Source organism: Salmo trutta, unplaced genomic scaffold, assembly GCF_901001165.1.
Source record: "Salmo trutta unplaced genomic scaffold, fSalTru1.1, whole genome shotgun sequence".
NCBI classification, from domain to species: domain Eukaryota; kingdom Metazoa; phylum Chordata; class Actinopteri; order Salmoniformes; family Salmonidae; genus Salmo; species Salmo trutta.
Window position 1 is genome coordinate 366,964 of NW_021823477.1, and position 72,089 is coordinate 439,052.

A 72,089-nucleotide genomic window follows, 5' to 3' on the forward strand; every position below is an offset into this window, starting at 1 on the left:
TCACTAGCTTGCATGTTCTGCAGCCTTGTAAAGATAAGGAGGGGACGACTGGGAGGCAGGTTGGCATTTATTGTCATGAATCTTGCCCTGGAGGCAGGTTGGCATTTATTGTCATGAATCTTGCCCTGGAGGCAGGTTGGCATTTATTGTCATGAATCTTGCCCTGGAGGCAGGTTGGCATTTATTGTCATGAATCTTGCCCTGGAGGCAGTTCAGCAAAGTATTCCCTAGCTGGCACAGGCACAAAGTAATACAATCCGATTTTAATCCTAACCTCAACCCTAACCACACTGCTAATCCTTCCCTTAAATTAAGACCATAAAACAACATTTTCCACAGCCAATTCTGACTTTGCAGCTGACATATCTTGAGGAAATCGCACAGTTCTGCCTCCAGGTCAAGATTCATGACAAACGTCAACATGCGACAGGGAGAAGCAATGTAAAATCAATAAGGAAATTGTTTTCACAATTAACCTGCTTTTTCTTGTTTCAAGTTTGTTTTATTATGAAAAGTACAATATAACCATGTATACTTGTACAACTATGGAGCGTATGTCCACATATAATTGTACAATTTTTTTTTCCAACATAAAAGACAAGAAATGATCACATTGGTATTTTAATGGTGTTATTGTCAGAGTTTAAATGTTTAAACAGAGGATACATCTAAAACAGGATAAAACAAGTGCTCTCCTTCCTGACTCACATTAAGCATCTCCAATCCAAAATTAAATCTAGATTCGGCTTCCTATTTCGCAACAAAGCGTCCTTCACTCATGCTGCGAAACACATCCTCGTAAAACTGACCATCCTACTGATCCTCGACTTCGGTGATGTCATCTATAAAATAGCCTCCAACACTCTACTCAACAAACTGGATGCAGTCTATCACAGTGCCATCCGTTTGGTCACCAAAGCCCCATACACTACCCACCATTGCGACCTGTACGCTCTCATTGGTTGGCCCTCGCTTCATACTCGTCGCCAAAACCACTGGCTACAGGTTATCTACAAATCTCTGCTAGGTAAAGCCCCGCCTTATCTCAGCTCACTGGTCACCATAGCAGCACCCACTCGTAGCACGTGCTCCAGCAGGTATATCTCACTGGTCACCCCCAAAGCCAATTCCTCCTTTGGTCGTCTTTCCTTCCAGTTCTCTGCTGCCAATGACTGGAACTAACTGCAAAAATCTCTGAAGCTGGAGTCTCATATCTCCCTCACTAGCTTTAAGCACCAGCTGTCAGAGCAGCTCACAGATCACTGCACCTGTACATAGCCCATCTGTAAACAGCCCATCTATCTACCTACCTCATCCCCATACTGTATTTATTTATTTATCTTGCTCCTTTGCACCCCAGTATCTCTACTTGCACATTCATCTTCTGCACATCTACCATTCCAGTGTTTAATTGCTATATTGTATTTACTTCGCCACCATGGCCTAGTTATTGCCTTAACTTACCTCATTTGCACTCACTGTATATAGACTTTTTGTTTTCTTTTGTTCTACTGTATTATTGACTGCATGTTTTGTTTATTCTATGTGTAACTCTGTGTTGTTGTATGTGTCGAATTGCTATGTGTTTATCTTGGCCAGGTTGCAGTTGCAAATGAGAACCTGTTCTCAACTAGCCTACCTGGTTAAATAAAGGTGAAATGTAAAAAATGTTTAAAAAAATTAAACGTCACAAATAGTACGGTTAGTATGAGTATTCTAACACAGCTAATGACTTATCAACAGCTCTAACAATTTGACCCCCACAGGAAATCTTCAATGGCAGTTATAGAAAGACCCATTTACTATATAACCATTGATTCTTGAAGAATATAACTTATAAATGCCTCAAATGTTTCAACTTTATTACCCCACCAGAAACCAAAACATAAGCTCGTATAACGCCACTGTTTGTAAACAAGCACTGTATAGCCTTGAAATCTGGTTAAAACTATCATTTTGACCTGATGGATGGCCAGTCCTTGTATTTATAGTGTAGTCAATTCAGGGGGTAGCCCTAAGCTGGACTCAGGTCCAGCGACTGTCAAGCCAACACCTTATAACTGTTATACCAAGATGTCTGAACTTCTTAACGAGGTCGCTAGGTTTTGGGCTACAATAGCGTTCTCTATGAATGTGAGATTGGTTACATTTCTCCAGCCCCCATCCCTCAGCTATTTACCAAACCAAGTCTCAGGGCAGCCATTTTGTGGCTGTTTAAAAACTAGGTTGCCACTTTAAAAAAAAACACACAATCAACCAACCAATCTGCAGTTCAAACAATAACAAAGTTGTAATTCCAACACTGTTTTGGTAATAAGATGATGATGGGGTTGGAAAAATGTAACTACTTTCAAATTCATAGACAGACCTATGGATGCAAGGACTGACCATCCATGATATCAACATTATAGTTTTAACCATGTTGAGGCTATACAGTGTTGGTTTACATTGTTTCTAAACATTGGAGTAAAAAAAGCTTATTTGGGGTTCTGATTGGGTACAACAGTTGAACTAAGCTCATGAGGCATGTGTTATATTCTTCAAGAATCAATAACTATAAATCAACACGTTAAAACCTCTTACATCTAGATGTGCCGCTAGCGGAACACCTCGCCAATATCCAATGATAGAGTGTGGCGCGAATTACAAACACCTCAGAAATCCAAAAACTTCAATTTTTCAAACATATGACAATTTTACACCATTTTAAAGACAAGACTCTCCTTTATCTAACCACATTGTCCGATTTCAAAAAGGCTTTACAACGAAAGCAAAACATTACATTATGTCAGGAGAGTACCCAGCCAGAAATAATCACACACCCATTTTTCAAGCTAGCATATAATGTCACAAAAACCAAAACCACAGCTAAATGCAGCACTAACCTTTGATGATCTTCATCAGATGACACTCCTAGGACATTATGTTATACAATACATGCATGTTTTGTTCAATCAAGTTCATATTTATATCAAAAAACAGCTTTTTACATTAGCATGTGACGTTCAGAACTAGCATACCCACCGAAAACTTCCGGTGAATTTTCTAAATTACTCACGATAAACGTTCACAAAAAACATAACAATTATTTTAAGAATTATAGATACAGAACTCCTTTATGCAATCGCGGTGTCCGATTTTAAAATAGCTTTTCGGTGAAAGCACATTTTGCAATATTCTGAGTTGATAGCCCAGCCATCATGGCTAACTATTTTGACACCCACCAAGTTTGGCACTCACCAAACTCAGATTTACTATAAGAAAAATTGGATTACCTTTGCTGTTCTTCGTCAGAATGCACTCCCAGAACTTCTACTTCAACACCCAATGTTGTTTTTGTTCCAAATAATCCATAGTTATATCCAAATAGCTGCGTTTTGTTCTTGCGTTCAAGACACTATCTGAAGGGTGACGTGCCGGACGCTGTTTAAAATCAATTTTTATGCGATTTTTCTCGTAAAATAGCAATAATATTCCGACCGGGAGACCTTGTTTTCGTTCAAACACTGAAAATAGAAAATGGAGTCTTCACATGCACGTGCGCACCCGTGTCATTGTTCTCAGAACGACCACTTTCCAAAAGCCCTACTGTTTATCGCCCAGGGACAGCAGAGTCATCATTCCCCGTTCTGGCGCATTCTGAGAGCCTATAGGAGCCTTAGAAAATGTCACGTTACAGCAGAGATCCTCTATTTTCGATAAAGAGGCTATAGAAGGACAAGAAATGGTCAGACAGGGCACTTCCCATATAGAATCTTCTCAGGTTTTGGCCTGCCATATGAGTTCTGTTATACTCACAGACACCATTCAAACAGTTTTAGAAACTTTAGGGTGTTTTCTATCCAAATCAAATAAGTATATGCATATTCTACTTTCTGGGCAGGAGTAATAACCAGATTAAATCGGGTACGTTTTTTATCCGGCCGTGAAAATACTGACCCCTAACCTAAACAGGTTTAAAAAAGTCTAAATATGGATGCAGCTATTGCATATTTCCCCTTTAACACCACACATCAGTTCAACAACTGCAGAGTTTGTGCCTCTGTATTTAAGACAGTACTTACTAGTGTTAATCAGGGCCCGTTCATCGTTAGAACCATTGGATTCCTTAAGACGCGTCTGGGAAACCGAGCCCAGATATCCAGTTTCCTCCTCTTCATCCCCCTCTTCTTCCAATGTGACAGTCATTGTTATGGGTGTAAGATGGCACAGTGATGCCATCTGTTGGTAAATGTTAATTACTGCAACTCCAGTGTTTTTACCGGTGTGCCTGAAATACCCGGATGTATTGCAATATACTGAACAAGACTGGTAACTCTGTCTCGTCATTTAACATTCAAACAACCGTCCTTAGTTAGTTAACGAAGCTGACGTTAGTTAGTTAATTATCACAAAAGTGAGAACTGCTATAGATTGGAAACTTACATTAATGAGTGTAAAGCCATGTTGGCTTTATGGAAACGATATACAATATATGGGAAAGAATATAGTTGAGGAAATAATCCAAACCTAGTTGTGCCTAGTTAGGACATAAGGTACTGTACTGTAGCTCATACAACGCCGACGGTCAAACCCGGCTTTCTAACATTTACGTTAATTAACTATAGTAACGTTATGGAAGATATTCACAGAAAACCATCATTGTCTTCGTTATTCATTATTAGCATGTTATATTATTATAATAAATTATTTCGAGACATATTCAGAGCCAAACATCAACCCAACTTAACCTTTTTAACTGTTGTCGCATCCAAACTTGTCACCATCGTTTTCAGTTGTAATTGCGAAGTTCCCGGAAGAAGTCCAGCAACAACGGAGGTTCCTCGATGAACCCACCTTCTAACAAGTTCTTTGAAGAACCTTTTGGGGCTGTTTTTCATTGACCAAGAACCCTACGGTTCTTAGGGGATCTGAGAACAACTCCAGTTGAACCCTTCATTTTTAGAGTGTAGTCGGCTCTATTTACTCTCAGATTCAAACATGATGATTAACATCAACGATCAAGTCAGCTGCTGCTGCTCCAATACAGTATGAGGTGAGACGGTGAACTGATGTTGAACCGGGCAGTCAGCTGCTGCTGCTCCAATACAGTATGAGGTGAGACGGTGAACTGATGTTGAACCGGGCAGTCAGCTGCTGCTGCTCCAATACAGTATGAGGTGAGACGGTGAACTGATGTTGAACCGGGCAGTCACCTGCTGCTGCTCCAATACAGTATGAGGTGAGACGGTGAACTGATGTTGAACCGGGCAGTCAGCTGCTGCTGCTCCAATACAGTATGAGGTGAGACGGTGAACTGATGTTGAATCATAATGATTAAGTTAATTAAAATGAATTAGTGAAACTGTTAAAAAATAGTATATGTCATATTCAATATTTGACTCTATTGTTATCATATAGAAACATAATGGAATATTGTACATCATATTAAATATATTACTCTATTGTTATTATATAGAAACTTCATGGAATATTGTACATCATATTAAATATATTAATCTATTGTTATCATATAGAAACATCATGGAATATTGTACATCATATTAAATATATCACTCTATTGTTATCATATAGAAACTTCATGGAATATTGTACATCATATTAAATATATCACTCTATTGTTATCATATAGAAACATCATGGAATATTGTACATCATATTAAATATATTACTGTATTGTTATCATATAGAAACATCATGGAATATTGTACATCATATTAAATATATTACTCTATTGTTATCATATAGAAACATCATGGAATATTGTACATCATATTAGCATCAACATACATTATTGTTTCATTCAATTTCACATAATAAAGATATTTAATATTATCAAGTTCAGAAGTCAGAACCCATCACCTGCTATGTAAAAGAGACAGAAGAATGCACAATGGTCAATGCTATCTGGGATCCTTGGGACATCCCTACCCTAAACCCTAACCTTAACCCCTAACCTTAACCATTTTAAATGTCAACTTCAATGGGCTAGGGATGTCCCAAGGATATATCTCTACCTGAAAATACATGATCTAAGTGATTGATAGTTGGTATTCAGCAGTCATAAAGCCTTATTTCCACCTCACTAATTCTCTCTCTTTTCAGGGTTCACTAGATAGGCATGTTGTTGGATCGGGGCCCAGTCCCCAATGTCATGCTCTTGTACATTTGGTTTGGCACATCTGAGAATGAACCCTGATATTCTAAAAGCAGGGCAACAATGTCAATGTAATTGTACCCAAAAATTGTCAGTTTGTTGCATAAATAAAGATTACTAAATGTTACATGAATTATAAATATGAAATATCAAAAGCAAATGTACACCCCTTTGTTAATATGTATTGGCAATAATTAACTTAAGGGTGAGGCATGTAATAATAAAACATGTATCTTTTGTCAGGCTGAATGTTTGAAATATGAGGTGATTTGAATCATGCTTCTTCAGTAGTGGAATAAAGACAATTAGCACTTGGATGTTGTAAAGAAATGCTGGAGTGATGTAGGATTGTTAATAAAATTGATTATAGACCAATTTATTATACTGCGTCCATGTGTATAGGCTGCAAGTACGTTGAAATGAAGCTGTTTTCAAGTCATTGAAAAAACGACCAGAAAAGACCTCTTTTCAACTTTCACTTTCAACTACAACCGAACATATATTGGACATCGGGCATAGTCTTATTTTCAACGTCTTTTGAATGACATTTTGCTAAATGAGAATAGTGCAATGTCAAAACACAGTTTTAACGTGTCCAAATCAATAACCAATAAGCAGAAACAGTTGGCAATATATTGAAAACCTAAACATTTTGAAGTGTTGTGTTTTGATTCAAGTTTTGTTAAATCACATATATAGTAACTCTTCCATTTCAGAGCCTGGATTTTCCCCTGAAGCTAATATCTATATCATGTTGAAATCAATAGAACAGGGGACAAACGTTTAGGGTTCTACATTGTGACATCATTAAAATACTCCTACTACAATGTTAAAACATTCTACATTGTGACATCATTAAAATACTCCAACTACAATGTTAAAACATTCTACATTCTGACATTATTTAATCGATATCATGAAACAACTCCTTCATGTATTTTCTGATGTTTAATCAGAGATCTTTTATCAGAGTATCTCTTCCCACATTGATCACAGCCATGAGGTTTCTCTCCTGTGTGTGTTCTCTGGTGAATAGTTAGACAGCTAGATGTAGTAAAACTCTTCCCACATTGATCACAGCTAAAAGGTTTCTCTCCAGTGTGTATTCTCTGGTGTGATTTCAGGGTTTGTAGGCCAATAAAACTCTTCCCACATTGATCACAGCCATAAGGTTTCTCTCCTGTGTGTGTTCTCTGGTGTATAGTTAGACAGCTAGATGAAGTAAAACTCTTCCCACATTGATCACAGCTATAAGGTTTCTCTCCTGTGTGTCCCCGCTGGTGTACTATCAGGTTGCTTAGCTGAGTAAAACTCTTCCCACATTGATCACAGCCATAAGGTTTCTCTCCAGTGTGTATTCTCTGGTGTGATTTCAGGGTTTGTAGCAGAATAAATCTCTTCCCACATTGATCACAGCCGTAAGGTTTCTCTCCTGTGTGTGTTCTCTGGTGTATTGTTAGATAGCTAGATGTAGTAAAACTTTTCCCACATTGATCACAGCCGTAAGGTTTCTCTCCTGTGTGAATTCTTTGATGTATTTTAAGGTTTGATGAAGAGTTGAATCTTTTCCCACAGTCAGAGCAGCAGTGAGATTTCTTCCCTGTGGGTCTCTGCTGGTGTTTCTTGAGTAGTTCTGATCTGGAGAGACTCTTCTCTGCCTCTTCAGCATCATGATGTTGTTGAGGCTCCCCAGAGGATCCAAGATAGTCCCGTCTCTCTCCTGTGTGAACAACAAAGTCAGACAGATGGTTAAAGGCCCACAACAGTGGAAATCCACTATTTATTTGAGGTAAAGGGTGATGCCCAGAGCATACCAATGAAGCTGTACAACAATCGACGTCTGTTAAATTTGAAAATTAAGACAGTCAAGATAGCAACAATAGTCAGATTTAGTCTTGTTTTCACAGAAGTAACATCGATGAATGTAGGCTAGAAATAAGTTATTCAAGTTGTTAAAATCCTAAAAAGTGTGCCAGACGACTTTTGGTCTCCAATAAAGGCCTTTTTCTGTGTTTGCTAAAATTGCAGCACGAGGGCAAAGCACACACAATATGGTTGCAGAAACTCCTCCCTGCTAATGAGGAAACCACTAGTTATGGATGTAGTATATCTGGTAATGAGGAAACTTCTAGTTATGGATGTAGTATATCTGGTAATGAGGAAACCGCTAGTTATGGATGTAGTATATCTGGTAATGAGGAAACCACTAGTTATGGATGTAGTATATCTGGTAATGAGGAAACCACTAGTTATGGATGTAGTATATCTGGTAATGAGGAAACCGCTAGTTATGGATGTAGTATATCTGGTAATGAGGAAACCGCTAGTTATGGATGTAGTATATCTGGTAATGAGGAAACCACTAGTTATGGATGTAGTATATCTGCTAATGAGGAAACCACTAGTTATGGATGTAGTATATCTGCTAATGAGGAAACCACTAGTTATGGATGTAGTATATCTGCTAATGAGGAAACCACTAGTTATGGATGTAGTATATCTGGTAATGAGGAAACCACTAGTTATGGATGTAGTATATCTGGTAATGAGGAAACCACTAGTTATGGATGTAGTATATCTGGTAATGAGGAAACCACTAGTTATGGATGTAGTATATCTGGTAATGAGGAAACCACTAGTTATGGATGTAGTATATCTGGTAATGAGGAAACCACTAGTTATGGATGTAGTATATCTGGTAATGAGGAAACCACTAGTTATGGATGTAGTATATCTGGTAATGAGGAAACCACTAGTTATGGATGTAGTATATCTGGTAATGAGGAAACCACTAGTTATGGATGTAGTATATCTGGTAATGAGGAAACCACTAGTTATGGATGTAGTATATCTGGTAATGAGGAAACCACTAGTTATGGATGTAGTATATCTGGTAATGAGGAAACCACTAGTTATGGATGTAGTATATCTGGTAATGAGGAAACCACTAGTTATGGATGTAGTATATCTGCTAATGAGGAAACCACTAGTTATGGATGTAGTATATCTGGTAATGAGGAAACCGCTAGTTATGGATGTAGTATATCTGGTAATGAGGAAACCACTAGTTATGGATGTAGTATATCTGCTAATGAGGAAACCACTAGTTATGGATGTAGTATATCTGGTAATGAGGAAACCACTAGTTATGGATGTAGTATATCTGCTAATGAGGAAACCGATAGTTATGGATGTAGTATATCTGGTAATGAGGAAACCACTAGTTATGGATGTAGTATATCTGGTAATGAGGAAACCGCTAGTTATGGATGTAGTATATCTGGTAATGAGGAAACCGATAGTTATGGATGTAGTATATCTGGTAATGAGGAAACCACTAGTTATGGATGTAGTATATCTGGTAATGAGGAAACCGATAGTTATGGATGTAGTATATCTGGTAATGAGGAAACCGCTAGTTATGGATGTAGTATATCTGGTAATGAGGAAACCGCTAGTTATGGATGTAGTATATCTGGTAATGAGGAAACCGCTAGTTATGGATGTAGTATATCTGGTAATGAGGAAACCGCTAGTTATGGATGTAGTATATCTGGTAATGAGGAAACCACTAGTTATGGATGTAGTATATCTGGTAATGATGAAACCACTAGTTATGGATGTAGTATATCTGCCTGGAGCAAAAATGGTGAGCAAAGATTTTAGATTTTCACAATGTATTCTGAATATCACAGCACAAGATCAGGAGTGCTACTCAAGGAAACTCACATTAAGCTCTGTGTCTATTCACTAATTCACCACCGTGGGGGAAAACTCAGGGGAGTTCTCATAGGCTGATAGCAAAAACAGTCTCCATTTACAGGTTGATTATGAGTGTATTTCCCACTACTTTAAGATTATAATTGTAAGGCTCGCTTGAATCACCTGCTTAATATGTTTGTGTTATTGTCGCATATCAACTGCTTTATACTTAAAAAAACACTTCAACCAGTAACATGCTCTTTGGCTAGCTTTGCCATCAGCCTGACAATAAGGGTTTGTACACTAAGTGTTTAACAAATTGGCCCATAACTTTACCTAACAATAACATAGACCTACTGTAGGACCCATAACTTCCCCTAACAACAACATAGACCTACTGTAGGACACATAACTTCACCTAACAACAACATAGACCTACTGTAGGACCCATAACTTCACCTAACAACAACATAGACCTACTGTAGGACCCATAACTTCACCTAACAACAACATAGACCTAGGACTATAAATCATTTCATATTTCAGGTGAAACAAGGAAACTAAAATGTCTTTGTCATGACATTTCATAACCAGATAATTTTGTGAATAATCCCACAAACCTACTCTGTAATGTGTTGTCATTCTAAATGTCCTGAATAAAGGAAAATAACTCTGTGTGTTAAACAATAGCCTATCCATCAAAGAACAGTTCTCTACACATTATGAGCTAAGTATCTCTGTGTCCAGACAGACTAACGAGACCCTACAGTAAATCAAGCAGACAATAACACATTATAAACATCAATTTGTTATGGACTAACACGGACTAACACGGACTAAGACGGACTAACACGGACTAACAGTTGAAGCTAACAGTTGAAGCATCAGTTCAGTTCAAGTTCTGCACATACAGTTGATTTTATTAAACACATGGGGTGTGTCTATATTAACAAATACACGTCATAACATTTCAACCAATCAATCGGTAGAAAGAAAATATGTATTTTTTAATCTGCCCTAGAACATACAACATGCTCTCATTCAGACCCCTTTTAAGCATTTTGTTACATTACGTTACATCCTTATTCTAAAATGGAAACATTTTTTTTAAATGATCAATCTTCAGACAATACCTCATAATGATATCACAATACCCCATAATGATATCACAATACCCCATAAAAGTGAGAGAAAGTTTAGAATTACAAGTAGGTTGTAACTCTCTAGGTCATGCCAGTAGGTTACAGTAGGTTGTAACTCTCTAGGTCATGCCAGTAGGTTACAGTAGGTTGTATCTCTCTAGGTCAAGCCAGTAGACTACAGTAGGTTGTAACTCTCTAGGTCATGCCAGTAGGTTACAGTAGGTTGTATCTCTCTAGGTCATGCCAGTAGGTTACAGTAGGTTGTATCCAAGTGGAAACAATTATCAACCCAATGAGGAAAGTGTTGAATTTGGTCAACAACAAAATGAATGGCTTATTTGCTACGTGAGCTTTACTTGATCTAACAGAAGTTTCGTAATGATTAAGTTGTTACGTGGACACGTGACATACCGCCAACTTTGATAAAAACACTATAGGAGTTGTCTCCAGATCGCTATGCATATTCATGCTAGTAGCTTAGCATTTCTCTCCATTGAATACAGGCGGTTGACGTCAACAACCCTCATAGAATATAAATAATAGATTACAATAATAAAATGTATCCACCAATCCAAAGACAGGATAGGTGGGAGCGAGACAACCCACAGTGCAGCTTTGTGGACAACGACTCCCCTTGTTAGGGCGGAGAGACATCTTGTCAGTATATCCATAATCTTTGGTGTAGCCAACCCAACTCTCACATGGCTCTATTGGGGGGCACGGTGTGTAGTAAAACATCACTACATTAAAATCACTACATGCCGTGGCCCCCCAGTCTGCGGTCAGCAGATAGACCCTCCTCAAATATATATATATATATGTTAAGTCACTTTTTGGAAACGGAACGGAGAAAACAAGGGGTAGCTTGTTCTCTACGTCGTCTGATTCTAGACATATCAGTCATCATCCCAGGGCCCTCCGTTGAAGAGGTATTGACGAGCCAACTCCGAATATCCAAAGTTAAAAACTAATTGAAGGTGGTACTTACTGGTGTTACTCAGATCTCCTGTCTCCTCTTCATCTTTCAATGTGACAGTAATCTCTCCTTCCTTCTTCACTCCAAAAACAGCATCATCCTCTTCTTCCTCTTGTTTAACTGAAACGTCTTTCTCTTCATCTTTCACTGTAACAGCCTCACTCTCTACTTCTTGTTTTACTGTAACATCCTCCTCTTCCTTCTCCTCTTTCACGACAATGTTCAGCCCCAGAGCTTCTTTCTCCGTCCAGCAGACCTCCTCTTCTTTAACAGGAGGGGAGTAGTTTAGGGAGCTCATGTTCGGGGATGTTAGCTAGCTAGCTATCATTAGCGACCAGGCTAATGCTAACTTAACCAGCCAGCTACTATAGCTGACTAATACAAAATAACGTAATATTAAATTAAATAGGTTAACAAGTAGATACGACAGAAGTGTGTCTAAAACACAGTAGCTAATATAGACCGAAAGCGTATAAATAGCTTGAATGTTTCGGCTATGTTGGCTAGCAAGCTACCGAGGTGGTTGACGAGCTGTTTATGAAGAACCGTCCACTAGATTATACGTCACGCTGCAGCATCGCCTGAAAGACGCACATCGCCGTCTGCTGACTGGAGGGAAACGCAGTTGAGGATCAGATTTTATTTTCAGACAAAGATTATTTTACATGGATGTAATTAAATAAAACTATTATATTGAGACATACAAAGACAGGAATGTGGTGATTGATTAGTGCGAACAAAAAATCTTTACTACAGCACATTTAAGACAGTTTCATTCAGTCAAACAACATCTAAATAAGTAGCAAGCTACTGTCGGTCTATACTGCTCCTACATGGTGTAACAATACATCATGTAGATGTATATAATGAACAGACTAGGTCTATACTGCTCCTACATGGTGTAACAATACATCATGTAGATGTATATAATGAACAGACTAGGTCTATACTGCTCCTACATGGTGTAACAATACATCATGTAGATGCATATAATGAACAGACTAGGTCTATACTGCTCCTACATGGTGTAACAATACATCACGTAGATGTATATAATGAACAGACTAGGTCTATACTGCTCCTACATGGTGTAACAATACATCATGTAGATGTATATAATGAACAGACTAGGTCTATACTGCTCTTACATGGTGTAACAATACATCATGTAGATGTATATAATGAACAGACTAGGTCTATACTGCTCCTACATGGTGTAACAATACATCATGTAGATGTATATAATGAACAGACTAGGTCTATACTGCTCCTACATGGTGTAACAATACATCATGTAGATGTATATAATGAACAGACTAGGTCTATACTGCTCCTACATGGTGTAACAATACATCATGTAGATGTATATAATGAACAGACTAGGTCTATACTGCTGCTACATGGTGTAACAATACATCATGTAGATGTATATAATGAACAGACTAGGTCTATACTGCTCCTACATGGTGTAACAATACACCATGTAGATGTATATAATGAACAGACTAGGTCTATACTGCTCCTACATGGTGTAACAATACATCATGTAGATGTATATAATGAACAGACTAGGTCTATACTGCTACTACATGGTGTAACAATACATCATGTAGATGTATATAATGAACAGACTAGGTCTATACTGCTCCTACATGGTGTAACAATACATCATGTAGATGTATATAATGAACAGACTAGGTCTATACTGCTCTTACATGGTGTAACAATACATCATGTAGATGTATATAATGAACAGACTAGGTCTATACTGCTCCTACATGGTGTAACAATACATCATGTAGATGTATATAATGAACAGACTAGGTCTATACTGCTCCTACATGGTGTAACAATACAGTGCATTCGGAAAGTATTCAGACCCCTTCACTTTTTCCACATTTTGTTACATTACAGTCTTATTCTAAAATAATTAACACTACCGTTCAAAAGGTTGGAGTCACTTAGAAATGTTCTTGTTTTTGAAAGAAAAAACACTTTTTTTGTCCATTAAAATAACATCAAATTGATCTGAAATACAGTGTAGACATTGTTAATGTTGTAAATGACTATTGTAGCTGGAAACAGCTGATTGTTTATGGAATATCTATATAAGCGTACAGAGGCCCATTATCAGCAACCATCACTCCTGTGTTCCAATGCCACGTTGTGTTAGCTAATCCAAGTTTATCATTTTAAAAGGCTAATTGATCATTAGAAAACCCTTTTGCAATTATGTTAGCACAGCTGAAAACTGTTGTGCTGATTTAACAAAGCTTTTGTTAACAGTGTTGTTGCATAACAATCAGGCAGTAGAACAACAATAATCATCACCCTCTTGACCAATCTTCCCTCCCCTTAACATTGGGTTTGATTCAGACCCTGTCAGTGTACCAGGTGGACATTGGGTTTGATTCAGACCCTGTCAGTGTACCAGGTGGACATTGGGTTGATTCAGACCCTGCCAGTGTACCAGGTGGACATTGGGTTTGATTCAGACCCTGTCAGTGTATCAGGTGGACATTGGGTTTGATCCAGACCCTGCCAGTGTACCAGGTGGACATTGGGTTTGATTCAGACCCTGTCAGTGTACCAGGTGGACATTGGGTTTGATCCAGACCCTGCCAGTGTACCAGGTGGACATTGGGTTTGATTCAGACCCTGTCAGTGTACCAGGTGGACATTGGGTTTGATTCAGTCCCTGCCAGCATGGCCAGAAATGTATTCCAAGGTCAGTAACTTATAACCACAGAACCACTCCAGACCTTTCATGCCTGACTAAAAACACCTAAGTATTAGATTTACTGCCATGGTCTAGTATGTCACTGCATCAGACACCATTCACAATGCTGGCTGAGGTACGAGTAAAACATGACATATTATATCCTAACCATTCACAATGCTGGCTGAGGTACGAGTAAAACATGACATATTATTTCCTATCCATTCACAATGCTGGCTGAGGTACGAGTAAAACATTACATATTATTTCCTAAACATTCACAATGCTGGCTGAGGTACGAGTAAAACATGACACATTATTTCTTAATTGTAAAAATATCCCCACTCCTTAATCAACTAGTCTCCCACTGTTTAACTAGAATAACATGAGTTGTGTCCTTCAAACTGTTAGTCCATAATCATATTCAGCTACTTAGATGTTATGTATTGTCATGTTATGCTCACTATAAGAAGTCCTGAATGTATTGAAATGCCTGGAGGGGATGTGTTAATTCATAACCCATCATTTATACCTGTTAATTCATAACCCATCATTTATACCTGTTAGTTCATAACCCATCATTTATACCTGTTAATTCATAACCCATCATTTATACCTGTTAATTCATAACCCATCATTTATACCTGTTAGTTCATAACCCATCATTTATACCTGTTAATTCATAACCCATCATTTATACCTGTTAATTCATAACCCATCATTTATATCTGTTAATTTATAACCCATCATTTATACCTGTTAATTCATAACCCATCATTTATACCTGTTAATTCATAACCCATCATTTATACCTGTTAATTCATAACCAATCATTTATACCTGTTAGTTCATAACCCATCATTTATACCTGTTAATTCATAACCCATCATTTATACCTGTTAATTCATAACCCATCATTTATACCTGTTAATTCATAACCCATCATTTATACCTGTTAATTCATAACCCATCATTTATACCTGTTAATTCATAACCCATCATTTATACCTGTTAATTCAGGGGTGGTTCAGGCAGGCTGGCACGCTCCCTGACCTTACTTGACAGGAACTAATGGGGATCCATAATAAACCCCAGGAAGAGTAGCTGCTGCCTTGGCAGGAACTAATGGGGATCCACAATCAATACAAATACTTGTATCAATATATTTGTGTCTCTTTACTCTCGGATTCGAAAAAGCTAATTAGCATCAAAGTAGACGACATGCAAGACTACAAATCCCTGCAAGCTCCTGCATGTCATCTCTAGCCAACACCTTTCACAGAACAGTTCACTGAATTATCCATCAAGACTACAAATCCCTGCAAGCTCCTGCATGTCATCTCTAGCCAACACCTTTCACAGAACAGTTCACTGAATTGTCCATTGAAATAAATGTTGACAATTTAATCATTGCTACATTAAGGCCTGATTGGTGGAGTGCTGCAGAGATGGTTGTCCTTCTGGAAGGTTCTCCCATCTCCACAGAGGAACTCTGGAGCTCTGTCAGAGTGAACATCGGGTTCTTGTTCACCTCCCTGACCAAGACCCTTCTCCCACGATTTCTCAGTTTGGCCGGGCGGCCGGCTCTAGGAAAAGTCTTGGTGGTTCCAAACTTCTTCCATTTAAGAATGATGGAGGCCACTGTGTTCTTGGGGACCTTCAATGCTTAAGACATTTTTTGGTACCCTTCCCCAGATCTGTGCCTCGACACAATCCTGTCTCAGAGCAATATGGACAATTCCTTTGACCTCATGGCTCGGTTTTTGTTCTGACATGCACTGTCAACTGTGGGACCTTATATAGACAGTTGTGTGCCTTTCCTAATCATGTCTAATCAATTGAATTTACCACAAGTGGACTCCAATCAAGTTGTAGAAACATTTCAAGGAAGATCAATTGAATCAGGATGCATCTGAGCTCAATTTCGAGTCTCATAGCAAAGGGTCTGAATACTTAAGTAAATACATTTGGAAAAATGTTTTTAAAAAATGATTTTGTTTTCTCATTATGGGTTATTGTGATGTCATTATGGGGTATTGATTATTCAATTATAAAATTATTCAACTTTAGAATAAGGCTGTAATGTCACTAAATGTTTAAAAAGTGAAGGGGTCTGAATACTTAATGAATGCACTGTATACCCCTTGCAGTTTTGTACACAGTCATGTGATACGTGGTATAGAAGAGTCCAATCTTCGGAGAGTACATGGGAGGCACTATACTGTGTGTCTGCAGGTGTCTATCTGGTCAGAACCACTGATACAGGTGCCCCTCCACCCTCTGGTGGGATGGATCATGTCTACAGAGAAACCTAGATTCAAATACTTAGATTTGTGTGTATTGGGTATATGTTGTGAAATTGTTAGATATTACTTATTAGATATTACTGCACTGTCGGAGCTAGAAACACAAGCATTTCACTACACCCACAATTACATCTGCTAAGCACGTGTATGTGACCAATAAAATGTGATTTTGTTTTGAAATAAACGTCCTATTTATCAAAGATGCTTTTGGCTGGAGTCAAAATGACTCCAAAGGATTTGAATTTGTTAAAAGTCCATATTGATACAGAAACACTAAACCATGATATAGATTTCTTAAGAACAAGTTGATTGACAAAGTCATGAAAATTTGGAAGAATTGAATAAACCACATTTTGGCTATGATAAAAGATATGCCTCTGTGGTCAAAATGATCCACGTCAGAAGTATGGTTCAATGCAAATATGTAGTGGGTGTAAAGTTTGTTTTCAATTCTCACTTATTAAACACAAATCAATCAACACATGCTTCTCTTTGAACGACTTAATGTAATATTAATATTTTATGAAATAAATGAAAAATAAACGTTTGGTTCTTCAACTGCGTTGCCCTCCAGTCAGCAGATGGCGATGTGCGTCTTTTAGGTTCAGGCGATGCTGCCAGTGTGACGTATAATCTAGTGGACGGGACGCTCCAACAACAACAGCTAGTCAGACACCTCGGTAGCTTTCTAGCAAACATAGCTACAACATTCACGCTCTTTACACTGTTTTGGTGTATATTAGTCGCTGTGTATTAAACACACTTCTGTTGTATGTACTTGTTGGCCCATTTAATTATATATTTACGTTGTTTGTCAGCTAGCTGGTTTGCTAAGTTAGCTTAGAACTAGGCTAGTCGCTAATGCTAACTAGCTAACATCTCCGACCATGAGTTCACTAAGCTACTCTCCTCCTGTTAAAGAAGAGGAGGTCTGCTGGACGGAGAAAGAAGCTCTCGTCAAAGAGGAAGAGGAAGATGTTACAATACAAAAACAAGTAGAGGGTGAGGCTGTTACCGTGAAAGAAGAAGAGAAAGACGTTTCAGTGAAAGAAGAGGAGGAAGAGACTGAGGATGATGCAGTTTTTGGAGTGAAAGAGGAGGAGGGGGAGATTACTGTCACATTGAAAGAGGAGGAGGAGACAGGAGATCTGATTAAGACCAGTAAGTACTGTCTTAAAATGCGTGGTTTTAAAGCGAAGTTCGACTGAATTTTTATGCTTGAATATGTTGTTTAATGTAGGAATTGATAAAACTAAGATGTGTATACCACCAACGAGCGGGTCACCAACAACACGTTAACAATGGATTTACACGCAAAATCCCATCTTTAATGTTTCACAGAATGGACTTGCTCTTATCATGACTCAAATTACGTTGCATTACACTGGAGCGCGATTCCATGCCAACGTGGGCCGATAATATTTTTCGTATCTCAGAATATATTGTTTTGGCAATTCTCTCATAGAAACCTCATTGGAGGAAGTATGTTCGATATGTTTTTTACGTTTGTAACACAAACCATGTTTGAGAAAACCATGATAAAAGGGCCATTATAGGACCTTTTTAGACCTGTGCATGCCTCCTGTCAGACCCCGTGACCTCTGACCCCTACATGATACAGACATCTAGTCATTATACTGTCAAACCCCATGACCTCTGAACCCTACATGATACAGATATCTAGTCATTATACTGTCAGACCCCATGACCTCTGAACCCTACATGATACAGACAACATCTAGTCATTATACTGTCAGACCCCATGACCTCTGAACCCTACATGATACAGACAACATCTAGTCATTATACTGTCAGACCCCATGACCTCTGAACCCTACATGATACAGACATCTAGTCATTATACTGTCAGACCCCATGACCTCTGAACCCTACATGATACAGACAACATCTAGTCATTATACTGTCAGACCCCATGACCTCTGAACCCTACATGATACAGACATCATCTAGTCATTATACTGTCAGACCCCATGACCTCTGAACCCTACATGATACAGACATCTAGTCATTATACTATCAGACCCCATGACCTCTGACCCCTACATGATACAGACATCTAGTCATTATACTGTCAGACCCCATGACCTCTGAACCCTACATGATACAGACATCATCTAGTCATTATACTGTCAGACCCCATGACCTCTGACCCCTACATGATACAGACATCTAGTCATTATACTGTCAGACCCCATGACCTCTGACCCCTACATGATACAGACAAAATCTACTCATTATACTGTCAGACCCCATGACCTCTGAACCCTACATGATACAGACATCATCTAGTCATTATACTGTCAGACCCCATGACCTCTGACCCCTACATGATACAGACAACATCTAGTCATTATACTGTCAGACCCCATTACCTCTGAACCCTACATGATACAGACATCTAGTCATTATACTGTCAGACCCCATGACCTCTGAACCCTACATGATACAGACAACATCTAGTCATTATACTGTCAGACCCCATGACCTCTGAACCCTACATGATACAGACAACATCTAGTCATTATACTGTCAGACCCCATGACCTCTGAACCCTACATGATACAGACATCTAGTCATTATACTGTCAGACCCCATGACCTCTGAACCCTACATGATACAGACAACATCTAGTCATTATACTGTCAGACCCCATGACCTCTGAACCCTACATGATACAGACATCTAGTCATTATACTGTCAGACCCCATGACCTCTGAACCCTACATTATACAGACAACATCTAGTCATTATACTGTCAGACCTCTGACCCCTACATGATATAGACAACATCTAGTCATTATACTGTCAGACCCCATGACCTCTGAACCCTACATGATAGACATCATCTAGTCATTATACTGTCAGACCCCATGACCTCTGAACCCTACATGATACAGATATCTAGTCATTATACTGTCAGACCCCATGACCTCTGAACCCTACATGATACAGACAACATCTAGTCATTATACTGTCAGACCCCATGACCTCTGAACCCTACATGATACAGACATCTAGTCATTATACTGTCAGACCCCATGACCTCTGAACCCTACATGATACAGACATCATCTAGTCATTATATTGTCAGACCCCATGACCTCTGAACCCTACATGATACAGACAACATCTAGTCATTATACTGTCAGACCCCATGACCTCTGAACCCTACATTATACAGACAACATCTAGTCATTATACTGTCAGACCTCTGACCCCTACATGATATAGACAACATCTAGTCATTATACTGTCAGACCCCATGACCTCTGAACCCTACATGATAGACATCATCTAGTCATTATACTGTCAGACCCCATGACCTCTGAACCCTACATGATACAGACATCTAGTCATTATACTGTCAGACCCCATGACCTCTGAACCCTACATGATACAGACATCTAGTCATTATACTGTCAGACCCCATGACCTCTGACCCCTACATGATACAGACATCTAGTCATTATACTGTCAGACCCCATGACCTCTGAACCCTACATGATACAGACATCTAGTCATTATACTGTCAGACCCCATGACCTCTGAACCCTACATGATAGACATCATCTAGTCATTATACTGTCAGACCCCATGACCTCTGACCCTTACATGATACAGACATCTAGTCATTATACTGTCAGACCCCATGACCTCTGACCCCTACATGATACAGACATCTAGTCATTATACTGTCAGACCCCATGACCTCTGAACCCTACATGATACAGACATCTAGTCATTATACTGTCAGACCCCATGACCTCTGAACCCTACATGATAGACATCATCTAGTCATTATACTGTCAGACCCCATGACCTCTGACCCCTACATGATACAGACATCTAGTCATTATACTGTCAGACCCCATGACCTCTGACCCTTACATGATACAGACATCTAGTCATTATACTGTCAGACCCCATGACCTCTGAACCCTACATGATACAGACATCTAGTCATTATACTGTCAGACCCCATGACCTCTGACCCCTACATGATATAGACAACATCTAGTCATTATACTGTCAGACCCCATGACCTCTGACCCCTACATGATACAGACATCATCTAGTCATTATACTGTCAGACCACATGACCTCTGAACCCTACATGATACAGACATCTAGTCATTATACTGTCAGACCCCATGACCTCTGAACCATACATGATACAGACATCATCTGTGAAAACTGACCTTGGGTTATTGAGGGATGTAATCTAGATTAAACCTCATAGGAAGACAGTTTTATCATGTGGAGGTTTCATTCAGGCCTCTGTTTAACAAAATAATCTGTTTGTCTTTGGCAGGAGAGAGACCAGACTCTCCCTCTGACAGCAGGAAGAGTCCTTCAGGGGAACCAGACCCAGAGACGCCCAAACCAGCCAAACGACATCACTGCTCCTACTGCGGAAAGAGTTTTCCTAAGTTACGAAAACTAAAAGAGCATGAGAGGACACACACAGGAGAAAAGCCTTTCCAATGTTCCCAGTGTGGAAACAGTTTTAGTCTGTTAGGGAGCCTGAAAATACATAAGAGAATACACTCTGGAGAGAAGCCTTATCACTGCTCCCACTGTGGAATGACTTTTATCTGCTCAGGGAGCCAGAAGTTACATGAGAGAGTACACACAGGAGAAAAGCCCTACGACTGTTCCCACTGTGGAAACAGTTTTAGTCAGTTAGGGAGCCTGAAAATACATAAGAGAATACACTCTGGAGAGAAGCCTTATCACTGCTCCCACTGTGGAAAGAGTTTTACTCAGTCAGGGAACCTGAAATCACATCAGAGGGTACATCCACAGGAGGAGAAGACATACCACTGCTCTCATTGTGGAAAGACATTTTCCCAGTCAGAGGACCTGAAATCACATGAGAGAATAGAGAGGCTGTGTTCTGACTTATGTTTTTGACTGAGAATGTGTGTTTTTGTTCTTGCCAAATGAAATCATATTGTTTACATGAAATCATAAAAAACAGGTTTACTTTTGTGGATGTTTTTTATCTGGAGACATGATCATGTCGAAAATCAGATAAAATATTTTAAAATATGTTTTTTTTTTTCTTATTCGATTGATTGGATGCAAATGTCAACCCTATGATGTTGTTCATTATATTATTTGCAAAATGTAAATTATTATATAAGTAAGTAGCCTTGCACGAGCCCAGAACAGCTCTTAGAAACAGGAGCCTTGTCTTGTATGATCCAGAACAAATCAAATCAAAGTTTACCTTACTGTGAAATGCTTACTTACAGGCCCTAACCAACAGTGCGATTTTAAGTAATAAATAGGTATTAGGTGAACAATAGATAAGTAAAGAAATAAAAACAACAGTAAAAAGACAGTGAAAAATAACAGTGGTGAGGCTATAACAGTAATGAGGCTACATACAGACACCGGTTAGTCAGGCTGATTGAGGTAGTATGTACATGTAGATATGGTTAAAGTGACTATGCATATATGATGAACAGAGAGTAGCAGTAGCGTAAAAGAGGGGTTGGTGGGTGGTGGGACACAATGCAGATAGTCCGGGTAGCCAATGTGCGGGGGCACCGGTTAGTCGGGCTAATTGAGGTAGTATGTACATGAACGTATAGTTAAAGTGACTATGCATATATGATAAACAGAGAGTAGCAGCAGCGTAAAAGAGGGGTTGGGGGGGCGGGACAATGCAAATAGTCCAGGTAGCCATTTGATTACTTGTTCAGGAGTCTTATGGCTTGGGGGTAAAAACTTTTGAGAAGCCTTTTGGTCCTAGACTTGGCGCTCTGGTACCGCTTGCCATGCGGTAGTAGAGAGAACAGTCTATGACTGGGGTGGCTGGGGTCTTTGACAATTTTTAGGGCCTTCCTGACACCACCTGGTGTAGAGGTCCTTGATGGCAGGCAGCTTAGCCCCAGTGATGTACTGGGCCGTATGCACTACCCTCTGTAGTACCTTGCGGTCGGAGGCTGAACAGCTCATAGTAACAGGAGCCTATCTCCTGTGTCTGTAGTGTGAGGCAGCTTGATGTACAAGTTCTTCCCCTGGACAGGACTCTAGTCTATTAAGTTGCCCTCCACCAACTGCTGTTTTCAGATCTCGCAATAGGTCACGGATGTGATTCAGATCTGTGGCCTCGTTTATACAAATCTGTGCGTAAAACCAAATGCGTGGGATAATTTCCACGCAAAGCGTGAGATTTATCGACATGAACGTTTGCTTGAGAGAGAGAGGGTAAATTAAACGCACAGCCGTTACCATGTGTAAGCACAGTGCCACGTGGTGGACTGAGGGAACTTCTTGTCAAGCGTAGAATGGGGAAATATCTGTTGAGAATGTCTGTCTGACATTGTGAGAATAATAATGAAAATATTTGTAGATGTGGCGGATGAATCAGAATTAGTTGGGTAACATAGATAATTAAGATCTTTTATTTATATAATATGCTTATGTGAGATACTTGTCATTAGAATTGTCATGACGTTGGCCTGTGGGTAAGGTTTATGACCCCCCCATAAATACCTTTCTCCCTTCCCCTCTCTCTCTGACCCTACTGAAGGACTGGAATAGCCTGTGTTAAATATAGAGAGTCTGGGAACATCAAACAAATGGGGAAAGGAACCATCTTTTGATAATAAAACCAGCTGGAAATATGCTTGATAACGTAATGAGTATGGATGTCAGTTCGGTTGTCATCTGAGACATTATGACTGATGACAGGACGACATAAACTGTACCTGGGAAAGTATACACCCTCTAGTTATCAGAGTCACATGGAATTGTTATGCAATTGAAATGTTTGATATTTAAATAGTTTGTTAGGAGATTAAATGTAATTTTAGCTTCCAATTGAGAGAATTGGGTTTTCATAAGGAAAGTGCCCTGCTTGATCAGTGGCCCGCCCCTGTGAAGAGACAGGGGTTATAAACGATGAAACACACCCTCCTCCCCTCGCCACTATATAAGACAATGACACAATGTAACCAGTGGGTTCCACTACGTGAGGTCTGCAGCCTCTGCGTTACAAGGACACACATGTCAAGTACAGAACTAAGCCAACCTCGGCGTGAGCTTTGGTTGTGAATGGTATGAACTTTGAACTTATTCACTACAGAAGTGATACTTCCTAGCCGTTGAGTTAGCAGCGGCCGCTGTAGACGTGGGCTAGGAAAGGACGGACGACGGATCCAGTCTACCACAGACAAAAATACTACAACGTATCCACTTTAACACCATTGACATTCTTCTGAGGACAGGAAGATCTGTTGTCCAACCCGGCCAGCATCTACGACCAATCTACCGAAGCGCAGCTCAGAGTAAATATTTATTGCATTTTCCTTTTCCAAATGGGTGGTAATTTAGAATGCATAAAATTCAGTATTTACGATAGCATAGCTGTTTCTGTGTTCCTCAGTCTTCCCGCTCTTTCATTTAAGCCCAACCCCCTTTCTTTGTGTTACAAGCCGCCATGTCGGCTCCGTCCACCAGGGACGTTTTCTGTATGACATCATTTGTATTCTGTGTATATGTAATTCTGTGTGAATGGTTGGGTATTTAGTAAATAAATAATTAAACCCAATTTTGGATTGCTGATTCAAGTTGTTAGCCAGGGTTCGTGAGGATAACCAAGAATTTACAACTTTCATTATGAGACTTTGTGTCATCATGGGGTATTGCGTCATCATGGGGTATTGCGTCATCATGGGGTATTGCGTCATCATGGGGTATTGCGTCATCATGGGTTATTGCGTCATCATGGGGTATTGCGTCATCATGGGGTATTGCGTCATCATGGGGTATTGCGTCATCATGGTGTATTGCGTCATCATGGGGTATTGCGTCATCATGGTGTATTGGGTCGTTATGGTGTATTGGGGTATTGTGTCATCATGGGGTATTTTGTCATCATGGGGTATTGTGTCATCATGGGGTATTGTGTCGTTATGGGGTATTTTGTCATCATGGGGTATTGGGTCGTTATGGTGTTTTGGGTCGTTATGGGGTATTGGGTCGTTATGGTGTTTTGGGTCGTTATGGGGTATTGGGGTATTGTGTCGTTATGGGGTATTGTGTCATTATGGGGTATTGGGTCGTTATGGGGTATTAGGCTATTGTGTCGTTATGGGGTATTGGGTCGTTTTGGGGTGTTGTGTCGTTATGGGGTATTGTGTCATTATGGGGTATTGTGTCATTATGGGGTATTGTGTCGTTATGGGGTATTGGGTCGTTATGGGGTATTGGGTCATTATGGGGTATTGGGTCATTATGCGGTATTGGGTCATTATGGGGTATTGGGTCGTTATGGGGTATTGTGTCGTTATGGGGTATTGTGTCATTATGGGGTATTGTGTCGTTATGGGGTATTTTGTCATCATGGGGTATTGTGTCATCATGGGGTATTGTGTCATTATGGGGTATTGGGTCGTTATGGGGTATTGGGTCGTTATGGGGTATTGGGTCGTTATGGGGTATTGTGTCGTTATGGGGTATTGGGTCGTTATGGGGTATTGGGTCGTTATGGTGTATTGGGTCGTTATGGGGTATTGTGTCATTATGGGGTATTGTGTCATTATGGGGTATTGTGTCATTATGGGGTATTGGGTCGTTATGGGGTATTGGGTCGTTATGGTGTATTGGGTCGTTATGGGGTATTGTGTCGTTATGGGGTATTGTGTCGTTATGGGGTATTGTGTCATTATGGGGTATTGTGTCGTTATGGGGTATTGTGTCATCATGGGGTATTGTGTCGTTATGGGGTATTGGGTCGTTATGGTGTATTGGGTCGTTATGGGGTATTGTGTCATTATGGGGTATTGTGTCATTATGGGGTATTGGGTCGTTATGGTGTATTGGGTCGTTATGGGGTATTGTGTCATTATGGGGTATTGTGTCATTATGGGGTATTGGGTCGTTATGGGGTATTGGGTCGTTATGGTGTATTGGGTCGTTATGGGGTATTAGGGTATTGTGTCATTATGGGGTATTGGGTCATTATGGGGTATTGTGTCATTATGGGGTATTGTGTCATTATGGGGTATTGTGTCGTTATGGGGTATTGTGTCGTTATGGGGTATTGTGTCGTTATGGGGTATTGGGTCGTTATGGGGTATTGTGTCATTATGGGGTATTGTGTTGTTATGGGGTATTGTGTCGTTATGGGGTATTGTGTCGTTATGGGGTATTGTGTCATTATGGGGTATTGTGTCATTATGGGGTATTTTGTCATCATGGGGTATTTTGTCATCATGGGGTATTGTGTCGTTATGGGGTATTGGGTCGTTATGGGGTATTGGGTCGTTATGGTGTATTGGGTCGTTATGGGGTATTGTGTCATTATGGGGTATTGGGTCGTTATGGGGTATTGTGTCGTTATGGTGTATTGGGTCGTTATGGGGTATTGGGGTATTGTGTCGTTATGGGGTATTGTGTCATTATGGGGTATTGGGTCGTTATGGGGTATTTTGTCATCATGGGGTATTGTGTCATCATGGGGTATTGTGTCGTTATGGGGTATTGGGTCGTTATGGGGTATTGGGTCGTTATGGTGTATTGGGTCGTTATGGGGTATTGTGTCATTATGGGGTATTGTGTCATTATGGGGTATTGGGTCGTTATGGGGTATTGGGTCGTTATGGTGTATTGGGTCGTTATGGGGTATTGTGTCATTATGGGGTATTGTGTCATTATGGGGTATTGGGTCCTTATGGGGTATTGGGTCGTTATGGTGTATTGGGTCGTTATGGGGTATTAGGGTATTGTGTCATTATGGGGTATTGGGTCATTATGGGGTATTGTGTCATTATGGGGTATTGTGTCATTATGGGGTATTGTGTCGTTATGGGGTATTGTGTCGTTATGGGGTATTGTGTCGTTATGGGGTATTGGGTCGTTATGGGGTATTGTGTCATTATGGGGTATTGTGTCGTTATGGGGTATTGTGTCGTTATGGGGTATTGTGTCGTTATGGGGTATTGTGTCATCATGGGGTATTGTGTCGTTATGGGGTATTGGGTCGTTATGGGGTATTGGGTCGTTATGGTGTATTGGGTCGTTATGGGGTATTGTGTCATTATGGGGTATTGGGTCGTTATGGGGTATTGTGTCGTTATGGTGTATTGGGTCGTTATGGGGTATTGGGGTATTGTGTCGTTATGGGGTATTGTGTCATTATGGGGTATTGGGTCGTTATGGGGTATTGTGTCGTTATGGGGTATTGTGTCGTTATGGGGTATTGGGTCGTTATGGGGTATTAGGGTATTGTGTCGTTATGGGGTATTGTGTCATTATGGGGTATTGTGTCGTTATGGGGTATTTTGTCATCATGGGGTATTGTGTCATCATGGGGTATTGTGTCGTTATGGGGTATTGGGTCGTTATGGGGTATTGGGTCGTTATGGTGTATTGGGTCGTTATGGGGTATTGTGTCATTATGGGGTATTGTGTCATTATGGGGTATTGGGTCGTTATGGGGTATTGGGTCGTTATGGTGTATTGGGTCGTTATGGGGTATTGTGTCATTATGGGGTATTGTGTCATTATGGGGTATTGGGTCGTTATGGGGTATTGGGTCGTTATGGGGTATTGTGTCATTATGGGGTATTGGGTCGTTATGGTGTATTTGGTCGTTATGGGGTATTGGGTCGTTATGGGGTATTGTGTCATTATGGGGTATTGGGTCGTTATGGTGTATTTGGTCGTTATGGGGTATTGTGTCATTATGGGGTATTGTGTCATTATGGGGTATTGGGTCGTTATGGGGTATTGTGTCGTTATGGGGTATTGGGTCGTTATGGGGTATTGGGTCGTTATGGGGTATTGTGTCGTTATGGGGTATTGGGGTATTGTGTCATTATGGGGTATTGTGTCGTTATGGGGTATTGGGTCGTTATGGGGTATTGGGTCGTTATAGTGTATTGGGTCGTTATGGGGTATTGTGTCATTATGGGGTATTGGGTCGTTATGGGGTATTGGGTCGTTATGGTGTATTGGGTCGTTATGGGGTATTAGGGTATTGTGTCATTATGGGGTATTGGGTCATTATGGGGTATTGTGTCATTATGGGGTATTGTGTCATTATGGGGTATTGTGTCGTTATGGGGTATTGTGTCGTTATGGGGTATTGTGTCGTTATGGGGTATTGGGTCGTTATGGGGTATTGTGTCATTATGGGGTATTTTGTCATCATGGGGTATTGTGTCGTTATGGGGTATTGTGTCGTTATGGGGTATTGTGTCGTTATGGGGTATTGTGTCATTATGGGGTATTTTGTCATCATGGGGTATTGTGTCGTTATGGGGTATTGGGTCGTTATGGGGTATTGGGTCGTTATGGGGTATTGGGTCGTTATGGTGTATTGGGTCGTTATGGGGTATTGGGTCGTTATGGTGTATTGGGTCGTTATGGGGTATTGTGTCATTATGGGGTATTGGGTCGTTATGGGGTATTGTGTCGTTATGTTGTATTGGGTCGTTATGGGGTATTGGGGTATTGTGTCGTTATGGGGTATTGTGTCATTATGGGGTATTGTGTCGTTATGGGGTATTGTGTCGTTATGGGGTATTGGGTCGTTATGGGGTATTGGGTCGTTATGGGGTATTGGGTCGTTATGGGGTATTGGGTCGTTATGGGGTATTGTGTCGTTATGGGGTATTCTGTCATTATGGGGTATTGTGTCGTTATGGGGTATTGTGTCGTTATGGGGTATTGGGTCGTTATGGGGTATTGTGTCGTTATGGGGTATTGGGGTATTGTGTCGTTATGGGGTATTGTGTCGTTATGGGGTATTGGGTCGTTATGGGGTATTGGGTCGTTATGGGGTATTAGGGTATTGTGTCGTTATGGGGTATTGTGTCATTATGGGGCATTGTGTGTAGATTGAGGAGAAAAATGTATTTAATCCATTTTAGAATAAGGCTGTAATGTAACAAAATGTTGGAAAAAGGGAAGGGGTATGAATACTTTCCGAATTTACTGTATATTTAAAACCAAATTTAACTATCCATTGTTTTGCAAAGTTGGTTTCTGTTAAAGTGTTTGGTCCTGTTCGTGCGGGTCAAACAGAAACACCCTGATGATTGGTTGACAATAGAACCTTCCACAATGCAGCCAATGGCTGTAAGTTACAGCTGGTGATGAGGAACTGTCTGCAGTTGACTTTATGATCTTTGATCAAATGGTTGATTTAAAGTTCATGTAGTCAACATGTAGGCGCAAGTTGGACACTTTTTATCCCCATAATGCGTCACAATTTGAAAGCCGGTGACTTGACAAAAGTGGCCCGCTCGAACGAGCCCATTGCTATAACGTGCAAATATCTGTCCAAGCGTTGTAATATCTGTCAGGCGTCAGCAACGTCTGAGCAGAGAAACGCGCCTAAAGACTGCCCCTTTCAGGTTGATTGAGGTGTGGCAACCAAAAATGCTGTGTTCGTAACCAAGTGGGAGGTCGGGATTTTCCAGTTGTGAAGTCGTAAATACCAGTTGGATGGCCGTTCATGTGAATTTTTCACAGTCGTATGTGGTAAATTCCCACTTGGTTATGAATGCAGCGTACTGATAACTAATCCCAGATGTGTCATTGGCGTTGTTTCCAATGAGAGAAGTTGTATCGTGCCTCACATTCATCACACATGACATAGCTACCATCTTGCTCTTTCAGCACTTCAGCAAATCTTTCTCAAACATTACTTTTGTGGTCCTCCCTTCTTTATTTTCAACTCTCCATTTCGCAGATTTTCTTAATAAATTAAAAAACAATTATCTGTTTGTTTGACTGAGTGACGAAATATTGCAGATGTGAAGTGGTATAGTATGTTTTAAATTGTCATGAAGTCTAATCAATCAACACCTGCTTGCTTCTCTTTGTACATGTCAATATAATATTAGCATCTAATGAAATAAATGATATATATAAAAAAAACGTTCTGAAAATTAAATAAACGTATGACACCAGTCAGCAGATGACGATGTGCTTCTTTGAGGCGACGCTACCAGCGTGACGTGTAATCTAGAAGACGGGACGCTTCTTCAACAACAGCAGCTAGTCAGCCACCTCCATCCAGTAGCTTGCAATTTAAACATATATATTTAACCTTTAACTAGGCAAGTCGGTTAAGAACAAATTCTTATTTACCAAGACGGCCTACCAAAAGGCCTCCTTCGGGACGGGGGCTGGGATTAAAAATAAACGAGATAAAAGAAAAATATAGGACAAAACACACATCTCGACGAGAGGCAACACAACACTACATAAAGAGAGACATAAGACAACAACATAGCATGGCAGCAACACATGGACAACATATAATGGTAGTAACACAACATGACAGCAGCACAAAAACATGGTATAAACATTATTGGGCACAGTCAACAGCACAAAGGTCAAGAAGGTAGAGACAACAATACATCACACAAAGCAGCCAGATCTGACAATTGACATTATATTGTCAAGATTTGAGTTAAATCCTTAGCTAGGACACTAAAAAAAAAAATCTGAATTTATTAACATTTTATTAATTAAGCAGACGCAGATCGACTTACATTAGTGTGTGCATACATTTTCGTACTGGTCCCCCGTGAGTATCAAACCAACAACCCTCGCGTTGCGTGCGCCATGCTTTACCAACTGAGCTACACGGAACTATTCCAACAGTATGTATTCATAATGTTCATATTCACATGAAGCTACAGGTCTGCATTAAACTATTCTAATAGTATGTATTCATAATGTTCATATTCACATGTAGCTACAGGTCTGCATTAAACTATTCTAACAGTATGTATTCATAATGTTCATATTCACATGAAGCTACAGGTCTGCATTAAACTATTCTAACAGTATGTATTCATAATGTACATATTCACATGAAGCTACAGGTCTGCATTAAACTATTCTAACAGTATGTATTCATAATGTTCATATTCACATGTAGCTACAGGTCTGCATTATTAAACTATTCTAACAGTATGTATTCATAATGTTCATATTCACATGTAGCTACAGGTCTGCATTAAACTATTATAACAGTATGTATTCATAATGTTCATATTCACATGAAGCTACAGGTCTGCATTAAACTATTCTAACAGTATGTATTCATAATGTACATATTCACATGTAGCTACAGGTCTGCATTAAACTATTCTAACAGTATGTATTCATAATGTACATATTCACATGTAGCTACAGGTCTGCATTAAACTATTCTAACAGTATGTATTCATAATGTACATATTCACATGTAGCTACAGGTCTGCATTAAACTATTCTAACAGTAAGTATTCATAATGTTCATATTCACATGTAGCTACAGGTCTGCATTCAACTATTCTAACAGTATGTATTCATAATGTACATATTCACATGTAGCAACAGGTCTGCATAGACGAAAGAAGTCAGACAAAACATATTTCCTTTCCTCATCTTTAAATTCTTTAAATGAATAAACAATGTAGTGAATATTTTTCTAAACTGCGTTACCCATTCCAATCAGCTGACGGCGATATGCGTCTTCAGATGGTGACGTCATATCTAGTGGACTAATCGACACCGGATGCTGTTTCAACAACACGGATACTGACTCATTCAACTACCTCCGTAGCCTGGTAGCCAACATACAACCGAAAACAAGCTTTTTGGACCATTTTTCTGTATGTTGATCTCGGTGTTTTTAACACAATCCTCTTTACGTATCTACTATTTAACTTAAAGTAATTTGCTTGTTAAATGTACAAATGTGTTGATTATACTAAGTCTAGCACTAAGCTTATCGCTAATGCTAGCTAGCCCGACCATGAGGTCGCTAAGCTACTCTCCTCCTGATGAAGAAGAGGTCTGCTGCACGGAGAAAGAAGCTATGGGGCTGAACATTGTCATGAAAGAAGATGAGGAGGATATTACAGTGAAAGGAGAGGAAGAAGCTTTCAGAATGAAAGAGGAGGAAGAGGAGGCTATCAGTATCACATTGAAAGAAGAGGATGTTACAGTGAAAGGAGAGAAAGAACCTTTTAGAGTCAAAGAAGAGGAGGGGATAGAGGCTGTCACAGTGGAAGAAGATGAGGAGGATATTACAGTGAAAGGAGAGGAAGAAGCTTTCAGAATGAAAAAGGAGGAAGAGGAGGATGTTATAGTGAAAGAAGAGGAATAACCTTTTATAGTGAAAGAGGAAGAGAGGATAGAGGCTGTCACAGTGGAAGAAGAGGAGGTAGAAGCTTTCAGGATGGAAAAGGAGGAGGAAGAGGAGGAGGATATTACAGTGAAAGGAGAGGAAGAACCTTTTAGAGTGAAAGAGGAAGAGAGGATAGAGGCTGTCACAGTGGAAGAAGAGGAGGTAGAAGCTTTCAGGATGAAAAAGGAGGCCATCACATTGATAGAAGAAGAGGAGGATGTTTTGGGAGATGAAGGAGAGGAAGAGGAGACTGAAGATCTGATTAACACCAGTAAGTACTGTCTTAAAAACACAGCCAGAAACTCTGCAGTTGTTGAACTAATGTGTGGTTTGAAAGCCAGAGGGTCATTGCACTGAAATGTGCTCCTCACCAGAACCCCAAATATAAGCTTGTAAAACTCCCGTTGTGTGTAAACAATGCAAATGTAAACAAACACTGTATTTGACTCAAAACGTGGTTAAAACAATCATTTTGATCTCATTATTGGTCCTTGCATCACAGCTCTGTCTATGAATTAGAGTTGTTCCATTTCTTCACATCCTCATCTACTCTCCCCTATCTGTTTATTAGGACAGTGGAGATATAAAACGTTTAAGTACCAATAAGGTGTATGATATTTATGGCTCTATCCCCCCCCAAAAAATATTTGTATTTTATTTAACCAGGCAAGTCAGTTAAGAACAGATTGTTATTTACAATGACGGCCTACCGGGGAACAGTGGGTTGTTCAAGGGCAGAAGGGCGGGCAGAACGACAGATTTTTAACTTGTCAACTCGGGGATTCGACCCAGCAACATTTCGGTTACTGGCCCAACGCTCTAACCACTAAGCTACCTACCGAACCCATCATGTTAGCATCCACAAAGTGTTAAGAAACATATTCTATTCTTATGTGACTCGTATGACACAATACATTATTTACCGTTGTTAGGTTCTAATTCTCAGAGTGAAAACCCAACGGAAAAAGCTGAACCAGTTTATTCTTCCCAGAGGGTCAATCCAGTTGGATTAGACAAAAAAAACTCCTCCTGCACATCTGTACAAACATTGTATTTTTACTGCACTTTACTTCACTTTACTGGACACTAAATAATACGGGCCATAAACTTTTCTTCCTCCCTTAACGTGACCTGACCTCGACCCCCCTTCATCACTAATCCGTGGCTCTCTCCCCTTATCAATGCCTGCCACATGTAACCGCTTCCCTGCACTCAGTCTTTCAGTAGGGTCCCTGATATAATGTAAACATTATACATTACCCTCTCGCCCTCATGTTCATGAAGAAGTATATTTCATATTCTCAGAACCCAACACCATTCATTTCTATTGGGTACAACATCATCTGAAACACAACCAAAACAAACTGCAAATGTATCCAACAAGTTTGTAGAGTCACAAGCTTGATGTAGTCATTGCGTTCTAGGAATATGGGACCAAATACTTTAATTCACATAAAAGTGAATTTATCCAAATACTTATGACGCATTCAAATGGGGGGACTAGATACATGAAGTGATTTTATTTCTAAATGGTAAAACAGATGCCCTGAAAATACCCTCAAATAAAAGGTGATGTTCTGTACTGTCTCATATGAAACATTTGATCTAAAATGCTGGAGAACAGAGCCACATTAAACGGTTTATCTTCCCTGTCCAGATACATACGTAGAGGAGAACAGAGCCACATTAAACGGTTTATCTTCCCTGTCCAGATAAATACATAGAGGAGTACAGAGCCACATTAAACGGTTTATCTTCCCTGTCCAGATAAATACGTAGAGGAGTACAGAGCCACATTAAACGGTTTATCTTCCCTGTCCAGATAAATACATAGAGGAGTACAGAGCCACATTAAACGGTTTATCTTCCCTGTCCAGATACATACGTAGAGGAGAACAGAGCCACATTAAACGGTTTATCTTCCCTGTCCAGATACATACGTAGGGGAGTACAGAGCCACATTAAACGGTTTATCTTCCCTGTCCAGATACATACGTAGGGGAGTACAGAGCCACATTAAACGGTTTATCTTCCCTGTCCAGATAAATACGTAGGGGAGTATAAATAGTTTAAGCAATAAGGCCCGTATACCACAGGTATGACAACCTGATCTACATGAATGCAGCTTCCACTTCATTAAAGCCGTTAGATGCAGTTTATCGTAGCGCTCTTCGTTTCATCACAGGTGACAGGTTTTGCACTCCACCGCTCGCTCTATCAGAAAGTAGGATGACCCTCTTTGACCTCACGTAGGTTGAAACACTGCATTTTATTCATTTATAAAGCCCAACACTTGCAACGAGATTGGTCAAGTATAACTTGTGTGCAGTGTTCAGTGCCTCTTTGTATGTAGTCTGGTGGTGATATACCAGGGACTGGGGATGCAGTTAGGTTTGTATACAGTCTGGTGATATACCAGGGACTGGGGATGCAGTTAGGTTTGTACAGTCTGATGATATACCAGGGACTGGGGATGTAGTTAGGTTTGTATGCAGTCTGGTGATATACCAGGGACTGGGGATGCAGTTAGGTTTGTACAGCCTGATGATATACCAGGGACTGGGGATGCAGTTAGGTTTGTATGCAGTCTGATGATATACCAGGGACTGGGGATGCAGTTAGGTTTGTACAGTCTGGTGATATACCAGGGACTGGGGATGTAGTTAGGTTTGTATACAGTCTGGTGATATACCAGGGACTGGGGATGCAGTTAGGTTTGTACAGTCTGGTGATATACCAGGGACTGGGGATGCAGTTAGGTTTGTATGCAGTCTGGTGATATACCAGGGACTGGGGATGTAGTTAGGTTTGTACAGTCTGGTGATATACCAGGGACTGGGGATGCAGTTAAGTTTGTATACAGTCTGGTGATATACCAGGGACTGGGGATGCAGTTAGGTTTGTATGCAGTCTGGTTATATACCAGGGACTGGGGATGTAGTTAGGTTTGTATACAGTCTGGTGATATACCAGGGACTGGGGATGTAGTTAGGTTTGTATGCAGTCTGGTGATATACCAGGGACTGGGGATGCAGTTAGGTTTGTATACAGTCTGGTGATATACCAGGGACTGGGGATGTAGTTAGGTTTGTATGCAGTCTGGTGATATACCAGGGACTGGGGATGTAGTTAGGTTTGTATACAGTCTGGTGATATACCAGGGACTGGGGATGTAGTTAGGTTTGTATGTAGTCTGGTGATATACCAGGGACTGGGGATGTTGTTAGGTTTGTATACAGTCTGGTGATATACCAGAGCCTGGACATGCAGTTAGGTTTGTTTTCCTCTAGCTATTCTCCAGTTTGCTCCCAGCAGCGTTCATAGAACATAGATCACTGTTAAACTAGGCTGCAGAGTTCCTAGTTTGACAGATAATTCAACCAGTGTGTGACCAGTGGGTTTCTTTAAATGAATGAATATCAAACTGCCTTAAATACAGATGTGAAGCACAGTATGTTTTAAATTCTCACTCAAAATATGCACTGCTCTTTTTGAACGTCTCAATATAATTGTATTATTTAATGAAAGGAATGAAAATACATTTGTCCGCAAAAAAAATAAGTATCTTAACGCCGCGGTTCCGTCCCTCTCTTCGCCCCAACCCGGGCTCGAACCAGGGACCCTTGCACAGAGTATTTCTGATACCCACCGAAGCATCATTACCCATCGCGCCACAAAAGCCACGGCTTAAATCCGATCCTCAACTGCATTTCCCTCCAGTCAGCAGACGGCGATGTGCGTCTTTCAGGCGATGCTGCAGCGTGACGTATAATCTAGTGGACGGTTCTTCATAAACAGCTCGTCAACCACCTCGGTAGCTTGCTAGCCAACATAGCCGAAAGATTCAAGCTATTTATACGCTTTCGGTCTATATTAGCTACTGTGTTTTAGACACACTTCTGTCGTATCTACTTGTTAACCTATTTAATTTAATATTACGTTATTGTTTATTAGTCAGCTATAGTAGCTGGCTGGTTAAGTTAGCATTAGCCTAGTCGCTAATGATAGCTAGCTAGCTAACATCCCCGAACATGAGCTCCCTAAACTACTCCCCTCCTGTTAAAGAAGAGGAGGTCTGCTGGACGGAGAAAGAAGCTCTGGGGCTGAACATTGTCGTGAAAGAGGAGAAGGAAGAGGAGGATGTTACAGTAAAACAAGAAGTAGAGGGTGAGGCTGTTACAGTGAAAGATGAAGAGAAAGACGTTTCAGTTAAACAAGAGGAAGAAGAGGATGATGCTGTTTTTGGAGTGAAGAAGGAAGGAGAGATTACTGTCACATTGGAAGATGAAGAGGAGGAGACAGGAGATCTGAGTAACACCAGTAAGTACCGCCTTCAATTAGTTTTTAACTTTGGATATTCGGAGTTGGCTCGTCAATACCTCTTCAACGGAGGGCCCTGGGATGATGACTGATATGTCTAGAATCAGACGACGTAGAGAGCAAGCTACCCCTTGTTTTCTCCGTTCCGTTTCCAAAAAGTGACTTAACATACACTACCGTTCAAACATTTGGGGTCACTTAGACATTTCCTTGTTTTTGAAAGAAAGCATTTTTTTTTGTCCATTAAAATATCATCAAATTGATCATAAATACAGTGTAGACATTTTAAATGACTATTGTAGCTGGAAACGGCTGATCTTTAATGGAATATCTACATAGGCGTACAGAGGCCCGTTATCAGCAACCATCACTCCTGTGTTCCAAATGCTCGTTGTGTTAGCTAATCCAAGTTTATCATTTTAAAAGGCTAATTGATCATTAGAAAACCCTTTTGCAATTATGTTATGTTGGTGCTAACATCTTCAGGACAGGAATACCGGTTTACTTAATGGAGGAATAAACACACATGTTCATCATTGGTGTTTTAACCAGAACGGGGGAAAATGCACTTTATTTATTTTCGCACATGCGCAGTCATACATCTCTCATAGGGCATGACTGTACCAGTGTAAGAACACAACTCAACAACATATTAGTCCACATGCCAACATGTTAGCACAGCTGAAAACGGTTGTGCTGATTTGAAGAAGCAATACAACTGGTCTTATTTAGACTAGTTGAGTATCTGGAGCATCAGCATTTATGGGTTCGATTACAGGCTCAAAATGGCCAGAAACAAAACTTTCTTCTGGAACTCGTCAGTCTATTCTTGTTCTGAGAAATGAAGGCTATTCCATGTGAGAAATGGCCAAGAAACTGAAGATCTCGTACAACGCTATTTACTACTCCCTTCACAGAACAGTGCAAACTATCTCTAACCAGAATAGAAAGAGGAGTGGGAGGCCCTGGTGCACAACTGAGCAAGAGGACAAGTATATTACTGTCTTGTTTGAGAAACAGACGCCTCACAAGTCCTCAACTGGCAGCTTCATTAAATAGTACCCGCAAAACACCAGTCTCAACGTCAACAGTGAAGAGGCGACTCCAGGATGCTGGCCTTCTAGGCAGAGTTGCAAAGAATAAGCCATATCTCAGACTGGCCTATAAAAATAAAAGATTAAGATTGAAAAAAGAACAGACACTGGACAGATGACTTCTGCCTAGAAGGCCAGCATCCCGGAGTGTTTTGCTGGTACTATTTAATGAAGCTGCCAGTTGAGGACTTGTGAGGCGTCTGTATCAGCAAGTTGTGTTCCTCTGACAGGTTGTGTTCCTATAGGTTGTGTTCCTATATCATACCACACTAGCACCAGTGTTCCTATATCAGACCACACTAGCACCAGTGTTCCTACATCAGACCACACTAGCACCAGTGTTCCTATATCAGACCACACTAGCACCAGTGTTCCTAAATCAGACCACACCAGTGTTCCTATATCAGACCACACCAGTGTTCCTATATCAGACCACACTAGAACCAGTGTTCTTATATATGAACACACTAGCACCAGTGTTCCTATATCAGACCACACTAGAACCAGTGTTCCTATATCAGACCACACTAGAACCAGTGTTCTTATATATGAACACACTAGCACCAGTGTTCCTATATCAGACCACACTAGAACCAGTGTTCCTATATCAGACCACACTAGCACCAGTGTTCCTATATCAGACCACACCAGTGTTCCTATATCAGACCACACTAGAACCAGTGTTCCTATATCAGACCACACTAGCACCAGTGTTCTTATATATGAACACACTAGCACCAGTGTTCCTATATCAGACCACACTAGCACCAGTGTTCCTATATCAGACCACACTAGCACCAGTGTTCCTATATCAGACCACACTAGCACCAGTGTTCGTTGTTTCCTCAGTTTGCCACTTCGGCTTGTTGTTATTTCATTCTGTTATTTTCTTCTTGTCCCATCGGCCATGGTCATAGGAGCTTATATTAATTAATATTAATGAATCCCCTCTGTTGCAAACCAAATGCTAGGCTAGAATCATGGGGTAATAATGTCTAGATAATTCTTTCTAGTGGAGATTAGTTTATAAATTGCCTGGCAGGGCTGTGGGACAGTGGAGATTAGTTTATGAATTGCCTGGTTGGGCTGTGGGACAGTGGTGATTAGTTTATAAATTGCCTGGTTGAGCTGTGGGACAGTGGATGTGTAGGCATGATTCAAATAGAACTGTTAACAGCCATTACCCGGGTAGTATTGTGAATAACTAACGGCTATTAACCAATCAGCATCCAGGATCCAAATGTTGTGTTATAATGAAATATCTAGTCTGGATTAAACCTCAATAGGAAGACTGTTTTATCATATGGTTTCATTCAGGTCTCTGTTTAACTAAATACTTTGTTTGTCTTTGGCAGGAGAGAGACCAGACTTTCCCTTTGACAGACGGAAGAGTCCTTCAGGGAAACCAGACCCAGAGACTCCTAAACCAGTGACACGACATCACTGCTCCCTGTGTGGAAGGAGTTTTACCAAGTTAGGGAACCTAAAAGAGCATGAGAAAAAAACACACAGGAGAAAAGCCTTTCCAATGCTCCCAGTGTGGAAAGAGATTTTCACGAACTCATGAACTAATATTACATGAAAGGACACACACAGGGGAAAAACCACACTATTGCTCCCAGTGTGGAAAGAGTTTTGCGCAGTTAGGGAACCTAAAAAAACACAAGAGGGTACACTCCGGAGAGAAGCCTTACCCCTGTTCCCATTGTGGAAAATATTTTAGGCTGTCAGAACACTTAAAATCACATGAGAGGACACACACAGGGGAAAAAACACACACTTGCTCCCAGTGTGGAAAGAGTTTTTCCCATTTAGGGAACCTAAAAAAACATAAGAGAATACACACTGGAGAGAAACCTTACCCCTGTTCCCATTGTGGAAAGAATTTTAGGTTATTACAAAACTTAAAATCACATGAGAGGACACACACGGTGGAAAAACCACACAATTGCATCCAGTGTGGAAAGAGTTTTTCCCATTTAGGGAACCTGAACAAACATAAGAAAATACATTCTGGAGAGAAGCCTTACTGCTGTTCTCGTTGTGGAAAGAATTTTACATTGTCAGAAAGCTTAAAATCACATGAGAGGACACACACAGGGGAAAAATCACACAATTGCTCCCAGTGTGGAAAGAGTTTTTCCCATTCAGCGACCCTCAATCAACATAAGAGAATACACTCTCGAGAGAAGCCTTACTGCTGTTCCCAATGTGGAAAGAATTTTGCATTGTCAGATAACCTGAAGAAGCATGAGAGGACACACACAGGAGAAAAGCCGTACCAATGCTCCCAGTGTGGAAAGAGATTTTCAAGAACACCGGACCTTAAGAAGCATGAACGGACACACACAGGAGAAAATCCTTACCACTGCTCCCAGTGTGGAAAGAGTTTTACTGACTTAGATAGCCTGAACATACATAAGATAATACACTCTAAAGAGAAACCGTACCATTGTTCCCAGTGTGGAAAGAGTTTTACTAAGCTAGGGAACCTGAAAAGGCATGTGGATATACACACACAGGGGAGGATAAGCTCCCAGTTTGGAAAGAGTTTTAGTTAGGGAACCTAATTGTGGAAAGACATTTTCCCCGGACAGAGGACCTGAAATCACGTGACAGAATAGACAGGCTGTGTTCTGACTTATGTTTGACTGTTGTTTTATGGCACATTAAATCATATTGTTTATATGAAATTTAACTCAAAAATAGGCCTCTACTTTTGTTTTAGTTTTTAACTCTGGAGACATGATCATGTCTAAAATGTGATTCGTTGAATACAAGTATGAACCCTTATTATTCCGCAATGTGCTGATTGTAAAAATGATTTGATTAATGCAACATTATCTGAATAAAACTCTATATAACTATGTTAGTCACTAGTGGACATTCATTATATACATCTATATCTATGTACTTATAGAAACTAGTTATTCTGAATGGATGGCTGGAAGGTACATAACACAACGTATCAGGAGGGGTCTTCTGATTGGGTGAATGGATGTCAGGACAGGTCTTCTGATTGGGTGAATGGATGTCAGGAGAGGTCTTCTGATTGGGTGAATGGATGGAGAGGTCTTCTGATTGGGTGAATGGATGTCAGGACAAGTCTTCTGATTGGGTGAATGGATGTCAGGACAAGTCTTCTGATTGGGTGAATGGATGGCTGGATGGTAGATAACACAACATGTCAGTCAGAACATCACTAGAGGTCTCTGATTGGGTGAATGGATGGCTGGATGGTAGATAACACAACGTATCAGTCAGAACATCACTAGAGGTCTTCTGATTGGGTGAATGGATGGCTGGATGGTAGATAACACAACGTATCAGTCAGAACATCACTAGAGGTCTCCTGATTGGGTGAATGGATGGCTGGATGGTAGATAACACAACGTATCAGTCAGAACATCACTAGAGGTCTCCTGATTGGGTGAATGGATGGCTGGATGGTAGATAACACAACGTATCAGTCAGAACATCACTAGAGGTCTTCTGATTGGGTGAATGGATGGCTGGATGGTAGATAACACAACGTATCAGTCAGAACATCACTAGAGGTCTCCTGATTGGGTGAATGGATGGCTGGATGGTAGATAACACAACGTATCAGTCAGAACATCACTAGAGGTCTCCTGATTGGGTGAATGGATGGCTGGATGGTAGATAACACAACGTATCAGTCAGAACATCAGGAGAGGTCTTCTGATTGGGTGAATGGATGGCTGGATGGTAGATAACACAACATGTCAGTCAGAACATCACTAGAGGTCTTCTGATTGGGTGAATGGATGGCTGGATGGTAGATAACACAACATGTCAGTCAGAACATCAGGAGAGGTCTCCTGATTGGGTGAATGGATGGCTGGATGGTAGATAACACAACATGTCAGTCAGAACATCAGGAGAGGTCTTCTGATTGGGTGAATGGATGGCTGGATGGTAGATAACACAACATGTCAGTCAGAACATCAGGAGAGGTCTTCTGATTGGAGGGTTTTGAGAGCCTTTAACCTTTTTATTTAAATTAGTTTGCTTCTTTAGTCTTTTTAGTTTTCAATAGGCTTTGGCTATTACAGCGAACACCTGGTAAAGAGGAGGTTACCATCTCTGATCACCTCAGTAGTGCTGTAGTGTCCATCTTTCTGGTAAAGAGGAGGTTACCATCTCTGATCACCTCAGTAGTACTGTAGTGTCCATCTATCTGGTAAAGAGGAGGTTACCATCTCTGATCACCTCAGTAGTGCTGTAGTGTCCATCTTTCTGGTAAAGAGGAGGTTACCATCTCTGATCACCTCAGTAGTACTGTAGTGTCCATCTTTCTGGTAAAGAGGAGGTTACCATCTCTGATCCACCTCAGTAGTACTGTAGTGTCCACCTATCTGGTAAAGAGGAGGTTACCATCTCTGATCACCTCAGTAGTACTGTAGTGTCCACCTATCTGGTAAAGAGGAGGTTACCATCTCTGATCTCCTCAGTAGTACTGTAGTGTCCATCTTTCTGGTAAAGAGGAACTTACCATCTCTGATCACCTCAATAGAACTGTAGTGTCCATCTTTCTGGTAAAGAGGAGGTTACCATCTCTGATCACCTCAGTAGTGCTGTAGTGTCCATATTTCTGGTAAAGTGGAGGTTACCATCTCTGATCACCTCAGTAGTACTGTAGTGTCCACCTATCTGGTAAAGAGGAGGTTACCATCTCTGATCACCTCAGTAGTGCTGTAGTGTCCATCTTTCTGGTAAAGAGGAACTTACCATCTCTGATCACCTCAGTAGTGCTGTAGTGTCCATCTTTCTGGTAAAGAGGAGGTTACCATCTCTGATCCACCTCAGTAGTACTGTAGTGTCCACCTATCTGGTAAAGAGGAGGTTACCATCTCTGATCACCTCAGTAGTACTGTAGTGTCCACCTATCTGGTAAAGAGGAGGTTACCATCTCTGATCTCCTCAGTAGTACTGTAGTGTCCATCTTTCTGGTAAAGAGGAGGTTACCATCTCTGATCACCTCAGTAGTACTGTAGTGTCCACCTATCTGGTAAAGAGGAGGTTACCATCTCTGATCACCTCAGTAGTACTGTAGTGTCCATCTTTCTGGTAAAGAGGAGGTTACCATCTCTGATCACCTCAGTAGTACTGTAGTGTCCACCTATCTGGTAAAGAGGAGGTTACCATCTCTGATCACCTCAGTAGTACTGTAGTGTCCATCTATCTGGTAAAGAGGAACTTACCATCTCTGATCACCTCAATAGAACTGTAGTGTCCATCTTTCTGGTAAAGAGGAGGTTACCATCTCTGATCACCTCAGTAGTGCTGTAGTGTCCATCTTTCTGGTAAAGAGGAGGTTACCATCTCTGATCACCTCAGTAGTACTGTAGTGTCCATCTTTCTGGTAAAGAGGAGGTTACCATCTCTGATCACCTCAGTAGTGCTGTAGTGTCCATCTTTCTGGTAAAGAGGAGGTTACCATCTCTGATCACCTCAGTAGTACTGTAGTGTCCATCTTTCTGGTAAAGAGGAGGTTACCATCTCTGATCCACCTCAGTAGTACTGTAGTGTCCATCTTTCTGGTAAAGAGGAGGTTACCATCTCTGATCACCTCAGTAGTACTGTAGTGTTCATCTTTCTGGTAAAGAGGAGGTTACCATCTCTGATCACCTCAGTAGTACTGTAGTGTCCATCTTTCTGGTAAAGAGGAGGTTACCATCTCTGATCACCTCAGTAGTACTGTAGTGTCCATCTATCTGGTAAAGAGGAGGTTACCATCTCTGATCACCTCAGTAGTACTGTAGTGTCCATCTTTCTGGTAAAGAGGAGGTTACCATCTCTGATCCACCTCAGTAGTACTGTAGTGTCCATCTTTCTGGTAAAGAGGAGGTTACCATCTCTGATCACCTCAGTAGTACTGTAGTGTCCACCTATCTGGTAAAGAGGAGGTGGGGTTTGCACATTGTAGTCCATTCCATTTGTCCTTAAGTGAAATCGCCACCCATCCGGGGCACCTGGCCATGCCAAACAAACTAGCCCAATATTTCTGCCTCATGGACATAGCAGGTTAGGAGAATTAATGTAGCAGTTTAGGAGACTGAGGTTAAGGTTAGGAAAGGGGTTAGCTAAATTGCTCTCTTAACCTGCTATGAAAAGTCACTTCCGGTCGCAACTGTACTCCCATCTAGTCACAACCGAGAATCAGGAACTGACTTCCTGAAACAAATACCAAAAGAGAGTTTTGGGGTGGAGTTTTCCTTTAACTATCCTACCACTGTGGTTCGTCTGTGAGCTGATCAACCAATAGTTTGAGCTGCCTGACCCCTGTGATATTCTGCTCACTAGGAGAGTCAGTATGTATATAGACTACTGCTGCTATGACCCTGTGATATTCTGCTCACTAGGAGAGTCAGTATGTATATAGACTACTGCTGCTATGACCCTGTGATATTCTGTTCACTAGGAGAGTCAGTATGTATATAGACTACTGCTGCTATGACACTGTGATATTCTGTTCACTAGGAGAGTCAGTATGTATATAGACTACTGCTGCTATGACCCTGTGATATTCTGTTCACTAGGAGAGTCAGTATGTATATAGACTACTGCTGCTATGACACTGTGATATTCTGTTCACTAGGAGAGTCAGTATGTATATAGACTACTGCTGCTATGACCCTGTGATATTCTGTTCACTAGGAGAGTCAGTATGTATATAGACTACTGCTGCTATGACCCTGTGATATTCTGTTCACTAGGAGAGTCAGTATGTATATAGACTACTGCTGCTATGACCCTGTGATATTCTGTTCACTAGGAGAGTCAGTATGTATATAGACTACTGCTGCTATGACCCTGTGATATTCTGTTCACTAGGAGAGTCAGCGTGTATATAGACTACTGCTGCTATGACCCTGTGATATTCTGTTCACTAGGAGAGTCAGCGTGTATATAGACTACTGCTGCTATGACCCTGTGATATTCTGTTCACTAGGAGAGTCAGTGTGTATATAGACTACTGCTGCTATGACCCTGTGATATTCTGTTCACTAGGAGAGTCAGTATGTATATAGACTACTGCTGCTATGACCCTGTGATATTCTGTTCACTAGGAGAGTCAGTATGTATATAGACTACTGCTGCTATGACCCTGTGATATTCTGTTCACTAGGAGAGTCAGTATGTATATAGACTACTGCTGCTATGACCCTGTGATATTCTGTTCACTAGGAGAGTCAGTATGTATATAGACTACTGCTGCTATGACCCTGTGATATTCTGTTCACTAGGAGAGTCAGCATGTATATAGACTACTGCTGCTATGACCCTGTGATATTCTGTTCACTAGGAGAGTCAGTGTGTATATAGACTACTGCTGCTATGACCCTGTGATATTCTGTTCACTAGGAGAGTCAGTATGTATATAGACTACTGCTGCTATGACCCTGTGATATTCTGTTCACTAGGAGAGTCCGTATGTATATAGACTACTGCTGTTATGACCCTGTGATATTCTGTTCACTAGGAGAGTCAGTATGTATATAGACTACTGCTGCTATGACCCTGTGATATTCTGTTCACTAGGAGAGTCAGTGTGTATATAGACTACTGCTGCTATGACCCTGTGATATTCTGTTCACTAGCAGAGTCAGTGTGTATATAGACTACTGCTGCTATGACCCTGTGATATTCTGTTCACTAGCAGAGTCAGTGTGTATATAGACTACTGCTGCTATGACCCTGTGATATTCTGTTCACTAGGAGAGTCAGTATGTATATAGACTACTGCTGCTATGACCCTGTGATATTCTGCTCACTAGGAGAGTCAGTATGTATATAGACTACTGCTGCTATGACCCTGTGATATTCTGTTCACTAGGAGAGTCAGCATGTATATAGACTACTGCTGCTATGACCCTGTGATATTCTGTTCACTAGGAGAGTCAGTATGTATATAGACTACTGCTGCTATGACCCTGTGATATTCTGTTCACTAGGAGAGTCAGTGTGTATATAGACTACTGCTGCTATGACCCTGTGATATTCTGCTCACTAGGAGAGTCAGTATGTATATAGACTACTGCTGCTATGACCCTGTGATATTCTGTTCACTAGGAGAGTCAGTATGTATATAGACTACTGCTGCTATGACCCTGTGATATTCTGTTCACTAGGAGAGTCAGTATGTATATAGACTACTGCTGCTATGACCCTGTGATATTCTGTTCACTAGGAGAGTCAGTATGTATATAGACTACTGCTGCTATGACCCTGTGATATTCTGTTCACTAGGAGAGTCAGTATGTATATAGACTACTGCTGCTATGACCCTGTGATATTCTGTTCACTAGGAGAGTCAGTGTGTATATAGACTACTGCTGCTATGACCCAGTTTATTCCTCCTCTCCATCAGGCCTTTTGTTTTGTCTCCGGAGTCCGGAGACTCTGCTTAGCATTTTGGAGATGATTTACTTTTTGTCTAACAAGGGGAACCCCGTACCCCCGTGAAACCCCTTAATTCAAGGATGTAGAACTTGTGTTCAGTGCCTTTTTGTATGCAGTCTGTTGATATACCAGGGCCTGGGGATACAGTTAGGTTTGTATGCAGTCTGTTGATATACCAGGGCCTGGGGATACAGTTAGGTTTGTATGCAGTCTGTTGATATACCAGGGCCTGGGGATACAGTTAGGTTTGTATGCAGTCTGTTGATATACCAGGGCCTGGGGATACAGTTAGGTTTGTATGCAGTCTGTTGATATACCAGGGCCTGGGGATGCAGTTAGGTTTGTATGCAGTCTGATGATATACCAGGGACTGGGGATGCAGTTAGGTTTGTATGCAGTCTGATGATATACCAGGGCCTGGGGATGTAGTTAGGTTTGTATACAGTCTGTTGATATACCAGGGACTGGGGATGTAGTTAGGTTTGTACAGTCTGGTGATATACCAGGGCCTGGGGATACAGTTAGGTTTGTATGCAGTCTGGTGATATACCAGGGACTGGGGATGCAGTTAGGTTTGTATACAGTCTGGTTATATACCAGGGACTGGGGATGTAGTTAGGTTTGTATGCAGTCTGGTGATATACCAGGGACTGGGGATACAGGTAGGTTTGTATGCAGTCTGTTGATATACCAGGGCCTGGGATACAGTTAGGTTTGTATGCAGTCTGTTGATATACCAGGGCCTGGGGATGTAGTTAGGTTTGTATACAGTCTGTTGATATACCAGGGCCTGGGGATACAGTTAGGTTTGTATGCAGTCTGTTGATATACCAGGGCCTGGGGATACAGTTAGGTTTGTATACAGTCTGTTGATATACCAGGGCCTGGGGATGTAGTTAGGTTTGTATACAGTCTGTTGATATACCAGGGCCTGGGGATACAGTTAGGTTTGTATACAGTCTGTTGATATACCAGGGCCTGGGGATACAGTTAGGTTTGTATGAGGATAATTCAACCAGTGTGTGACCAGTGGGTTTCTTTAAATGAATGAATATGAAACTACCTTAAATACAGATGTGAAGGACAGTATGTTTTAAATTCTCACTTAAAATATGCACTGCTCTATTTGAACGTCTCAATATAATATTATTATTTAATGAAAGGAATGAAAATACATTTGTCTGCAAATGAAAATTTAAAAAAACGTATCATAACTGCGTTTCCCTCCAGTCAGCAGACGGCGATGTGCGTGTTTCAGGCGATGCTGCAGCGTGACGTATAATCTAGTGGACGGTTCTTCATAAACAGCTCGTCAACCACCTCGGTAGCTTGCTAGCCAACATAGCCGAAAGATTCAAGCTATTTATTATTTATTATTAAAACATTCACTACATCATGACTGTTCCCATCAGTATTATTAAAAGTATTATTACATCTACATGATGTATTGTTACACCATGTAGGAGCAGTATAGACCTAGTCTGTTCATTATATACATCTACATGATGTATTGTTACACCATGTAGGAGCAGTATAGACATAGTCTGTTCATTATATACATCTACATGATGTATTGTTACACCATGTAGGGGCAGTATAGACCTAGTCTGTTCATTATATACATCTGCATGATGTATTGTTACACCATGTAGGAGCAGTATAGACCTAGTCTGTTCATTATATACATCTACATGATGTATTGTTACACCATGTAGGAGCAGTATAGACCTACAGTAGCTGGCTACTTATTTATATGTTGTTTGACTGAATGAAACTGCCTTAAATGTGCTGTAGTAAACATTTTTTATTCGCACTAATCAATCACCACATTCCTGTCTTTGTATGTCTCAATATAATAGTATTATTTCCTTAAATCCATGTAAAATAATCTTAGTCTGAAAATAAAATGTGATCCTCAACTGCGTTTCCCTCCAGTCAGCAGACGGCGATGTGCGTGTTTCAGGAGATGCTGCAGCGTGACGTATAATCTAGTGGACGGAACGGATCAACAACAACGAGTCAGCCACCTTGGTAGCCAACAGCCGAAACATTTAGACTTTTTCTGTGCATATTTGCCTCTGTATTTTAAATATACTTCTGACGTCTAGTTAATTGCCCCCATTTAAATGTTATAGGTACATTGTTAGTCAACTAGCTGGCTTGATAAGTTAGCCTAGCACTAAACTAGTCGCTCATGCTAACTAGCTAGCTAGCTAACATCCCCGACCATGAGCTCACTGATGTATTCCTCGCCTGCTAAAGAAGAGGTCTGCTGGGCGGAGAAAGAAGGTCTGTGGCTGAACATTGTCGTGAAAGAGGAGAAGGAAGAGGAGGATGTTACAGTAAAACAAGAAGTAGAGGGTGAGGCTGTTACAGTGAAAGAAGAAGAGAAAGACGTTACAGTGAAAGAAGAGGAAGACGCGTTCAGAGTGAAAGAGGAGGAGGATGTTACAGTAAAAGAAGAGGAGGAAGAGAAAGAGGAGGATGCAGTTTTTGGAGTGAAGGAGGAGAAAGAGGGAGAGAACGGTCATATTGACAGAGGAGTCAGGAGATCTGATTACCATCAGTAAGTACTGTCTTAAAAACGGGCTCTAACTGTCCAACTGTTTTGAACGAATGTGTTGTTTTAAAGCAGCATGCTACTGAAATTCTATACTTGAAAATGTTGTTCTGTTCTATAGCAATTCATGTTATAATATAATGTTAAAGCTACATTTTAAAATGGGTGATTAAAGCCCTGAATGCTGATTGGCTGACAGCCGTGGTATATCAGGCCATGTATTTTTACTGTTCTGATTACGTTGGTAACCAGTTTATAATAGCAATAAGACACCTCAGTGATAGATGGCCAATATACCACGGCTAAGTTCTGTATCCAGGCACTCTGTGTTGTGCATAAGGACAGTCTTTAACCATGCTATATTGGCCATATACCACACTTCCTCTGGTCTTATTGCTTAACTGTAACATGTGTATACCATCAGAGTACCCCCCCCCACCACAAAATCACAACTTAATTGTCTCACAGAATGGCAAACAAGATATAAATGAAACTTTTGACGTGTGTCTATTGTAGGCCTTGTGTAGAGTGTGTATACTCGCAAAACGCAGATTTCTAAATAATGTTGGAGAAATACATAAAATAAGAAGCATTATTGACATGAAAAGGACAGTGGTTTTGGGGAGACTGAACATATTAGCAAACGGACATGTGTTATCGGGAGACTGAACATATTAGCAAAAGGACAAACGTTTTGGGGAGACTGAACATATTAGCAAAAGGACAAGCGTTTTGGGGAGACTGAACATATTAGCAAAAGGACAAGCGTTTTGGGGAGACTGAACATATTAGCAAAAGGACAAGCGTTTTGGGGAGACTGAACATATTAGAAAAAGGACAAGCGTTTTGGGGAGACTGAACATATTAGCAAAAGGACAAGCGTTTTGGGGAGACTGAACATATTAGCAAAAGGACAAGCGCTTTGGGGAGACTGAACATATTAGCAAAAGGACAGTGGTTTTGGGAAGACTGAACATATTAGCAAAAGGACAAGCGTTTTGGGGAGACTGAACATATTAGCAAAAGAACAAGGGTTTTGGGGAGACTGAACATATTAGCAAAAGGACAAGCGTTTTGGGGAGACTGAACATATTAGCAAAAGGACAAGCGTTTTGGGGAGACTGAACATATTAGCAAAAGGACAAGCGTTTTGGGGAGACTGAACATATTAGAAAAAGGACAAGCGTTTTGGGGAGACTGAACATATTAGCAAAAGGACAAGCGTTTTGGGGAGACTGAACATATTAGAAAAAGGACAAGCGTTTTGGGGAGACTGAACATATTAGCAAAAGGACAAGCGTTTTGGGGAGACTGAACATATTAGCAAAAGGACAAGCGCTTTGGGGAGACTGAACATATTAGCAAAAGGACAGTGGTTTTGGGGAGACTGAACATATTAGCAAAAGGACAAGCGTTTTGGGGAGACTGAACATATTAGCAAAAGGACAAGCGTTTTGGGGAGACTGAACATATTAGCAAAAGGACAAGCGTTTTGGGGAGACTGAACATATTAGCAAAAGGACAAGCGTTTTGGGGAGACTGAACATATTAGCAAAAGGACAGTGGTTTTGGGGAGACTGAACATATTAGCAAAAGGACAAGCATTTTGGGGGAGACTGAACATATTAGCAAAAGGACAAGCGTTTTGGGGAGACTGAACATATTAGCAAAAGGACAAGCGTTTTGGGGAGACTGAACATATTAGCAAAAGGACAAGCGTTTTGGGGAGACTGAACATATTAGCAAAAGGACAAGCGTTTTGGGGAGACTGAACATATTAGCAAAAGGACAAGCGTTTTGGGGAGACTGAACATATTAGCAAAAGGACAAGCGTTTTGGGGAGACTGAACTTATTAGCAAAAGGACAAGCGTTTTGGGGAGACTGAACATATTAGCAAAAGGACAAGCGTTTTGGGGAGACTGAACATATTAGCAAAAGGACAAGCGTTTTGGGGAGACTGAACATATTAGCAAAAGGACAAGCGTTTTGGGGAGACTGAAGATATTAGCAAAAGGACAAGCGTTTTGGGGAGACTGAAGATATTAGCAAAAGGACAAGCGCTTTGGGGAGACTGAACATATTAGCAAACGTTTGTTAGTCGACAAAAAACATGGGCAAAAAAGCCATTTCAAGGAAAGGCTAAACTAAAGAATTATCATTTAGAAAAGATGGTAATTATTACTTTAGAGATGAAGTGGGCCACCAACAAAACGTTAATAACAATGGATCAACTGCAGCCTTTAACACTAGTAATATATATTATTATAGAGCTCTGCTCAGCCTATAAACATGGCATTATCTATTATTATAGAGTTCTGCTCAGCCTATAAACATGACATTATCTATTATTGTAGAGTTCTGCTCAGCCTATAAACATGACATGATCTATTATTATAGAGCTCTGCTCAGCCTATAAACATGGCATTATCTATTATTGTAGAGCTCTGTTCAGCCTATAAACATGATCTATTATTATAGAGCTCTGCTCAGCCTATAAACATGACATGATCTATTATTATAGAGCTCTGCACATTCTGTAAACATGACATTATCTATTATTATAGAGCTCTGCTCAGCCTAAAACATGACATGATCTATTATTATAGAGCTCTGCTCAGCCTATAAACATGACATTATCTATTATTATACAGCTCTGATCAGCCTATAAACATAACATTATCTATTATTATAGAGCTCTGATCAGCCTATAAACATGACATTATCTATTATTATAGAGCTCTGCTCAGCCTATAAACATGACATTATCTATTATTATAGAGCTCTGTTCAGCCTATAAACATAACATTATCTATTATTATGGAGCTCTGCTCAGCCTATAAACATGACATTATCTATTATTATGGAGCTCTGCTCAGCCTGTAAACATGATCTATTATTATAGAGCTCTGCTCAGCCTATAAACATGACATTATCTATTATTATAGAGCTCTGCTCAGCCTGTAAACATGACATTATCTATTATTATAGAGCTCTGCTCAGCCTATAAACATGGCATTATCTATTATTATAGAGCTCTGATCAGCCTATAAACATGACATTATCTATTATTATAGAGCTCTGTTCAGCCTATAAACATTATCTATTATTATGGAGCTCTGCTCAGCCTATAAACATGACATTATCTATTATTATAGAGCTCTGATCAGCCTATAAACATGACATTATCTATTATTATAGAGCTCTGCTCAGCCTATAAACATGACATTATCTATTATTATAGAGCTCTGATCAGCCTGTAAACATGACATTATCTATTATTATAGAGCTCTGCTCAGCCTATAAACATGACATTATATATTATTATAGAGCTCTGCTCAGCCTATAAACATGACATTATCTATTATTATAGAGCTCTGCTCAGCCTATAAACATGACATTATCTATTATTATAGAGCTCTACTCAGCCTATAAACATGACATTATCTATTATTATAGAGCTCTGCTCAGCCTATAAACATGACATTATCTATCATTATGACATCATGACATTCCCTGAGAGATTAGATTTGGAGCTCTACATCATTTGTTTTTAAATCTCACCGTCACCAAGTTTATTATTAATGATGTAATGTTGTGAAAACTGACCTCAGGGTATTGAGGGATCTAGTCTAGATTAAACCTCATAGGAAGACATTTTTATTTAATGCAGGTTTCATTCAGGTCTCTGTTTAACTAGATACTCGGTTTGTCTTTGGCAGGAGAGAGACCAGACTCTGACAGCAGGAATAGTTCCTCAGAGGAAACAGACCCAGAGACACCTAACCAACACCACTGCTCCCACTGTGGAAAGAGTTTTAGGTGGTTAGGGAGCCTGAAAATGCATGAGAGAATACATACAGGAGAAAAGCCCTACCACTGTTCCCACTGTGGGAAGAACTTTACTCAGTTAGGAGCCCTGGTTGGGCATGAGAGAACACACACGGGAGAGAAGCCTTATCACTGTTCCCACTGTGGAAAGAGTTTTAGGTGGTTATGGGTCCTGAAAAAGCATGAGAGAATACATACTGGAGAGAAGCCTTATCACTGTTCTCACTGTGGAAAGACTTTTAGGTGGTTAGTGAGCCTGAAAACGCATGAGAGAATACACACAGGAGAAAAGCCTTTCCAATGTTCCCAGTGTGAAAAGAGTTTTAGGTGGTCAGGGAGTCTGAAAAAGCATGCGAGAAAACACACAGGAGAAAAGCCTTTCCAACATACTAATACACAGGAGGAGAAGACATACCACTGTTCTCATTGTGAAAAGACATTTTCCCAGTCAGAGGACCTGAAATCACACGAGAGAATAGAGAGGCTGTGTTCTGACTTGTGTTTCTGACTGAGAATTTGTCCACGGCCAGGATTCATAGGGCCAGGGTGTCTGCTATGGACACCTGGAAAAAATCAGCAGTGGACATTTCTGAACGTTTTTCCAACAGACCTGAACATCCATGAATGGATCTCTATAATGTGTAACTATTTCTGATGTATGTGTTGTGATGTATTGTTTAATAGATGTACTTTGTTAGGTATATTTATCTGTGGTTTAATTTCAACAGATTTTACTGATGCTATTAGATTGCTGTGTGGGGGGAGTTTTATATATACAGTGTCTTCAGAAAGTATTCACACCCCTTGACTTGTCCCACATTTCATTGTGTTACAGCCTAAATGTAAAAATTATTTTTATTTATTTTTATTTCACCTTTATTTAACCAGGTAGGCTAGTTGATAACAAGTCCTCATTTGCAACTGCGACCTGGCCAAGATAAAGCAAAGCAGTTCGACACATACAACAACACAGAGTTACACATGGAATAAACAAACATACAATCAATTATACAGTAGAAAAATCTATATACAGCATGTGTAAATGAGGTAGGATAAGAGAGGTTAGGCAATAAATAGGCCATAGTGGCGAAGTAATTACAATATAGCAATTAAACACTGGAATGGTAGGATGTGCAGAAGATGAATGTGCAAGTAGAGATACTGGGGTTAAATGGATTCAATACCCCATAATGTCAAAGTGGAATTATGTTTTTGGAAGTGTTTACAAATTTAATTAAAAGCCTAAATACGTTCAGGAGTAAAGATTTTACTTAACAAGTCACATAATAAGTTGCATGGACTCACTGTGTGCAATAATAGTGTTTAACATGAGTTGTGAATGACTGCCTCATCTCTGTACCCCACACATACAATTATCTGTAATGTCCCTCAGTCGAGCAGTGAATTTCAAACACAGATTCAACCACAAAGACCAGGAAGGTTTTCCAACGCCTCGCAAAGAAGGGCATGTATTGGTGGATGGGTAAAAAAAAAGCAGACATTGAATATCCCTTTGAGCATGGTGAAGTTATTAATGACACTTTAGATGGTGTATCAATATACCCAGTCACTAACTCTGTTGCTGGAGAGGAAGGAAACCGCTCAGAGATTTCACCATGAGGCCAATGGGGACTTTAAAATAGTTACAGTGTTTAATGGTTGTGATATGAGAACTGCGGATGGATCAACAACATTGTAGGTACTCCACAATACTAACCTAAATGACAGAGTGAAAAGAAGGAAGCATTCCCAGTCAGAGGACCTGAAATCACATGAGAGAATAGAGAGACTGTTGGCACTAAAGTAATACTACAAAAATATGTGGCAAAGAAATGAACTTTATATCCTTAATACAAAGCGTTATGTTTGGGGCAAATCCAACACATCACTGAGTACCACTCTTCCTATTTTCAAGCATGGTGGTGGCTGCATCATGTTATGGGTATGCTTGTCATTGGCGTCACTAGAGGCGCCACTACAGTCCCTGGTTCTAATCCAGGCTGTATCACAACCGGCTGTGATCGGAAGTCCCATAGCGCACAATTGGCCCAGCGTCGTCCAAGTTAGGGGAGGGTTTGGCCGGCCGGGACGTCCTTGTCCCATCGCGCTCTAGTAACTCCTTGTGGCGGTCAGCATGCACGCTGACTTCGGTCGCCAGCTGGACAGTGTTTCCTCCGACACATTGGTGTGGCTGGCTTCCAGGTTGGCAGGGTCATGTTTCAGAGGAGACATGGAACTCGACCTTCGCCTCTCCCCCGAGTCCGTAGGGGAGTTGCAATTGGATATCATGAAATTGGTGAGAAAAAGGGGTAAAGGTACAACAACAAAAACAACCAAAATAATATATATATACACTCGTACTGAAATTAGATTTATATATATATACACTGGTACTGAAATTAGATTTATATATATAATACACTGGTACTGAAATTAGATTTATATATATATACACTGGTGCTGAAATTAGATTTATATATATATACACTGGTACTGAAATTAGATTTATATATATAATACACTGGTACTGAAATTAGATTTATATATATATACACTGGTACTGAAATTAGATTTATATATATAATACACTGGTACTGAAATTAGATTTATATATATATACACTGGTGCTGAAATTAGATTTATATATATATACACTGGTACTGAAATTAGATTTATATATATAATACACTGGTACTGAATTTAGATTTTTCGATGACCTGGCAGATGTGTAAAACCATGTAAACACCTGCAAGACTTCGGTTAGAAGTGAATCACCTGCCTGGACATCCTAAGAAGCACCAGCGACCTGCATTTTGAAGTGGGTTTAATAATACTTGTGAAAACTGACTTCAGGTGATTGAGGGATCTAATCTAGATTAAACATCATAGGAAGTTTTATCATGTGGAGGTTTCATTCAGGTCTCTGTTTAATTAATTATATAATCTGTTTGTCTTTGACAGGAGAGAGACCAGACTCTCCTTCTGACAGCAGGAAAAGTCCTTCAGAGGAACCAGACCCTGAGATGTCCAAACCAGCAGGACGACATCACTGCTCCCAGTGTGGAAAGAGTTTTACTCAGTTAGGGAGCCTGAGAACACATAAGAGAATACACACTGGAGAGAAGCCTTTCCAATGTTCCCATTGTGGAAAGAGTTGCACCCAGTTAGGGAGCCTGAAGGAGCATGAGAGAATACACACAGGAGAAAAGCCGTACCACTGCTCCCACTGTGGAAAGAGATTTACCCGGTTAAGGTACCTGAAAGAGCATGAAAGAATACATACACATACACAGGAGGAGAAGACATACCACTGCTCTCATTGTGGAAAGACATTTTCCCAGTCAGAGGACCCGAAATCACATGAGAGAATAGAGAGGCTGTGTTCTGACTTGTGTTTTTGACTGAAAATGTGTGTTTTTGTTTGAGCTGTCAGACTAGAGTTCAAACAGGGAAATGGTTCCAATCGTTTTTCCACCATTCATTTTTCCCATAGGGCTGTGTTTTGTTTAGGCTCACCCTGGTGTGACGTTTTGATAACCATGTAAATCTCTCTAGGACAAGGTGACTGAGGACACACAGTGTGTTGTGATTTTATTGTAACATTTTGAAAATTGTAAAACTGCCTTTGTTTTGCTGGACCCCAGGAAGAGTAGCTGCTGCCTTGGCAGGAACTAATGGGGATCCATAATAAACACCAGGAAGAGTAGCTGCTGCCTTGGCGGGAACCAATGGGGATCCATAATAAACCTCAGTAAGAGTAGCTGCTGCCTTGGCAGGAACTAATGGGGATCCATAATAAACACCAGGAAGAGTAGCTGCTGCCTTGGCAGGAACTAATGGGAATCCATAATAAATCCCAGTAAGAGTAGCTGCTGCCTTGGCAGAAACTAATGGGGATCCATAATAAATACAAATACTTGTATTAATATATTTGTGTTTCTTTATTCACGGATTCAGTTTGGCCGGGTGACCAGCTGTAGGAAGAGTATTCCATTAAGTATGATGGAGGCCACTGTGTTCTTTGGGACCTTCAATGCTGCAGAAATGTTTTGGTACCCTTCCCCAGATCTGTGCCTCGAACACAATCCTGTCTCAGAGCTCTATGGACAATTCCTTTGACCTCATGGCTTGGTTACCTGTGGGACTTTATATAGACAGGTGTGTGCCTTTCCAAATCATGTCTAATCAATTGATATTACCACAAGTGGACTCCAATCAAGTTGTAGAAACATCTCAAGGATGATCAATGGAATCAGGATACATCTGAGCTCAATTTCGAGTCTCATAGCAAAGGGTCTGAATACTTAAGTAAATACATTTTAAAAAATGTTTAAAAAAATGTTTTTGGTTTGTCATTATGGGGTATTGTGATGTCATTATGGGGTATTGTGTGTAGATTGATGAGGGGGAAATGATTCAATTTTAGAATAAGGCTGTAATTTAACAAAATGTGGAAAAAAGTGAAGGGGTCTGAATACATTACGAATGCACTGTATATATAGGGGCAGTACTTAGTGACATCACTTCCTGAAACAGGAGGAATGCACTGTATCCCCCTGGTAGACTTTCTACCACTGGCAGAGTTTTCTACCATTGGCAGTTTTGTACACAGTCATATGTTACGTGGTATAGAAAAGTCCAATCTTAGCAGAGTACATGGGAGGCACTATACTGTGTGTCTGCAGGTGTCTATCTGGTCAAAACCACGGATACAGGTGCCCCTCCACCCTCTGGTGGGATGGATCATGTCTACAGAGAAACCTAGATTCAAATACTTAGATTTGTGTGTATTGGGTCTATGTTGTGAAATTGTTAGATATTACTTGTTAGATATTACTGCACTGTCGGAGATAGAAACCCAAGCATTTCACTACACCTGCAATAAAATCTGCTAAACATGTGTATGTGACCAATAAAATGTGATTTTGATTTGAAATAAATGTCCTATTTATTAAAGGTGCTTTTGGCTGGGGTCAAATGACTCTAAAGGATTTTAATTTGTTAAAAGTCCATATTGATACAGAAACACTACACCATGATATAGATTTATTAAGAACAAGTTGATTGACAAAGTCATGAAAATTTGGAAGAATTGAATAAAATACATTTTGGCTGTGATAAAAGATATGCCTCTGGGGTCAAAATGATCGATGTCAGAAGTATGGTTCAATGCAAATATGTAGTGGGTGTAAAGTTTGTTTTAAATTCTCACTCATTAAACACGAATCAATCAACACATGCTTCTATTTGAACGACTTAATATAATATTCAACTGTTATGAAATAAATGAAAAATCACCGTTTGGTTCGTCAACTGCGTTGCCCTCCAGTCAGCAGATGGCGATGTGCGTCTTTTAGGTTCAGGCGATGCTGCCAGTGTGACGTATAATCTAGTGGACGGGACGCTCCTTCAACAACAACAGCTAGTCAGACACCTCGGTAGCTTTCTAGCAAACATAGCTACAACATTCACGCTCTTTACACTGTTTTGGTGTATATTCGTCGCTGTGTATTAAACACACTTCTGTCGTATGTACTTGTTGGACCATTTAATTATATATTTACGTTGTTTATCAGCTAGCTGGTTTGCTAAGTTAGCTTAGAACTTGGCTAGTCGCTAATGCTAGCTAGCTAATATCCCCGACCATGAGTTCACTAAGCTACTCTCCTCCTGTTAAAGAGGAGATCTGCTGGACGGAGAAAGAAGCTCTTGTGAAAGAGGAGGAGGAAGAGAAAGATGTTACAATACAAAAACAAGTGGAGGGTGAGGCTGTTACCGTGAAAGAAGAAGAGAAAGACGTTTCAGTGAAAGAAGAGGAAGACGCGTTCAGAGTGAAAGAGGAGGAGGATGTTACTGTACAAGAAGAGGAGGATGCAGTTTATGGAGTGAAAGAGGAGGAGGAGGAGATGACCGTTACATCGATAAAGGAGGAAACTGGACATCTGGTCCCGGTTTCCCAAACGCATCTTAAGGCGTCCAGTGGTTCTAACGGTGAACTTAGCCATAAGATGGTTTTGAGAAACCGTTCCCTGATTAACACTAGTAAGTACTGTCTTAAATACAGAGGCACAAACTCTGCAGTTGTTGAACTGATGTTTGGTGTTAAAGCGGAAATATGCAATAGCTACATCCATATTGTGACTTTTAAATTAATAATTTATAGCCATTGATTCTTGAAGAATATAACACATGCCTCATGAGCTTAGTTCAACTGTTGTACCCCATCAGAATATAAGCTTTTTTTACTCCAATGTTTAGAAACAATGTAAATCAACACTGTATAGCCTCAACATGGTTAAAACTATAATGTTGATATTATGGATGGTCAGTCCTTGCATCCATAGGTCTGTCTATGAATTTGAGAGTAGTTACGTTTCTCCAACCCCATAATCATCTTATAACCAAAACAGTGGTGGAATTACAGCTTTGTTATTGTTTCAACTGCAGATTGACAGATTGTTGTGTGGCTTTTTTTAAATCAAGGATTTAAACAGAAACAAAATGGCAGCCCAGAGACCTAAGCTGTGTTAGAATACTCATACTAACCGTACTATTTGTGATGTTAACTGAGTATATAGTGTGCTTATTGGTCATAGTATGATGTAGTTAGTAGCCAAAAGTTCCTGGATGTCGTACTAAATTCGCCAAAACACGAAGTATACGAGCAGTGGCCACTATTTCCGTGCTTTTAGGGCCCATAATGCAATTCTTCATAAACCAGGTAGGCCAGTTGAGAACAAGTTCTCATTTACAACTGCGACCTGGGCGTGGCTTTTCAGATTTGAAGAAAATGGAGGAAAATATTCAGCCGAAGTCCAACTAGAGCCGATACAAATTCTTTGCTTTAACTAATTTTGACAAATGTTACGAAAATGTTGAGCAATGTAATAAAGTAATGACTTTTCAAATAAGTTACCTTACATGTTATTCTGGCTGACAATTTGTTAGCATGTTATTACAGCAGTATGGTCCGGTATGTTATCTAGCTACCTAACGTTAGTTGGCTACTTATACGTCACACTTGCCAGTATATGAACTATATTCTATCTAACTAACTACCCAACGTTTATTGACTTGATTATTCCCGTCATTCTTAGCTTTGCTAAATGGTATAGTCGTAGTGCTTTCTCAATGGACATTCGGGTGCTTTCATAGAGTGAATTTATCTACTCTGATTTCAGAGCATCTCGTCTGAGTACCAGAGAGCAGTGTTTAACTATCCCTGTAAACACGCTGGAGGATTCAGTATCCATTGAAGAGCTTGAACGATTCATTGACGAGAGATACTTACGAACTCAAAGAAACATGTCGCTGGTTTCAGAGGATTCCAGCATCATTGTTGTTAAGGACAACCAACCAACCCAATCAACAAAACAAAACCAAGTTGGCCAATAGGTATCAGCGATGGAACCAAACCATCCCCTAGTAAGAGGGCAAGTGGGGAGAGGTTTACTGATATGGATGTTGAACACGGAGCTGGAAGGTACTGTAGACTCTATTAATAGCAAGGTGGAGGTGGTACAAAGGGATGCAAGGTGCTGTAGACTCTATTCATAGCAAGGTGGAGGTGGTGCAAAGGGAGAACAAACAACTTAACAACTTGCTAGACAGATATTCAGTAAATACTAGGAATAGATTGGTAGCGAGGTTGCATAGCAACAGCATCAACTTCTGGTAGACAGGCGTAGTGCTAGTACGCTCAACTGAAAGGATACAGTTTGTTTATAGTTTACTAACATGAACTAATAGTATAGATGGATTGGTAGACAGGCGTAGTGCTAGCACGCTCAACTGAAAGGATACAGTTTGTTTATAGTTTACTAACATGAACTAATAGTATAGATGGATTGGTAGACAGGCGTAGTGCTAGTACGCTCAACTGAAAGGATACAGTTTGTTTACAGTTTACTAACATGAACTAATAGTAGAGATGGATTGGTAGACAGGCGTAGTGCTAGTACGCTCAACTGAAAGGATACAGTTTGTTTACAGTTTACTAACATGAACTAATAGTATAGATGGATTGGTAGACAGGCGTAGTGCTAGTACGCTCAACTGAAAGGATACAGTTTGTTTATAGTTTACTAACATGAACTAATAGTAGAGATGGATTGGGTCTTTGGGCGGATCAAACGTCTTGTCTGCCTGAGTGTGATGTGTACGGTGCCTGCCCACACTCAACCTAGCCTTGGGGATGGGCGGTAAACCGTATTTTACTATATACCAGTATTGATGCACGGACCGGTTTGGGTTTTTACTTTACCTTCTATAAGGGTATTTCAATGTTTGGTTTGTTAAATGTGATGCGCAATTCTGTCACGTTCCTTTATTCAGGACATTTAGAATGACAACCCATTACAGAGTAGCCTAGTGGGATTTTTCACAAAATTATCTGGTGATCAGGTTATGACAAAGACATTTTAGTTTCCATGTTTCACCTAAAATATTAAATGATTTATAGTCCTAGGTCTATGTTGTTAGGTGAAGTTATGGGTCCTACAGTAGGTCTATGTTGTTGTTAGGTTACAAAAATCTCTAAAACTGGAAACACTCTCCCTCACTAGCTTTAAGCACCAGCTGTCAGAGCAGCTCACAGATCTCTGCACCTGTACATAGCCCATCTTTAATTGAGCCCAAACTACTACCTTTTCCCCTACTGTATTTATTTATTTTATTTATTTTGCTCCTTTGCACCATATTATTTATATTTTAACTTTTAACTTTCTTCAAACTACAAATCTACCATTCCAGTGTTTTTCTTGCCATACTTTATTTACTTTGCCACCATGGCATTTTTTTGCCTTTACCTCCATTATCTCACATCATTTGCTCACATTGTATATAGTCTTATTTTTTTCTACTGCATCATTGATTGTATGTTGTTTTACTCCATGTGTAACTCTGTGTTTTTGTATGTTGTCGAACTGCTTTGCTTTATCTTGGCCAGGTCGCAATTGTAAATGAGAACTTGTTCTCAACTTGCCTACCTGGTTAACTAAAGGTGAAATAAAAAATAAAAATAAAAGGTGATGTTATGGGTCCTACAGGAGGTCTGTATTATTGTTTGGTGAAGTTATGGGCCAATTTGTTTAACACTTAGTGTACAAACACTCATTGTCAGGCTGATGGCAAAGCTAGCCAAAGAGCATTTCACTGGTTGAAGAGTTTTTTAAGTATAAAGCAGTTGATTTGTAACACAAATAACACAAACATATTAACCAGGACATTCAAACGAGTCTTACAATTCCTTTCCAAAAGTAAGGTGAAATGCACTCAAAAGCAACCTGGAAATGGAGGCTATTTTTACTGTCAGCCTATGAGAACTCCCCTGAGTTTTCCCCCACGGTGGTGAATTAGTGAATAGACACAGAGCTTAATGCGAGTTTCCTTGAGTAGCACTCCTGATCTTGTGCTGATAGTGCGTTAGTGCTGTAATATTCAGAATACTTTGTGGAAAACTAAAATCTTCACTCACAATTTTTGCTCCAGGCAGATATACTACATCCATAACTAGTGGTTTCCTCATTACCAGATATACTACATCCATAACTAGTGGTTTCCTCATTACCAGATATACTACATCCATAACTAGTGGTTTCCTCATTACCAGATATACTACATCCATAACTTGTGGTTTCCTCTTTAGCATGGAGGAGTTTCTGCAACCAAATTGTGTGCGCATTGACCTCGTGCCGCAATTTTAGCAAACACAGAAAGGAGCCTATATTGGAGACCAAAAGTCGTCTGGCACACTGCTTAGGATTTCAACATCTTTAATATTTCCAGTTACTAATGTGAAAACAAGACAAAATATGACTTTTGTTGCTAACTTTTCTGTCTTAATTGTCAAATCATTTAACAGATGTCAATTGTTGTACAACTTTATGGGTATGCTCTGGGGATCACCTTTTACCTCAATAAACAGTGACTTTGTCGTTCACACAGGAGAGAGACGGGACTATCGTGGATCCTCTGGGGTACCTCAACAACATCATGATACTGACGAGGCAGAGAAGAGTCTCACCAGATCAGAACTCCTCAAGAAACACCAGCGAATACACATAGGAGCGAAATCTCACTGCTCCTCTGACTGTGGGAAGAGATTCATCTCTTCAGTAGACCTTAAAATACATCAAAGAATTCACACTGGAGAGAAACCTTTTGGCTGTGATCAATGTGGGAAGAGTTTTACTACATCTACCCATCTGACTTTGCACCAGAGAACACACACAGGAGAGAAACCATATAGCTGTAGTCAATGTGGGAAGAGATTTTCTACGTCTTGCTATCTAAATATACACCATAGGACACACACAGGAGAAAGATCTTATGGCTGTGATCAATGTGGGAAGAGTTTTTATACATCTAGCAAGCTGACTTCACACCGGAGAACACACACAGGGGAGAAACCTCAAAGCTGTGATCAATGTGACAAGAGATACTCTGATAAAAGATCTCTGATCAAACATCAGAAAATACATACATGAAGGATTTGTTTCATGATATCAATGAAACAATGTCATAATGTAGAATGTTTTAACATTGTAGTAGGAGTATTTTAATGATGTCACAATGTAGAATGTTTTAACATTGTAGAAGGAGTATTTTAATGATGTCACAATGTAGAATATTTTAACATTGTAGAAGGAGTATTTTAATGATGTCACAATGTAGAATATTTTAACATTGTAGTAGGAGTATTTTAATGATGTCACAATGTAGAGTGTTTTAACATTGTAGTAGGAGTATTTTAATGATGTCACAATGTAGAATGTTTTAACATTGTAGTAGGAGTATTTTAATGATGTCACAATGTAGAATGTTTTAACATTGTAGTAGGAGTATTTTAATGATGTCACAATGTAGAACCCTAAACGTTTGTCCCCTGTTCTATTGATTTCAACATGATATGGATATTAGCCTCAGTGGAAAGATCCAGGCTCTGAATTGAAAGAGTAGTATTTATGAGATTTAACAAAAAGTGACTGACAAAGAAAGAGTTGTTAAGTATAGCACGTTGGTGACCCACTTGAATCAAAATGCAACACTTCAAAATGTAGCTAGCTGTTTTCTACAAGTTGTCCTCTAACCAGTGATGTACACATTATTCCCAGATTCTGTGTGGTTTTGGAGCTGTTAGTTTTAACAGGACGTGCAACCTCATCTCCCTCCTCTCGCACAATTGATTTCAACATGATATCAATGAGTTGACAAATAAGTGTTGCGTTCCTTTGTTTAGCGACCCCTACATTTAAATGCATCACAACTGACAATTTTTGTATACAATTATATTGACATTCTTTCCATGCTTTTAGAATATCAGGGTTCATTCTCAGATGTGTCAAACCAAATGTACTAGAGCATGACATTGGGGACTGGGCCCCGATCCAACAACATGCCTATCTAGTGAACCCTGAGAAGAGAGAGAAGCTCTGTAGTGAGGAGGAAAGTTACTACGGATATTGCAGGAGTTTCCTCTTGAAATCAGACATGTCCTTTTTAAGGACAACTTGGTTTCTGATTGTCTCAAGGGTGGGTAGTTAAATAGTTTTGTGTTTTGCCAGTGAGTGGATCACAATTTATTTTGACTGAATGTTTTTCCGTATTGGAGTTCAAGAAACTAGGAAGACGAGAGTTCTAGAAGCTAGTGAATTCTAGAAGCTAGTGAGTTTTTTTTTAAAATAAGAAAAATAGAAAAAGTAGAAAAATATATATTTAGAAAATGTGTTTTTTTTTCTTGTTTTTAATTGTTGACAGCCAGTAGACACCATGTTTATATTGGTGAAGGTGAAGCATTGTAGTTGATTATAATGAGAAATGGAAGTTGTTTTCTGTTGGTGGTGAGCAAACTTGTCCAACAAAAATATAGGATATATTTGTCTAAGGGGGAAGGTGTTTCAGGCTTTGGTTTTTCCATTTATGTTTTGAGGTTGGACTTTAGCAAGTATAGCCCGTAGCACGTCTAGCTCGTTAGCACGTCTAGCTCGTTAGCACGTCTAGCTCGTTAGCACGTCTAGCTCGTTAGCACGTCTAGCTCGTTAGCACGTCTAACTCGTTAGCACGTCTAGCTCGTTAGCCCGTCTAGCCCGTTAGCACGTCTAGCTCGTTAGCACGTCTAGCTCGTTAGCCCGTCTAGCTCGTTAGCACGTCTAGCTCGTCTAGCTCGTTAGCCCGTCTAGCTCGTTAGCACGTCTAGCTCGTCTAGCTCGTTAGCCCGTCTAGCCCGTTAGCACGTCTAGCTCGTTAGCACGTCTAGCTCCGTTAGCACGTCTAGCTCGTTAGCACGTCTAGCTCGTTAGCACGTAGGACGCACTGATTGGTGTCACCTCGTTAGTCAGTATGTGTTACACCTGTGCTGGCTTGTCCATCTCGTTAGTGGGAAGGTGTTTCACCTGAGCTGGTCCAGGTTCTATTTAAGAGTGTCTGGCCCAGTGCTCCAGTTGTCTTGATACATGTGGAGAGTCAACACCTTTAGTTGCTCCACCTTTTTGGTTTGCTTCCTGTCTTTAAGTTTGGTGTGGGTTTTTATTTTGTTTGTCTCTTCTTGGGCAGATTTAGTGGGTCTCATGGTGGGTGTCTTTTAGGTCCCAGTTGTTGTTACTAGTCAACTTCCAGTGGACACCCCCATAGTGTCTTTCAGAGACCCACCTAAAAAACAAGTTATATTTTGGGTTGGATATTGCATCATATTGTTAATATTTTAATCAATGGCATTTCCTTACAATGCTCATTAGTCTTTCAGTTGTTATTATTGTTTTTTATCCTCATATTTGTGTACTAAATATTTCTGATTATTTTCATAATTTTTTCCTGTGAAGCCATTGTGTTGCATCCATGTCTGACAAGTCTGTATAAATAAAGCTTGATTTTATTTGAACACATTGTAAAACAAATTTACCCAATGACTGACCAATCAACAAACTCTTGGTCCATCTTAGTATGAAAAACAGATCAATCCCACTTTTCCAGCCTGCTGAAGGCGTGGTGGAGTGGTAAACACCACCCCCGGCTCTACCAGGGGCTTGAGGTGGTCTCCCACAGCTCTGCGGCCTTACTGTTCCATTTCTCGACTGACCCTGCAACACAGAAAGAAAGAAATACATTTAGTCATATTATATAAAACACTCAAAGTAATGGATATGGAGCATCTATGGCCTCAGTTACACTTGGCACCTAAATGTGACTTCTGTCATCTGATCACTCCAAGCTGCATTAGGTTCAGATCTACCAGGATGGGCCTTTGACATAAGTCTGGACGCAGTCAGGCCACTGAATATGCATAGGCAATGTAAAGAGATTGGGTGAATGAGTGGGGAAAAGTAAATTTGACACAAATTACCTTCATAAATCAAATCAAATGTTATTGGTCACATACAGGTGTTCAGCAGATGTTATTGCAGGTGTAGCGAAATGCTTGCCCTTCTAGTTCCCACAGTGCAGCAATATCTAACAATTAATATCTAACAATTTCACAACAAATACCTAATACACACAAATCTAAGTAAAGGAATGGAATTAGGAATATATAAATATATGGAATAACAATGTCAGAGCAGCATAGACTGAGATACAGTTTATACATATGAGATGAGAAATGATATGTAAACATTATTAAAGTGACTAGTGTTCCATTTATTAAAGTGGCCAATGATGTCAAGTCTATATGTAGGCTGCAGTCTCTCTGTGCTGTTTAACAGTCTGATGGCCTTGAGATAGAAGCTGTTTTTCAGTCTTTCGGTCCCAGCTTTGATGCACCTGTACTGATCTCGCCTTCTGAATGATAGCGAGTGAACAGGCAGTGGCTCGGGTAATAACAAAGAACATGTATGTATGCCTGGGGGGAAATTCACTTTCATACAGCCAAAAGTGATGAGAAATTACAGCAATACCAGTGGACAATTTTCACTAAATAAACATAAATGGAACATGTTCCCTTTTGCTGACGTGATGAACCACTAAGGGGACATAAATATTTACCATCTAAACCATGTGTGACCTCTCACCTCTCTGGCTGTAGAAGTGTTCTTCCTAACCAGTCCCTCAACAGCTCTCTGACTGAGCTCCACCCTCACTGGGTCTTCAGAGGAGAGGAAGGCTGAGGAGGGATGGAAGGATGAATGGATCAGTCAGTCAATAAAGTGTAGAGCTGCTGTCTGACAAAATCACTATTTTAGTAGTTCATTAAAGTAAATAAGGCTTTATGACTGCTGAATACCAACTATCAATCACTTAGATCATGTATTTTCAGGTAGAGATACATCCTTGGGACGTCCCTAGCCCGTTGAAGTTGACATTTAAAATGGTTAAGGTAGGGGTTAAGGTTAGGGTTTAGGGTAGGGATGTCCCAAGGATCCCAGATAGCATTGACCATTGTGCATTCTTCTGTCTCTTTTACATAGCAGGTGATGGGTTCTGACTTCTGAACTTGAAAATATGAAATATCCTTATTATGTGAAATTGAATGAAACAATAATGTATGTTGATGCTAATATGATGTACAATATTCCATGATGTTTCTATATGATAACAATACAGTAATATATTTAATATGATGTACAATATTCAATGTTTCTATATGATAACAATAGAGTAATATATTTAATATGATGTACAATATTCCATGTTTCTATATGATAACAATAGAGTAATATATTTAATATGATGTACAATATTCCATGTTTCTATATGATAACAATAGAGTAATATATTTAATATGACATATACTATTTTTTTTAAAGTTTCACTAATTCATTTTAATTAACTTAATCATTATGATTCAACATCAGTTCACCGTCTCACCTCATACTGTATCGGAGCAGCAGCAGCTGGCTGCCCAGTTCAACATCAGTTCACCGTCTCACCTCATACTGTATTGGAGCAGCAGCAGCTGACTGCCCGGGTCAACATCAGTTCACCGTCTCACCTCATACTGTATTGGAGAAGCAGCAGCTGACTGCCCGGTTCAACATCAGTTCACCGTCTCACCTCATACTGTATTGGAGCAGCAGCAGCTGACTGCCCAGTTCAACATCAGTTCACCGTCTCACCTCATACTGTATTGGAGCAGCAGCAGCTGACTGCCCAGTTCAACATCAGTTCACCGTCTCACCTCATACTGTATTGGAGCAGCAGCAGCTGACTTGATCGTTGATGCTAATCATCATGTTTGAATCTGAGAGTAAATAGAGCCGACTACACTCTAAAAATGAAGGGTTCAACTGGAGTTGTTCTCAGATCCCCTAAGAACCGTAGGGTTCTTGGTCAATGAAAAACAGCCCCAAAAGGTTCTTCAAAGAACTTGTTGGAAGGTGGGTTCATCGAGGAACCTCCGTTGTTGCTGGACTTCTTCCGGGAACTTCGCAATTACAACTGAAAACGATGGTGACAAGTTTGGATGCGACAACAGTTAAAAAGGTTAAGTTGGGTTGATGTTTGGCTCTGAATATGTCTCGAAATCATTTATTATAATAATATAACATACTAATAATGAATAACGAAGACAATGCTGGTTTTCTGTGAATATCTTCCATAACGTTACTATAGTTAATGAACGTAAATATTAGAAAGCCGGGTTTGACCGTCGGCGTTGTATGAACTACAGTACAGTACCGTTAGCTAGCTAGTTAACGTTATGTCCTAACTAGGCACAACTAGGTTTGGATTATTTCCTCAACTATATTCTTTACCATATATTGTATATCGTTTCCATTAAGCCAGGGGTCGGCAACCCAAAATGTTGAAAGAGCCATATTGGACCAAAAAAACAAAAAACAAATCTGTCTGGAGCCGCAAAAAATTAAAAGCCTTATATAAGCCTTATAATGAAGGCAACACATGTTGTAAGTGTCTATATTAGCTATATTAGCCTACTATCAAAATGATAAGTAGGCTACAAATACATAATGAGCATTCATGATTAAACGTTTATTTTACCTGCAGCGCATCCTGGAGAGAATGACGCACCACGTGACTACTCTGCTGTACGATGGTGCTTTAAGTTTAACTTCCATTATAATATTAATGTGTTATGTTTCGTTGCATTGATGAAATTATAGAAATACAATACAGAAATCAGATTTGATGTCATTTTAGGATTCGAAAAAACAACAACAAAATGTGCAACGTGCATAATAGGCCTCCTGTAATTTCAGACCTCCCCATGGAAATAAAATGCAGTCCTTTTCAATCCTCAATAATACCATACAATCCTCTTCTCTTTTCCCCCTTATCTGGGCAACAGACAGAGTGCAATAAAACAGCAGCCTTTTGAAAAGGTAAAGCATATCAAATTAAAATAATACAGTTTAAGTTCGATTTCTGTGCATTATCCTCTTCTCTTTTGACACGCACAATACAATGCAGCCATCCTCCAACCTGAGCAACAAAACACAATCCCTATGTGTCATTCCAAATATATACTGACAAAAATCAGAAATCACTTTATAAAAACAGCCACTTTGTTACTAAATATGTGCCTATGACAGGATTGTGTTCTTACCCGTTTAATGTGACTTCTGTTTTCGGACATCACTGGACAGCTTCTCAACATCGGGCATGTAAGATGTAACTTTAATCTTCACGCAGGACTGTAAGCTCTCATCTGTGAGGCGGGTGCGGAATTTGGATTTTATGTAGTTCATGTTTGAGAATATCTGCTCGCACAGGTATGTTGATCCAAAGCTGGATAATACTCCAAATGCATATTTCTTCATGTTCCTATAACTGTCAGGAAGAATGGAAATGTCTTTCCACGTTACTCTTTCTGTTATTTGACAACTTCCCATTACAAAGCAAACATGCAGGCAATCCTTCCGCATTGGCAATGAAAGCAAATGATTCGGTCCAAGAACTGTGGAATCCTCTGTTCTCCTCAGCTATCTTTCTCCTTTTCCCTTTGGGATCCACGGCCCATGACACACCCGCCGGTTTGTTTGCAACAGCCACCTGTCTGGCACTACGCCGAGCTGAAAGAAACGTGTGTCGTAGGCTATGACGTAAATCTTCGTTGATAGAAATGTTGAAATTAAATATTTATTATACACATTTTTACAGCATTGGATAATAAATTATATTAAAACAAAAAATATATTCACACCATCTTTTTCCATTTTCATATTTTTGAAAAAGCTCCAGGGAGCCACTACGGCGGCGCTAAAGAGACGCATGCGGCTCTAGAGCCGCGGGTTGCCGACCCCCGACCTAGAGAGATACAACCTACTGTAACCTACTGGCATGACCTAGAGAGTTACAACCTACTGTAGTCTACTGGCATGACCTAGAGAGTTACAACCTACTGTAACCTACTGGCATGACCTAGAGAGATACAAACTACTGTAGTCTACTGGCATGACCTAGAGAGATACAACCTACTGTAACCTACTGGCATGACCTAGAGTGGTACAACCTACTGTAACCTACTGGCATGACCTAGAGAGATACAACCTACTGGCATGACCTAGAGAGCTACAACCTACTGTAACCTACTGGCATGACCTAGAGAGTTACAACCTACTGTGACCTACTGGCATGACCTAGAGAGATACAACCTACTGTAGCCTACTGGCATGACCTAGAGAGTTACAACCTACTGTAACCTACTGGCATGACCTAGAGAGTTACAACCTACTGTAGCCTACTGGCATGACCTAGAGAGGAACAACCTACTGTAACCTACTGGCATGACCTAGAGAGTTACAACCTGCTGTAACCTACTGGCATGACCTAGAGAGTTACAACCTACTGTAGCCTACTGGCATGACCTAGAGAGATACAACCTACTGTAACCTACTGGCATGACCTAGAGAGTTACAACCTACTGTAACCTACTGGCATGACCTAGAGAGTTACAACCTACTGTAACCTACTGGCATGACCTAGAGAGATACAACCTACTGTAACCTACTGGCATGACCTAGAGAGTTACAACCTACTGTAACCTACTGGCATGACCTAGAGAGATACAAACTACTGTAGTCTACTGGCATGACCTAGAGAGATACAACCTACTGTAACCTACTGGCATGACCTAGAGTGGTACAACCTACTGTAACCTACTGGCATGACCTAGAGAGATACAACCTACTGGCATGACCTAGAGAGCTACAACCTACTGTAACCTACTGGCATGACCTAGAGAGTTACAACCTACTGTGACCTACTGGCATGACCTAGAGAGATACAACCTACTGTAGCCTACTGGCATGACCTAGAGAGTTACAACCTACTGTAACCTACTGGCATGACCTAGAGAGTTACAACCTACTGTAGCCTACTGGCATGACCTAGAGAGGAACAACCTACTGTAACCTACTGGCATGACCTAGAGAGTTACAACCTGCTGTAACCTACTGGCATGACCTAGAGAGATACAACCTACTGTAATCTACTGGCATGACCTAGAGAGATACAACCTACTGTAACCTACTGGCATGACCTAGAGAGGAACAACCTACTGTAACCTACTGGCATGACCTAGAGAGATACAACCTACTGTAACCTACTGGCATGACCTAGAGAGTTACAACCTACTGTAACCTACTGGCATGACCTAGAGAGGAACAACCTACTGTAACCTACTGGCATGACCTAGAGAGTTACAACCTACTGTAACCTACTGGCATGACCTAGAGAGATACAATCTACTGTAACCTACTGGCATGACCTAGAGAGATACAACCTACTGTAGCCTACTGGCATGACCTAGAGAGTTACAACCTACTGTAGCCTACTGGCATGACCTAGAGAGTTACAACCTACTGTAGCCTACTGGCATGACCTAGAGAGTTACAACCTACTGTAGCCTACTGGCATGACCTAGAGAGGAACAACCTACTGTAACCTACTGGCATGACCTAGAGAGTTACAACCTACTGTAACCTACTGGCATGACCTAGAGAGTTACAACCTACTGTAACCTACTGGCATGACCTAGAGAGGAACAACCTACTGTAACCTACTGGCATGACCTAGAGAGTTACAACCTACTGTAACCTACTGGCATGACCTAGAGAGATACAATCTACTGTAACCTACTGGCATGACCTAGAGAGATACAACCTACTGTAGCCTACTGGCATGACCTAGAGAGTTACAACCTACTGTAACCTACTGGCATGACCTAGAGAGATACAACCTACTGTAACCTACTGGCATGACCTAGAGAGTTACAACCTACTGTAACCTACTGGTATGACCTACAGAGATACAACCTACTGTAACCTACTGACATGACCTAGAGAGATACAACCTACTGTAACCTACTGGCATGACCTAGAGAGTTACAACCTACTGTAACCTACTGGCATGACCTAGAGAGATACAACCTACTGTAACCTACTGGCATGACCTAGAGAGATACAACCTACTGTAACCTACTGGCATGACCTAGAGAGATACAACCTACTGTAGCCTACTGGCATGACCTAGAGAGCTACAACCTACTGTGGCCTACTGGCATGACCTACAGAGGTACAACCTACTGTAACCTACTGGCATGACCTAGAGAGATACAACCTACTGTAACCTACTGGCATGACCTAGAGAGTTACAACCTACTGTAGCCTACTGGCATGACCTAGAGAGATACAACCTACTGTAACCTACTGGCATGACCTAGAGAGATACAACCTACTGTAACCTACTGGCATGACCTAGAGAGATACAACCTACTGTAACCTACTGGCATG

At 40.3% G+C, this 72,089-nt stretch overlaps 2 protein-coding genes and 3 long non-coding RNA genes across 5 annotated transcripts; all 5 read left to right on the forward strand.

The window, feature by feature from the left end:
* Positions 1-17,985: 17,985 nt before the first annotated feature.
* LOC115191087 (gastrula zinc finger protein XlCGF49.1-like) lies at positions 17,986-22,014 on the forward strand (the record flags this gene model as incomplete). The annotated part of the gene is made up of 2 exons (XM_029749086.1): positions 17,986-18,163; positions 21,336-22,014. Coding segments are annotated over 2 exons (780 nt in total), but the record flags the coding sequence as incomplete, so codon positions are not given.
* Positions 22,015-36,469: 14,455 nt separating this feature from the next.
* LOC115191086 (zinc finger protein 135-like) lies at positions 36,470-40,460 on the forward strand. The gene is made up of 2 exons (XM_029749085.1): positions 36,470-36,494; positions 38,944-40,460. The coding sequence occupies exon 2, from the start codon at positions 39,082-39,084 to the stop codon at positions 40,147-40,149; it is 1,068 nt and encodes a 355-aa protein (XP_029604945.1). The 5' UTR covers positions 36,470-36,494; positions 38,944-39,081; the 3' UTR covers positions 40,150-40,460.
* A 5,442-nt stretch (positions 40,461-45,902) lies between these two features.
* Positions 45,903-47,203, forward strand: LOC115191089 (uncharacterized). The gene is made up of 2 exons (XR_003877521.1): positions 45,903-46,166; positions 47,010-47,203. It is a non-coding gene; the product is annotated as an uncharacterized LOC115191089 (long non-coding RNA).
* Positions 47,204-48,444: 1,241 nt separating this feature from the next.
* On the forward strand, positions 48,445-52,679 carry LOC115191088 (uncharacterized). Its single transcript, XR_003877520.1, has 2 exons — positions 48,445-48,581; positions 52,296-52,679. It is a non-coding gene; the product is annotated as an uncharacterized LOC115191088 (long non-coding RNA).
* Positions 52,680-58,409: 5,730 nt separating this feature from the next.
* Positions 58,410-59,778, forward strand: LOC115191090 (uncharacterized). Its single transcript, XR_003877522.1, has 2 exons — positions 58,410-58,446; positions 59,586-59,778. It is a non-coding gene; the product is annotated as an uncharacterized LOC115191090 (long non-coding RNA).
* The last annotated feature ends 12,311 nt before the right edge of the window (positions 59,779-72,089 follow it).

What these genes read in the sequence shown, in the direction of transcription:
- LOC115191086 (XM_029749085.1), top strand. Translation starts at nt 39,082, where the DNA reads ATGAGAAAAAAACACACAGGAGAAAAGCCTTTCCAATGCTCCCAGTGT.